We start from the raw sequence: 72089 nt of genomic DNA, 5'->3' as shown, positions 1-72089 counted from the left end.
TTCGGTGGAGGTGCTCACTATGTTAACCTCTTCCAAGATTTCTTCTTCATTTGCCTTGGACTTTTCTTCAACCCTTGATGATGTAGATGCTATATCTTCCTCATCCACACTTGCGGATGACCTTTCTTCATCCTTCTCCTCCTCAACTTGAACCATTAAGCCCATCTCCTTGAGCTCTTCTTCTTCTTCTTCTTGTGTAGGCATAGGTTCTTCCCATTGAACCTTCTTTATCTTGCTCCACAAATCATGGGTGTTCTTGTATTTACCTACACGGCTCATCACGTCATTAGGCAAAATATCAATCAAAATAGATATTACCTTATCATTTATCTTTGATCGTGAGGTTTGCTCTTCCGTCCAATGACGCGGTCGGAGTTTCTTCCCTTTCTTGTCCTTCGGGACTTCAAACGGTTCCTCTACCACCATCATGGTGTCCCAATCCGTGTTGAAAAAGACCTCCATCTTCATCATCCAATAGGTGATGTCCCATAGGCCTCCGCCTTCGAACTTTGGCGGTTCTATCAAGTCGGTCATCTTGTGCTTCCTTGGCGGTTAGTCTAACGGAGAGCGTCCTCGCTCTGATACCACTTGTAGGGGATCGGTGGCCGGCTTGAAGGGGGTTGGATAGACGGTACCCCCAAATGATCGCTTCTTCCTACACTTGTTAGCTTGCACAACGGAATACAAACAAAACAAACAAGCTAAAGACTAAAACTAAGAAAGGAAAGGCAAACCATTAACACGTTCGTTTAATGTGGTTTGGAGATTAGGGCTCCTACTCCACGGTGTGTCCTTGAGGTGGACGATCCCGATCCATCGGTGGATTAGCCCCGACAAACTCCGGCTATCTCAAGTAGCTCCTTGTGGGTGGAGAAATCTCACCACAACACTCACAAACACTTGAGAACAAGTAGACTACTAATTAGGATTTTCCACCACTAATTTCGTCAACTATAACTAAGCTCCCAAGCTTTGGTTATATAGGTCGCGGGTTGAAAACCCCGCCTACCAGTCGACTGCCAAAACATGGAGTCGACTGCCCTTTGTTGAAATTTGACTGTTACACCCCAACGGCTCGATACCAGTCGACTGCTAAAACTTGCAGTCGACTGGTGCAGTTGACTGCTAAAACATGCAGTCGACTGCTAAAATATGCAGTCGACTGATCCACACTGATCGAACGAACAGAACCATTCTATTCGCACCCAGTCGATTGCGCGGTCGATTGCACCAGTTGACTGCTAAAACATGCAGTCGACTGCTACAGTAAAACTCTAAAACTAGGATTTTACTCCGAGTACAATCTCTTGTGCACTCGTACCCTCACCCTTATGACTCACTTGACGCTTCTTTGCAGCCTTGACCTCTTGCCTTCAAGCCTACTTCCTTTGGCTCTCGTCTCTCGGATGCATTCAAGCCCGCGGCTCGTCCCCAATGTCATCCTTCGTGTATGCCTCAAAGTCACTTCCCTCGGCTCTTGTCCTCGTTGCCTTGTCCACGATCCCTCGGATGCTTCATCCTTCACCCGACCCGAAGCCGTCAACCTGAGTCACATGTGTATTCTGCAGTCCTGCACAACTCAAGTACACATATCAAATAACAAGGGTGAACCTAACTTAAACTCTTTGCCCAAACACCAAAACACATGGTCGCACGAATCATTGGAATTGCTCCAACATATACTACTATTGATAAATTAAATTATTATATATATAAATTTGATTAATTTTAAACTGATCAAAATAAGTTCAAATTAAATTAAATGTACTTGATTCTGCTATCTACTTGGTGTGCTTCAGTTAACCCTAAATTAACTTTTACTTAATAAGTATTAAACATTTGTAATATCAAAATTTGAATTTAACATTCAACATCTCAAATATAACTAATGTTAAACATCTAATATAATCATATATTAATAAAAATATTTTTAATTAATATATTTTATATTTAAAAAAAATACCAAAACTGTATCAACGCAGTATGATATAGTGTCGATATTGTATTGTTCCCGTCATAATTAAAATTTTGATACGACTCAAAATTTCGAACCTTGCTGGAACCCATTTGATCCTGTCCGAAAGTCGAGGAGACGAATTATGGAGACGTGGTGCTTCTGTTGACCTCTGATAGACTTCGCTCCCACCTGCAACACAAGCAGCGTCAGTGCCGAGCCAGGGAAGGGGTCCTCGACAATGGCTCTCCGACGCTCAAGTCAGTCTCCGATGAAACAAGAAGCAAACAATTATAACACAATAATAGAAATCGCGAGAAAAGCATACCTTCGCCGATGCCTAGACCCCCCCTTTATATAGGGCTCCTGTAGCGTATGTGCACGCTTCTTAAAGTGGGCATAATATCCCAAGCTTTCCCTGAAGAGACATATCGGTAAAATGTCCCTGACACAATACCTTAACGAGCCGGGCATATCTCTGAAGTGACAGTGAAAGCTTCCGCCGTATGATCCTTTGTTTGACCATGTCGCCCGCCGACGACACTAACTCCCAAAAGGATGTCGAAGGATATTCTGCGATGTCTATCACTCGGCCGAACGGAATAGCCACTTGGCTGAAAGTCCCCTGTCCTAGTGTCGTCTGTTGGTGGGCCGAGTGGGATGGCCGCTCGGCCTGAGTTTTCATTGTCTGGCTGATGAATCTACTACTTCGCTGAGCGGGGTAGCCGCTCGACCGATGCTTCCATTGTTTGGTTGCTGCACGTGTACCTTGACCGAACGGGATAGCCGCTCGGTTGTAGTAGCGTTGCCCTTGTGTGGTCTGCTCGACCATGACTCTACTCCGCTGATGTTCTGAGTATTGATGTAAGGCCGAGCGGGGTAGCCGCTCGACCTGCTTTTACAGATACTTGTCGTTCATTCCTATATTTGAGCTTCTTAGCTCAGTTGGCGGGCGAGCTAGTGATGATGTCGAATTGGGCTTTTCATATCTTGGTCGGGAGAATCACTTGCTCGTCCGGCCAGTGATAGTGGAGCGCTGATCGTCTTGATTTTGACTTCCACTATGACGAAGACTTTTCCCAATATGACCCCCTCCTTATCACCGTATCACCATTTATTTCATTTTTCATTATTTTTTTTTCATAACTTGTATTAATGTATTATGAATTAGTTATATTGATTAATGATAAATCCATTATTAATCTGATGTGGCTGTTTGCTAATTTCGTTATCAAGGCTTGCTTCTTGATATCTCTTGTTTTCTCTTTTTAATATTGTAAATTGTTTTTAGCTGATTGTTTTATATATGCTCATTAAGCACTGCGATATCACTAGCATGTCTCCGTGAAAATGATTGATGCACTCCTACTCATGAATCATTGTGACAATTGTGGTAAAAAGGTGAAACACTCGTCTCTAGTATCTTCATCGCACCCGACTTAAGGTTATTACGAGGGAGATAAATCGCAGCATCCGAGTAGACATGTGACGGACAGGGTATAATACAACACTCCTACTCATGAATCATATAATGAGAAGGAGTGGTGTCCTTGGATGGGTCTAGTGACTAGCGCATGAGCTGTTATTATAATAAAGTTTGGGGTTCGAATCTCGATAAAGTTGAGGTAAATACCTCCCTTATGTGCTAGTCATTATTCCAAAGACTAGTAGTCGTCCGTGATTTACCTTCTCTGTATTAGCCCTGAGACAAATTAATGAAGATGCTTGGGATAAATATATTCATCTTTTATCATAATATAACGAGAAGGAGTCTAGTTGATGGTAGTCCTCCCTGTTGCAGATGGATTTGAGTTTTAATTATGGCATCTTGATATTCTTTGGTTTTCAGTACTATTCTTCTTTAGTTGATGTGAGCCTCTGTTAATCTTGTTATGATTGTTTTATTTTCCTTGCTTACATTTGATTCAAGCACTATCGCCTCTGAATTTATGTTGGATTGCATGAATTTGGTTATTGTTAGTATTGTGGTATTCTATAATTTTATTTATTATTCTAGATAATTTCTCTTATTGGCTATTTTTTTTTCCTGGAGATGTCTTTTTAGATTTTGCCAAAAGCCTTTATTGATCTGATTTACAATTTAATTTATGGAGGGGTCTCAATCTAATGATAAAATTATTATTATGTAATTAAAAAATCATGGATTTAAATCCACGAAAGTTTCGTACATCGAGATATCCCTTTATTGACAATTTAATTTATCTGTATCCGTGGTAATTTCTGCATGCTTTCCACTGGAAACTAATTGACTTGAAGTTTTGTGATGATAAGCTCTGGATATTAAAAGGAGATGGGCCAATGCTATATGGCCTCTCTCAGTATGATTTTGAAACGTAAGAATAATTCTGCTCTTTTATTATTGACTTTTGATATCATTGTTGGATTTTTCGGATCGCGAAAATCATTTTTTGCGTCGCGGAAATCCTGAATCACCTAAAGCCGTAGATCTGTGCAAGGAAAAACCGAATGAAATACAAGTACGAGTTTCAAAAACTTTAGATCTACTCCTAGATTTATGTGTTGAGAGCTTTTACCTTTGAAGCGTGCCCTCTTAAAATTCCCGCTCGTCTAAACGGTACCGGATCTCGAGAGTGTCAAAATAGACACTCCTCTAGAAGTATCCACACGAACTAATTAGGTGGAGATGACAAAAAACCAAGGTGTGCTAGCACCTATGTGGTTCGGCCAAGGAAGGAGGACAGGGAGAGCTTGAGAGGAAGAAGATGCAATAATGATCACTTGAATGAAAATGAATCCATTCTCATTCAAATTGTGGTCGGCCACATTTCCCAAATGTAACCCCCTCATTAATGCATTAAGTTGTCATCAAAGAGGGAATGTAACCTCCATGAGGTGGCACTCACTAGTAACTCCCATGAGGTGGCAACCATGATGATGTGGAATAACATCATTGATCCATATCAATGCCAACTCACCAATGAGGTGGCATAAAGTCAAGTCAAACTTGACTTTTAATCTTCCTCTCAAGTCAAGTCAAACTTGACCAAATTTCTTCCATGGTTGATCGAATCCAACCATTTGATTCAAGCCAACTTAATATAATGAGTCTAATTCATTTAATTAAATTGATTCAATGAGTCAAAATCAAAATTAGACTCATTGAACACATGAATCAACTTGAGTCGAACTCAAGTTAGCCCAATTAGGATTACTCTTAATCCAATTTGATTCATCAAATGAATCTAATCCTCTTGGTTCATCATATGAACCTAATCTCCATCTAATTGTCCTAAGTGTGTGACCCTATATGTTCTTGTAACGTTGGCAATGCCCCTAAACTCATTTAGGAGCATAAGTAATGAGCGGTATCTAGCAACACATCATTACTACCCAAGTTACAAGAATGTCGAGATCCGACATCACCTTGTGACTACTAATTGTGACTCTTCACAATATATGACAAGTGTCCTTCTATCCTAGACATCTAGATTGATCAATGTGAGGCATAGACCGTGTCATCCTCTGATCAATCTAAATCCTGAACTCCAAGTAGACTCACTAAATCAAATGAGCTCAATATCTCATATTGACTCATTTGGGCATGGCCATGCACTTCGTGGTCTCACTTTATCAGGAATACCGATGTCTCTCCCGTCATATAGGAAGGATAGATCCCATCTACATCACTCACATCCCTCTGCATAATTCGTTACATACCCAGTAATCGCCTTTATAGTCCACCCAGTTACGGGTGACGTTTGACGAAACTAAAGTACATAACTCCTTATGTAGGGATCTATGGTGACTTCAGGTCTAAGGACTAGTAGTCATACTAATAGCCACATGAGAAAGTATATGACACTTATATAATGATCCATGATACTTTCTCATAGCGGGTCATTCAGTATACATTCTCTAATGCATACTCATGTGTCAACTTGATATCTCTATATCCATGACTTGTGAGATCAAGTCATCGAGTTGACCTACATGCTAGTCTTATTGCATTAACATTGTCCCTGAATGCTAATACTCGACTAGGAATGATTAAGAGTAGTGTTCCCTATATCATCTCACTATCGGTTCAACTAACTGATTGATATAGGTGAGAACCGTCTACTCAAGGACATTATTATACTTAATTTATTTGGCACCAATACAAGTAAGTATAATAACCAAAAATCCAAATGCCTTTATTTATATAGAATATGATAGAATAAGTCCAAAATACAATCATCAAATGATTGGCTCTAGGGCTCTAGCTAACAATCTCCTACTAGCACTAGTGCCAATCAGTGTAGGCTCTAAGCCCAAATGACCTAGTGTGACCATCATGCTTCCTCTGTGCCAAAGCCTTGGTCAAGGGATCTGCGATGTTAGCCTCTGTAGGTACTCTGCAAATCTTCACATTTCCTCTCTCGAATGAGATGGAAGCGTCGTAGTATGTGTTTGGTCCGCTGGTGTGAGCGAGGTTCCTTCGCCTGTGCTATAGCTCCATTGTTGTCACAATAGAGCTCAATGGGGTCAGCAATGCTAGGAACCACCCCAAGTTCAGTGATGAACTTGCGGATCCAAACTGCCTCTTTTGCTGCCTCTGATGCAGCAATGTACTCAGCTTCTGTTGTAGAATCAACTACTGTATCCTGCTTCGAACTCTTCCAGCTGACAGCACCACCATTAATGCAAAATACGAACCCCGACTGCGATCTATAGTCATCCTGGTCGGTCTGGAAACTAGCATCACTGTAACCCTTTACAACTAACTCATCATTGCCTCCATATATCAAGAAATATTCTTTAGTCCTTATTAAGTACTTAAGAATATTCTTGACCACTATCCAGTGACTTTCACCTAGATCTGACTGGTATCTGCTCGTCATGCTCAAAGCATACGAGACATTAAGTCGAGTACATAGCATGGCGTACATGATTGATCCTATGGCTGAGGCATAAGGGATCTGATCCATGCGGTCTCTCTCCTCTCTAGAAGAGGGACCTTGAGTCTTCGAAAGACTCACGCCATGTGACATCGGCAGAAATCCCTTCTTGGAGGCAAACCGAAGGAGTACCTTGTCAATATATGTACTCTGACTTAGGCCAAGCAATCTCTTAGATCTATCTCTATAGATTTGTATCCCTAGAATGCGGGATGCATCACCTAAATCCTTCATTGAGAAGCAACTCCCTAGCCAAGTCTTGACAGACTGAAGCAAAGGGATGTCCTTCCCAATGAGTAGTATGTCATCCACATACAATATGAGGAAGACAACTGTGTTCTCTACAACCTTCTTGTAGACACAAGACTCATCTTCGTTCTTGATGAATCCAAACTGTTTGATTGCATCATCGAATCGAAGATTCCAGCTCCGAGATGCTTGCTTTAGTCCATATATGGACCTATGCAGCTTGCATACTCTACTAGTATGCTGTGGATCTACAAAATCCTCAGGTTGTGTCATGTACACATCCTCGAGTAGGTTTCCATTCAGAAATGCGGTTTTGACATCCATCTGCCATATCTCATAGTCATGGTAGGCTGCAATAGCAAGCATGATCCGAATGGACTTAAACATCGCTACTGGAGAAAAGGTTTCATCATAGTCAATACCATGAATCTGCTTGAAACCTTTAGCTACCAAGCGACCCTTATAGATAAGTCCATCCATGTCAGTCTTTCTCTTAAAGACCCACTTACACCCAATGGGTTTTACCCCTTCAGGTGGATCAACCAAAGTCCATACTTGGTTGGTGTACATGGATTCCATCTCGGATCTCATGGCCTCTAGCCATTTCTCGGAATCTGGTCTCATCACAGCTTCCTGATAGGTGGTAGGCTCATCCTCTATGAGCACAACGTCATCATGCTCAGACAAGAGAAACGAGTATCTCTCAGGCTGACGACGCACCCTATCAGACCTGCGAAGAGGTATGTCTACTTGAACTGGTTGTTGTTCCTCAACTCTTTGTGGAATATCATCCACAACACTTTGTGGTTCCAGTTCAACTTCCATCGAGGCTTCAATGCTAGTATTCGCATCTTGAACTTCTTCAAGATCGAACGTGCTCCCACTAGTCTTTCTAGAAACAAAGTCCCTTTCTAGAAAGACCCCAGTCTTTGCCACAACTACCTTGTGCTGACTGGGAATGTAGAAGTAATATCCCTTAGTTTCCTTGGGATATCCGATGAAATAGCACTTGTCGAATTTGGGTCCTAATTTGTTTGAGACTTGACGTCGTACGCAAGTCTCACAGCCCCAAATCCTCATGAAAGATACCTGGGCATCTCTCCCAGTCCATATCCTATATGGTGTCTTTATCACGACCTTGGATGGAACTCGGTTGAGAATGAAAGCTGCCGTGTCTAGAGCATAGCCCTAAAGGTATGTCGGAAGATCTGTGTGACTCATCATAGATCGCACCATATCTAATAGAGTACGATTCCTCCTTTCAGATACACCATTCCACTGTGGTGTTCCAGGAGGAGTGAGTTGGGATAGAATCCCACACTCAGCTAAATAGTCACGAAACTCATGGCTTAAGTATTCACCACCTCGATCTGATCGAAGTATTTTAATACTCTTGCCAAGCTGGTTCTGTACTTCATTCTTGAATTCTTTGAACTTTTCAAAGGATTCGGACTTATGTGTCATTAAGTACACATAACCATATCTACTGAAGTCATCAGTAAATGTGATGAAGTATCTATAACTGCCTCTAGCAACGACATTGAAAGAGCCACATACATCACTATGTATGAGTCCTAACAAATCAGTCGCTCTCTTGCTGTGCCCACTAAAGGGAGTCTTGGTCATCTTGCCTCGTAGGCATGACTCGCATATCTCATATGATTCAAAATCAAATGAGTCCAGCAAACCATCCTTATGGAGCTGGGATAAGCGCTTGTCATTTATATGACCTAAGCGACAGTGCCAGAGATAGGTGTGGTTCATATCGTTCGATTTGAACCTCTTGGTACTAACGTTATAGATAGAGCTCTCAAGGTCTAGAATATAGAGTCCGTTCATTAGAGGTGCACTACAATAGAACATATCGTTTAAATAGACAGAACAACATTTGTTCTTTATTATAAACGAGAATCCTTTCTTGTCCAAACAAGAAACTGATATAATGTTCTTAGTCAATGCAGGCACATAACAATAATCGTCTAACTCTAGTATAAGCCCAGAGGGCAGAGATAGAAAATAAGTCCCTACAGCAACAGCAGCAACCCGTGCTCCATTATCTACTCGTAGGTCTATCTCGCCCTTTGTCAATGCTCTGCTATTTCTCAGTGCTTGTACATTAGTACAAATGTGCGAAGCACATCCGGTATCTAATATCCACGACGAAGAAATAGAGAGGTTGACTTCTATAACATTTATACATGAAGTAGAAATCTTATTTCTCTTCTTGTTAAGATCTTCCAGGTATCCTGTGAAGTTCCTCTTCCAGTGCCCTGCTTGTCCTTGATATAGTTGATGAAGATGTTCAACCATATCGTAAGCACACATCAACTCATGTTGCTTCTGAAGCTCAGAGTTCATGGTTGCGAGCATTAGACAGGACACATCTAATGCGTCATCTTGATGCTTCTTGTAAGCATCCCGGTCAGCTCGCGTGGCAGGAGGAGCCTCCGGAATGGGCTGCTCCAGAACGTACAGTTTACGTTCCTGAGTGAGAACTATTCTCAGGTTCCTGTACCAGTCCAGGAAATTTGCTCCGTTGAGCTTGTCCTTCTTAAGGACAGAACGCAGGGAGAAAGAGTTTGTATTCGACGTCATGGTTATCTACAACAGAAAATTTGCAGAAATAAATATCATATTCTTTTAAAATCATTTAATTAGGCCTTTAATTAAATGATGCTCCCACTGAATTCTATAATTCTTGTGGGACAAGATCCACATCATACTAACCCTTGAGTTAGCTTTGGCTAATACGCCCAAGGCTTAGTATGATCGGTAGGTAACGATTACCAATTACATCTCTATGCAACTCTTGTTTATAGAATCAATATCCGCATTTATATTAAAACTCGAGTTAGCTTTGGCTAATACGCCCGAGAGTTAATATAGATGTGATTTTGACCTATCTTTTCCAACCGTTGGAATAATGCCTATAGTTGACTCGATCTAACCGAGCAACTAGGAATACTCAATCTAATTGAGTTTGTATTCACCCATGCGTTGATAGGCGGGACCAAGATTGTCCCTCCGTACCCTACCAAGATAATATGTATTGCTCTGCTTTGGCAGATTCAACAATACATGTGATCGAGGTAGTGATAGGTATCACGGCACGGTTAGGCATTTAGAGTTGGTTCGATCGAGATCTAATCTAATCGAAAAGGATGCATCTTGTGCACGACTTAGATCTAATCTAATCGCAAGGGTGCATCATGTGCACGACTTAGATCTAATCTAATCGTAAGGCACTAATTAATTAATTACTTATTAAACATGCATCATATACATAAGCAATTAACTAATTAATCTATTTGTGATTTAGTCATGGCCCTACTACGATCTTCTCAAGCCAATGAGAAGATCGAATGGTCAACCTAGGGTCAACAGCTTCTCCAAGCTCCTCCCTTTGACCACCTTGTGTTGCTCGTGCCCGCCTCGGAACTCCGTCTCGTGTGGACCCTCCACCGCTCCAATTTGTACATTACAATTGAAACTCGAGTTACATTCGAGTCTAAATCTAATTTACAACCAGAATATATGAGAAAGGCACGACGCGCAGGTCGCGGAAAAATAAAAACATACAACACGCGCAAACACATAACGGCACGCAGGCCGTATTATGAATTACAACACAATCCAATCATATTGGGTTTTTGGGCCATGACTATCACAAAATTAATATATAATTCAAAATTATATATTTTCATAATTGTCTATAATTTTAAAATTAATTTTTTAACAAAGTATGCGGAGGGATGTGAGTGATGTAACAAATTATGCGGAGGGATGTGAGTGATGTAGATGTGATCTATCCCTCCTATATGACGGGAGTAACATCGGTATTCTTGATAGAGTGAGACCACGAAGTGCATGACCATGTCCAAATGAGTTAATATGAGATATTGAGCTCATTTGATTGAGTGAGTCTACTTGGAGTTCAAGATTTAGATTGATTAGAGGATGACACGGTCTATGCCTCACATTGATCAATCTAGATGTCTAGGATAGTAGGACACTTGTCATATATTGTGAGGAGTCACAATTAGTAGTCACAAGGTGATGTTGGATCTCAACATTCTTGTAACTTGGGTAGTAATGATGTATTGCTAGATACCGCTCATTACTTATGTTTCTAAATGAGTTTAGGGGCATTGCCAACGTTACAAGAACCTATTGGGTCACACACAAAGAACAAGTGGATGGAGATTAGGTTTATATGATGAACCAAGAGGATTAGATTCATTTGATGAATCAAATTGGATTAAGAGTAATCCTAATTGGGCTAATTGAGTTGGACTCAAGTTGATTCATGTGTTCAATGAGTCTAATTTAGATTATGACTCATTAAATCAATTTAATTAAATGAATTAGATTCATTATATTAAATTGGCTTGAATTAAATGGTTGGATTAGATCAACCATGAGAGAGATTAAGTCAAGTTTGACTTGACTTTATGCCACCTCATTGGTGAGTTGGCATTAAGTGGAACAATGATGATGCTCCACATCATCATGGTTACTTAAGTGAAGTGCCACCTCATGGGAGTTACCAAGAGTTGTGACTCTTGGTATCCCATGGAGGTTACAAACCACTTAATTAGATAAAAAGAGTTTCATTTTGCAAGTGTAACTCTCATTCAAGTGATCTTCCTCCTCCTAAGCTCTCTTCTTGCTCCTTCTCTTCTCTTGGTCGTGGGTTTCAAGCAAGGGAGAAGAAAAGAGAGTGAATCTAATCCAATAAGAAAGGTTAGTGAAAGTCACGTGATTATTGTACATTAAATTTCTTTGTGTTAACTTTGGGACGGATTAATTGGGATGCTGGGACGAATATGTTCGTCTTTTATCACAATTAAATGAATCTGATAGTTTAGTCATCTGTACTTATAATACTTATAACGAGTAGTATTGGTCTAGGTTCTCAGGATTATGATATCACATTAGGATATCTAGATAGTTATCTAAGTATCCGTGATTTGAACCCTAGTTATGATATATTTGTAGGAATTTTTTCTCTAAATGGGGGGCACAATCAAAAGATGCTGGACTTCTGGACTGATTGTCGTGTGCTCTCCCGTTTATTCTGATGGTCGGTAGAATAATTTCCATGAGGTCAGACTGATCATCCCAAGGATAATCAATGAGGTTAATTGAGATTATTATTTTTTAAATAATATTATCTAGGAATAAATTGATGGAGATATTAGGAGTGAATTGATGAAATTATTGAAGGCAAGCGGATTATCTTTTGCCACGTTAAATGAATGTTGTATATGTCAAATTGTTAAATTTTCAAATTTTTATTTCACAGTTATGTTTTATGTTCATGCCTACCATTTCCCGTTCCTAATGCCATGTGAGCGGTAGTTACCGATTCAACCAGGGCAAGCGAATTTTTAACTTTGAGTTGTCTATGTCCGTGACGGAAAATCTCCGTCAAAACCTTCCCTTCACAGAAAATCTCCGAAGCCTCCAAAACTCCACGAAAAACGTCCGTCAAAACCCACCTCCTCGCCGCCCACTCTTTCCCACTCGAAGCACTGATTCAGGCTAGCGCCAGCCACAGCGCCTTCATCGCCATACCTTTACTGGGGCACTTCCTCCTCCCCATCCCAAACGGAATCATTCACTTCCCCTCCTCGAATCTCTCCGGTGCGAACACCTCCGGCGCCTCCCAGATCGTCGGATTTCTCTGGATCGAGTACGCATTCACCAGAAGAATGGTCCCCGGAGGCACGCGGGAGCCGACCACGAAGCACTTGCCCGAGGATTCGTGCGGCAGCAGCAGAGGCGCCGCAGGGTACATCCGCAGCATTTTGAACGACGCAGTTGAGCCCTTCTAAGGTCGGCGGTGAGTCTTCGAAAGGATTCTACTTTATTTTGCGGAGCCTAATTTTTTTTTCCCAACGTTTAATGGATCATCGATGACGCCCATCGCTTTCTTGCAATCGTAGGCGATGGCCCGTATCATTCGCTTCAAGTAGAAGTTAGGAAAGAAAACGAATAAAGTAATCGGAGAAGGAATTGTTTATTTTCGCCAGAATCACCCGCTTTCGCTTCGAAGACGAAGTTTGGTACAAATCATCGGCAATTGGAAAGAAGGAAAAAGAGGTGCGGATTGTCAAAAAAAAAAAAATCTTGCTTTTTATTGCCTAATATGTGCATGGTCATCAAGGGTGATAGGGTTTCGTGTGTGATCTTCTGCTTCTCATTCCGCCTCTTTGATATAAGTAAAGGTCTGATCTTTGTGGTGAATTGTGCCTGTGTTCGGTAGAAGATGCTGCTACAATTCATGATTAGGGATTTAATTCTGATCAGTGTGCTTAGACATGATCAATGGGTAAAATGACCAAATTTTTCTGACCAATTGTTACAATTTCTGATAATCAAATGCAAAATCAGCCCTTACATATGCTTCATTCAAATTTTGCCTCTTTTGTGTGAATGAATACATCTTTCTTTTGACGTGAGTAATATGAAGCCCTCCATGGTCCTTGTCAATTTTTTTTTAAACTAGCTTGATTTCACCTTTTAGTTCATTCAAGTTCAGAACATCTTTGTCGATATTATGCTTCATATGAACGGGTAGAAATGGAACTACAACTGTGGCTTGTAATCTTTGGCTAATTATGTATAGACCATTGTCATTGTGGTAAAGTATTGCTACAATTTATTTATTTACTTTCAAGAATTACTCATGTTTCTTCCGAAATGTTTCTTATGCATCTAGTTTTCTTTCTTAATTTTTTTAGATCATCTTGTATCACGGGCTGTTAATCGGAGAATGGAACAATTGCTTTTTCCAGCATTTCGGACGACGTATTGTTTGTGTTTGTTTTGGGGTGCCCTTCTTCCACGCTTGATTGGGTTTCCTTGTAGCTTGGAATGGAATTGGTAGATTATTGTGGGGGTTCTCGGTTTACATGTCTGTTGATATTTTTCTTATGTTGTGTAGTGACACACTTGATAGATAGGGGCTTGTCAGTTTTGATTCAACTACAAGTTTATTGATTAGCATCTTTTACATGTATTCGTCTGTTTTTTTTATGTCGGGCTTTTATGTTGTTGTAGATAAGTGGATTATCTGCTAAGTCACAACAAATTGATTGTTTTTCCATGGTTGTCTTTGTCTAACAATTTTAGAGCACGTACAAAATAGAAGAAATTAGTGTCTAAATATGTTATCTAATAAGGTTGGGTCTTTGTGCTCTTTTGATGTTAGTTACAAGTAGAAATATTCAAACAAGATACTTATGAAAAACTTGATTCATGGATGGTCACTTAGGCAGGATCATTAATTGGAGTAACTAAGTGTATAATCTGGTTGCAGTGTAGGACTCTAGATTCGTCTTCTACGACTGAGCTTTAGTCACTGTTGAAGATGAAGAGGGCTTCTCTGATTGCTTCGACAGCGAAGAGGGTTTCTCTTACTTTGGGTGCAGCAGAAGCCCTACGTATGTTCTGATATGCACATAACTGTGGTAATCTTAGCATTGGTGTCACAGTGAGAAGATTCGTCGGAGAGCAATGGAAGTGTGAGTTCCTTTTCTTTTCTCGTGTCTAATTTGGATTGCATTTTTGGGCTTCTGCATCTGTTTCGTCATTTGTCTTTTTCTCTGTTTCTCTAGGGTTGCTTTGGCTCATGGAAAGGTCTTGATCACAGGTGGCTACCTCATCTTGGAGCGGCCAAATGCTGGCATAGTTTTCACCACCACCCCTTGCTTCTATGCCATCGTCAAACCGCTGTAGAACGATATCAAACCTGATAGTTGGGTCTGGGTGAGTGGTGCCTTTCCCTTTGTTCTTTGATCACATTATCATATGATACAACTGAAAAAGATATATCCTTTATTCACCGATGGGATTTTTTTCAGTGAATAAGTGGAAAAGAAAATCTAAAGATGAAATTATAAATAGCCATCAACAATATTGGTAATTATAAGTTTTCTTACAAATTTAGTTTGGGTGAAGAGAAGTGAGAATGCAATTGCATTGTGTTTGTGCCTTGAATTATATACCAAATTGAGCATTTTCCTTGTTGCAATTGTTTATAGTTTTCGACTGATGAGTGTGCTTCTTCAGTCATGGACAGATGTTAAAGTAACTTCCCCTCAGCTTTCTTGGGCGGCCACATACAAGTTGTCTTTGAAAAACACGTTCTTCAGTGCACTTCTTCAAGGCAAGTGCTTTCATGCCTCCTTATATGTAATGCATCAAATGCACCCGTTCGTGCAGTCAGAGGGCTAGTGAGACTTGATGCAGCCTTATCATTTTTGGTCCAAACATTGTGAAATTATTGGCCACAGTAACGTATTGTTTTGTCATTGCTGTAGATTTAGTTGGTTCTGTAGTTTATAGTTCTACAAAAGAAAGGATTCAGTTGATTCTCAATGAAGGTTGATTCTTCGCACTCTGAAGATAATGATCAATGAATATTACAAAGGTTGCATAGAAATGAAACATTCTAATATAGGGTAACTTGCTTAGTTCTCTATCAACTCATGCTTTCAGGGACTCAATAAACCCCTTTGTGAAGCAAGCTGTGCAATATGCTATAGCTGCATTCAAGGTAATACTCTCTGAAAAGGAGAAATTACAAAAACTACTTCTACAAGGTAATCTATGTTTTTTTATTTATTTTTAGAGATTTAATTTAAACTTTATTAGCTCTTTTCTCTAATTTTTACACTTCTCCATGCAGGTCTTGATATTACAATCTTGGGAAGCAATGATTTCTATTCTTGCAGAGATCAGGTGACTCATCTTTCTGTTTGGAAGAAATCACTCAGGCAGGATCATTAATAATGCCCTCAATTTGATGTGTTCGAAATACCATTCTATTTTCCATCAGAAATCCAGCAAAAGACCTTCACAACAATGACTAACTAAGTGTATAATCTGTGATATATGCTGTGTATAATCTGTAAAAATTTTACAGGGTTGTTGTGTGGAGTACATAACTCTAGTGGGTGATAACTTGGCATCAATCTTCCCAGATGCAAGCTTGAACCCGTTGTTGTGTGGAATACCACAGCCCTTGCTGTTCTTCTCACTGTTTGGCTCAAGGACCTTAGCTTACTATCCTACCTCTCAGGTCACACTACTGTTTGGCTCAAGAACCTTAGCTTAATATCTTACCTCTCATGTCACACTACAATTTGACTCAAGAACCTTGACATACATGTATTCATCTTTTTTATCTGAATTGTATGAAGTTTATATTTTGCTAAATAGTTGTTTTTGATAAAAGATTGTGGATACTCGTATTTTTTGTTCGTGCATACTCATATTTTATGTTTGTAAAGTTCGTGGATACTCATATTTTCTGTTTATAAATAGATTTATCTGTTTGTAGATACTCACTCATGCAACTTTCATATCTCATATTTTATGTTTTTAAAAAAGACAATATTTTTTTATCCATTAAAAAAATATTGTCTTTGTTAAAAAAGACAACGCTTTTTAAGCGTTATCTTAATCCGTTGTTTTTGCAAAAAAACGACAACGCTTTTTAAGCGTTATCTTAATCCGTTGTTTTTGCAAAAAAACGATAACGCTTTTTAAGCGTTGCAAAAGTGTTGTCTATGTAAAAAATGACAACACTTTTTAAGCGTTGCAAAAGCGTTGTCTTTGTAAACAAAGACAATGCTTTTTAATCGTTGTCCTTGAGTGAACTTTTTACAACAGTACTTTTAACAATACTTTTCAGCCACAGACAATGTGTAAAAAGTGTTGTCTAATTTTTTTCTTGTAGTGAATGCTTGCTATACAGATAAAGTTCCTGTATCTGCATTGTCACACACAGTGTATGGTTTTCTTACATGTGGAATTGTACATGCCTATTATAACAGACAAATTAAAATATCTTCCATCTCCCAGGCTTGTGGTGCTGTGTCATATGAAATTGATAATTGTTTTCTTGATGTTAGTTAATGTAACTTTTATCATTGGTTCTTTACTTTGAGTCCTGATTTTGTAGCAAATAATACTGTCATTTGTACTTGTTACACAATATTGTGTTCTCATCAGAACTAAATTTGGTTTCAGGGAAGATACATCTGTGTATGGTTTGTAAGAAGACTTTGTAGCTGAGCAGCTATTTCAGAGTTCTGAACATGCTTTAGATGATTTGCTATGGACTGATCATTCTGTTCTTTCTTCAATGAAGGTACTCAATCCTTCTACATCAAGACCTGCAATCTTGGGATTAATATGCCTGTTTCATTTAGTATTAGGTTGCAAAAATCCTTCTGATACATGCATGTTCTTTCACATAGATACCATATTAGCTTTAGTTAATGATGTAAATTGATAACCCTATTTAAAATAAAAACAGGTCTGAAAAAATAAGTCTGTTTTGGCCTAAAATATAATGCTATTTTATTTAAGAGGGAGTAAAATTCTATTTATTTATTTATATTTTTTTTATCAATTCTAGTACACCTAGTCTATTTATTCATTCGATGATTGATACAATTTTCACTCTCCAAATATTCATTAATCGTTTTAATTTTAAGTATATTTAATATTTGTTGATTATAGAAGAAGAATTTGTTGATTATAGAAGAAGCATGTCTCTTATGCATACTTGACCTAAATCTGAGGATATAACGTCGTTGTTAGGGCTCTTCTAGTGCAATTGGTTATTGTGATTGTGGGTTGATGTCTAACATCGAAATACTAATCTAATTTTTACAACTTGATAATAAATTTACTTCTACTTTCTTAGACTCGATTACATGTATTGACCAACAAAGGCATGGATCAACACGTTATTTTTCTTTTCAAAAAAATGTGAAAACCGTCATGAAAGGGTCTAAACCTAGTCCAAGCATGAGTCCCTAAGTCTAACTTGACTAATCAAGCTAGACCGAATTGGATCCCCAAGGATTAAATCCATTACCTTGATAGACCTTATTAAGGCTATGATCCAGAAGGAGCTAAAAGAAAGACCATCTTTATTGTTAGATAAATTTGCTTGATGCTTGATTTACCACTTTTAAATGCATGCTTAGTTTAATTCCTATTTAATTTAGAATGGTTAAATAAGGGCTTGTTTGACATTTGCTCAACCTAGTACCAGGGTAGGGCAAGATGATAGTACGATAGGGAAGCTTGGCCTAGGAGTCAGGTAGGGTAAGGTGTTCCCTATTTAGTCTACCTAGCTAAGTGGAAATAATCGAAGTTGCCTCGCCACATCCTAGATTAATTAGATCAAGGTTTTGCAATAGGAAAATTAAATATACAATTTTTTAAAAAGACTTTTTCTAGAAGTGCTCATTGCTCCGATATCCAAGAAGGCCTTGTGCCTCGCTACATGTTGAAGCCAATTTTTGAAATGTGTATTTAATTAACTGACAGCTAAACTTGAATCTAACTCAAATGTCAATCAATCCTTATATTTCAAACTAAATTGAAGATAAAAATTCAAACATCTCACAAAAACCTATAAGATTCCCTGGTTGATAACTTAAAAAAGGGTGAGATGAAAATTAGGATTAATTAGTTTAATTAAACCTTAACTCAAACTTTATTTTTTAACTTTAATCAATTTCAAAACTTAATTATTTTCAATTTAAAAAAACTTAATTATTTTCAAACTTTAATCAATTTCAAAATCTTAATTTTTAATCAATTTCAAAAACTTAATTAATTCCAAACTTTAATCAAGTTTTAAATCTTAATAATTTTTAAAACTTAATTAATTTCAAAACTTAATTATTTTCAAAACTTAATTAATTTCAAAACTTAACTCATTTTTCAAAACCTTAAAATTTTAAACTTTAATTAATATTTTTTTCAAAACTTTAATTAATCAACCTTTAAACTTTAACTAATCAAATTTTCAAACTTAGAATTAATTTTAACTTAAATCCATCTCACAAGCACTCATAAGACTTAATATGTTTTGTAACATAGAATGGGTGAGATGGAAAATAAGGAGCTAAAATTAATCTACCCAACCAAAAATCTTTTTAAGTTGGTTCCTAATCGAATATTTTATGTGTAGGGACATAATAATTTGGACCAATGAATACTGGATAGTGGGTGCTCTAGACACATGACTAGAGACAGAAGTTCACAAAACTAAAAATCAAGACTTAAGCTCTGTTGCTTTTGGCAACAATGGAAAACTTAAAGTAATTAGAACAGGTAATATTGAACTAAGTTCCAATTTGTTATTAGTAAAATTTTATTGGTTGATAAATTTAAGTTTAACCTACTTAGTATTAGTTAATTATGTAACTCTGGTTATCTAGTCACATTTTCAAACTTTGAATGTGTAATTAAAAATATTAAAAATTTTAAAATTACACTTAAGGGAATTAGGACAAATAATATTTACACAATTGACCTATCAGTTAAGTGTTTATTGACACAACAAAAAGAAACCAAGTTATAACACAGAAGACTTGGGTCGCACTCACACAAGACTCATTTTAAAAATAAGTCAAAATAGTTTAGTTAGAGGATTACCAAAAATAAGAAATTTAGAAAATACAATTTATGCTCCTTGTCAACAAGGAAAACAAACCAAATCAACCTACAAATTAACAAACCTAAATCAAACCAACTCAATACGAGCTCCTACATTTAGATCTTTTTGATTCACATGGAGCTAAGTTACCAAGCGAAAACTAATATTGCTAGTTGTTAGAATAAATAAAAGGGTATTTGAGTCTTTTGGTGTATATCTTCTTTTCTATATAAAGGCCTAACTCGTGGGGTTCCGATAACACGAGATTTTAGGTTTTGCTTTGAACATGGTATCAAAGCAAAAACCCTAATTTCTTTTTCTCTTCCCCGCGCCGAATTCCTGTTCTCTCGCGCCGCCTCCTTCCCCGCGCTGAATTCCTGTTCTCTCGCGTCGCCTCCTTCCTCGTTCCCCCCTTTTGAGAGACGATCGCCCTCGACACCGAAACCGTGTGGAGGTCGATCCTGGCCTCTTCTCCTTCGGTTTCCTTCAAGATCCAGGTTCTTCAATCCTCCAGAACGGCCTTTCCCGCCGCGTCCTCCTCTCGATTGGATTTGCCGCCGCCTCTGACTCCGACTCTGCCTCCGCCTCTGTTGCTGCCCTCGTCGGTGGAGTTAACCGCGTTGAGGAGGACGAGGAGAACATCGACCCGGCCCTCGGGCGCGCCTGCGCTGCTGACCACGCCCTCTTCTCAGGTACGGCTGTTCTGAATACCTCTGGTGGCCGAGTCGCTGAGGATCCCTTAGCCAGCGACGTGGTCTTCCTCCACGTCACTGCCGCCGTCGTTGCGATCTTGATCTCCTTCCGCCTCTTTGCGATCGTGATCTTGAGTTTCCTCTGCGCGCTCGTTATTGTGCTCACGACTCAGCTAGTAGGTGACATTCCGTGCGTGGTTCCTCTGCCTGGCGTCTTGCAGCCTCCTGCTTCCCAAGTGCCGACACACGGCTGGAATCCAACTCCAGCTGATTTCCTCTGCGTCAGCAAACCTAACAGCACTCTTTATATCCGCATATCCGCTCCAAATTAGCTACTAATATCAGTTTCTATTCCTCCTCACTTCGTATATTCCAGCAGCCGGGTTCACAGTTCTATTCATGGCTACATCTAGTGTCCCAAAACCAGATACCTCAATCTTTACCAACCATATCACTGCACCTCTCTCTTCCGAGCAATTGGATGGTAAAAATTATATCTCTTGGGCATCTCACATTGAGCTTTGGCTTGTTGGACAGGGTTATGAGACACATCTCACTCAAACTGAAGAAGATGTTCAAGACGTCGATCGTCCTTTGTGGAAGAAGGTCGACGCTCAGTTATGTTGTATTATCCAAGCCACCATCCATCCATCTCTTAGGAATGTCTTCCGTACTCACAAAACCTGCAAAGCTGTTTGGACACAAGCCCAACAACTCTTTACAAACACCTCTCGGCGACTCTATCAAGTCTGTGAAGATCTCATGACCATCCTCAGCGCCAATCAGATTAAGGATTCAATGTCAACTTATTTGGGTTCAGTTTTTAGCCTTCTTTGTGACTTCAATGAACTGCTCCCACCTGCGGCCGATCCTGTTGAAGAGCTTGAAAATCGGAAGAAATTTTTTATGTCTTTGGCTTTATATGGTCTGCCCACGGATTATTCTCATGTCCGTGACCAGATCCTGGGCAGCCCCACAGAAGCTACCATAGAAAATACCTGGGCGACTCTTCTCCGTGTCCCGGCCAAAGTCTTGACGATGCCTTCCTCTGTTCCTGTCGACTCGTCAGCTTTGGTCTCTCGACACAAAGGACCTCCACCTCGCAAGGGTGGCAAAGGACGTCCTTGGTGTGATCATTGCCACCGACTGGGACACACGATTGATAAATGCTGGAGTCTACATGGTCGTCCTCCTCGTGCTGCTCAGATTGTTCAGAGTTCTGTTGCTCCTTCAGCTTCCACTTCACAGTTAACACCTGATTCAACTTCAACACCTTCCTATAATGACTTTCTGAAATGGTTTGAGGATCGACAGGCTTCGGGTTCCACTGCTACCATTACAGACGCTGGTACTTCCTTTGCTGGCATATCTCGTTCTTCGGGTCCTTGAGTTCTTGATTCTGGGGCCACCGATCATATCACTAGTAATAAATCCCTTTTTTCCTCTCTCACTACTGCTGGTAGTTTACCAATGGTCACCATGGCCAATGGTTCCCAAACTCAATCCCAGGGTATTGACATTGTTCATCCTTCTTCATCTCTTTCCATTCATAATGTTCTTTATGTTCCCGGCGCTCCCTTTAATTTATTGTCGATAAGTCAACTTACTCGATCTCTTGATTGTGTCATTTCTTTTACTAACACGTATGTTTCCTTACAGGACCGGAGTACGGGGAGGATGATTGGCTTCGGATGTGAATCTCATGGCCTATATCGGCTTCAACAACCCTCTTTTGTTAGTTCGGCGACGACATCTCCACTACTTATTCATGCTCAGTTGGGACATCCAGGTCTTAATAAGTTGAAATAGTTACATCCTAGTCTTTCTCACTTAGAGTCTTTATCTTGTGAGTCGTGTCAATTAGGTAAGCATGTTCGTAGTTCTTTTTCTCCTCGCATTGAGACTTTTGCTTTGGTTCATTCCGATGTTTGGGGTCCGAGTCGTGTTTCTTCTACAATGGGTCAAGGTATTTTGTTACTTTTATAGACGATTTTTTCCGTTGTATTCTTTTTCCTTGAAATAAAAACTCAATTTGGTACTTCCCTTTGAACTTTACAAAGTGATAATGCACGCGAGTATTTGTCTACTCAGTTTCATACCTTCTTGACATCTCATGGTATGCTGCATCGCACGTCTTGCCCTCATACCCCTCAACAGAATGGGGTTGCAGAACGCAAGAATTGTCATCTCCTTGAAACCACTCGGACCCTTCTTCTCCATTCTCATGTCCCTCATCAGTTTTGGGGTGATGCCGTACTTACTGCGTGTTATCTTATCAATCGCATGCCTTCATCCACTCTCCAGGGTAAAATACCTCATCAGGTACTTTATCCACATCAGTCCCTTCATCCTCTACCACCTCGGGTCTTTGGTTCTATTTGTTTTGTTCATGCTCTTGATCCCGACATTGACAAACTATCTCCCGGTCTCATAAGTGTGTCTTCCTTGAAGTAAAGGGTACAAGTGTTATTCCCCTACTCTTTGTACTTCATCTCTGATGTCACATTCTTTGAGTCGGTTTCTTTTGGTTCTTCCGCTTCACAGCCGAGGTTTCTCCCTCCACCGCACTGACTATCTTTATCCTCCGAGGCGCCTATCACCTCCACCGCCTCCTCCTTTCAGGTTTATCGGCCCCTCATTCGCTCGCCGACCAACACCGACACCGCTGGCTTATTCGAGCCAAGTCCTTCGTCGCTTCCTCCGGTCCCATCTCCCGACTCATGTTCCTATGCACTGAAAGGGTATGCTTCCACTCGTAATCCTTCTCCTCACTATGCTTCTTTGCTATCATCGCCTTTCCCCATCCTATTATTATTGTCTGTCTTCCTTGTCGTGCTTCTCTTCCAAAGACGGCAGGTGATGCCTTTGCCCATCCGGAATGGAAACAGGCTATGCTTGATGAAATGAGTGCCCTACAAAGCAGTGGGACTTGGGACCTCGTTCCTCTACCTCCTGGGAAGTCAGTGGTTGGTTGTCGATGGGTGTTTACGGTGAAAGTTGGTGTAGACGGCACGGTTGATCGGCTTAAGGCTTGTCTTGTCGCTAAAGGCTATACTCAGGTATTTGGATTGGATTATGGCGACACCTTTTCTCCTGTTGCTAAGATGTCTTCTGTGCGTCTTTTTCTGTCTATCACTGCAATCGCCATTGCCCCTTCATCACTTGGACATCAAAATGCATTCTTACTGGTGACTTGCTCGAGGAAGTCTATATGGAGCAACCTCCGTGTTTTGTTGCTTCTGGTCTTGTATGTCGCTTGCAGAAATCTTTATATAGTCTCAAGCAGTCACCCAGAGCATGGTTCAGTAGATTTAGTACCATAATTCAACAGTTTGGCATGACTCGAAGCGAGGCTGATCATTCTGTTTTTTATCGCCACTCATCTACTGGTTGTATCTATGTAGTGGTTTATGTTGATGATATTGTCATCACAGGTAATGATCATCTTGGAATTTCACAAGTAAAACAACATCTTTTCAAACATTTCCAGACAAAAGATCTTGGCAAACTCAAATATTTTCTAGGGATAGAAGTGGCACAGTCTAAAGATGGGATCATTATATCCCAAAGGAAGTATGCAATGGATATTCTGGAAGAAATGTTAAACTCAAAGACAGTCGACAATCCCATGGATTCTAATGTCAAGCTCCTACCAAATCAGGGGGAGCCTCTTTCAGATCCTGAACGGTATAGGCGATTGGTAGGGAAACTAAGCTACTTTACTGTCACTCGTCCGGATATATCATTTGCAGTGAGTGTAGTAAGTCAGTTTCTTAGCTCTCCAAGAACATTGGGATGCAATAACTCGCATTGTTCGATATATCGTGGGTGCACCAGAAAAGGGTCTTTATATGAAGATAAAGGACATACTTAAGTTGCAGGATCTCCCTCTGATAGAAGATCTACTTCTGGATTTTGTATATTTGTCGGAGGTAACCTTGTTTCTTGGAAAAGTAAAAAATAGAATATTGTGGCAAGATCCAGTGCAGAAGCAGAATATCGAGCTATGACTATTGCCAGTCAAGAACTTATATGGTTAAAACAGTTACTTCAGGAACTAAGGTTTGGAGAGGTTACACAAATGTCACTCATATGTGACAACCAAGCCGTTATGCATATTGCCTCAAATCCAGTCTTCCATGAGAGAACAAAGCATATTGAAGTTGACTGTCACTTTAATAGAGAGAAAGTCATATCTGGAGAAATATCTACTAGCTTTGTCAACTCAAATGATCAGCTAGCAGATATATTCATTAAATCACTTAGAGGTCCCCGGATTGACTACATATGTAACAAGCTTGGTGTATATAATCTATATTCTCAAGCTTGAGGGGGAGTGTTAGAATAAGTAAAAGGGTATTTGAGTCTTTTGGTGTATATCTTCTTTTCTATATAAAGGCCTAACTCGTGGGGTTCCGATAACACGAGATTTTAGGTTTTGCTTTGAACACTAGTAATAACTGATGACTACTCAAGATTTACATGAGTAAAATTCTTAAAAACTAAAGAACAAACCTTTGAATTTTTTAATAATTTATGCAAATTACTAGAAAATGAAAAATATATAAAAATTAAAAGAATAAGTTGTGATAGGGGGGATTTGAAAATCATAAGTTTATCGAATTTCGCCAAATAAATGGATATCACCATGAATTTTTATGTCCTAGAACTCCCCAACAAAATGGCCTAGTAGAACAAAAAAATAGAACATTACAAGAAGCTGGTAGAACCATGTTAAATGAATATAACTTAAGTAAGAAGCAATAAATACAACTTGTTATATTCAAAACAGAATTTTAATCAATGAATTTCACAAGAAAACCCTCTATGAAATATATTATAATAAAATGCCCAACTTAAGTTATCTAAAGATATTTGGGTGTAAAGTCCACATACTAAACACTAAAGATTAATTAGGAAAATTTACATCCAAATCAACATCTTATATTTCTAGAGTACTCCACAACTAGTAGGGCCTATAAAGTTTATAATAAAAGCACCCTAAAAGTTGAAGAAATAACCAATGCAATCTTTGATGAAAAAAATAATCTACCCAACTTAATTGATAAAAATAATGTTTAAAATACTGGAAACACAGAAGATGATGAAATTAGATCTGACCCAAGTGAATCAGAAGAGCCAATTGATAACCCTAACACAAGAACACATAGGGTAAGATTCAACCACCCACCTGATCAAATTTTGGGTGACCCAAGCCTAGGAGTTCGAACTCGGTCATCCTATAGAAGCTTAAGTCAAATAGTCCTAATATCCAAAATTGAATCCAAGACTATAGAAGAGGCTCTACCAGACCCAGATTGGACAATTGTAATGTAGGAAGAATTTGCACAATTTGAAAGAAACCAAGTTTGGGAACTAGTACCTAACCTAACAATAAAACTATAATTGACATAAAATGGGTCTTTAGGAGTAAACTAGACGACAAAGGGGAAATTATAAGAAACAAAACTAGACTAGTAGCTAAGGGGTTCAGCCAAATAGAAGGACTAAATTATGATGAAGCTTATGCACCTGTGGCCAGACTTGAGTCTATGCTAGCCTACGCAGCTCATAAGGGATTTAAGTTATTTCAAATGATCGTAAAGTCTGCATTTCTTAACGGACTCATCAAAGAAGAAGTATATGTAAATCAACCATTAGGATTTGAGGACGTAGACCACCCAAACCATGTCCTTAGGTTAAAGAAAGTACTATATGGGTTAAAACAAGACCCTAGAGTTTGGTATGAAAGATTGTCTACATACCTAATATTTAAAAGGTTTAACCAAGTCCAAATTGACTAACTTTATTTGTTAAAATCCTAGAAATAGATATCTTTATAATCCAAATCTATGTAGATGACATAATTTTTGGATCAATTAATACAAATTTCTTAAAATATTTCATTAAATTAATGAAAAATGAATTTGAAATGAGTTTAGTAAGTGAAGTCAATTTTTTCTTAGGTTTACAAATAAAATAAACCAAAGAGGGTATTTATGTTTATCAAACAAAATATGCTAAAGAATTAATTAAAAAATTTAGAATGAAAAATTCTAAAAATATTAATATCCTAATGGCAACTAATATAAAAATTGATTCTACTTAGAAGGAAAACCAGTAGACTTAAAGTATTATAGAAGTGCAATAGGAAGTCTATTATATTTAACTGTAAGTCGACTTGATATTTTATTTGCAGTTAGTATGTCTGCTCGGTACAAATCCTGTGCAAAAGAGTCACACTTAACAAATGTGAAAAGAATATTTAGGTATATTAAGGGCACACTAAGTGTAGGACTAGCACATTTGACTTAGTTTGGTATTCTGACTCAGATTACGTTGGGTGTAAACTAGATAGAAAAAGCATAAGTGAAAAGTTAATGTTTAGTAAGCTGGTATAGTAGAAAACAACACTTTATTGCCTTATCCACTACTGAAGCAGAGTACATAACTATGGAAGAGTGTGTAACTCAACTTTTATCAATGATGCACACTTTAAAAGATTATCAATTAGAATACAAAAATACAAAAGTCTTAATTGATAGAATAAGTTCAATCAACTTAACAAAAAATTCAATACACTACTCAAGAACTAAACACATAGAAGTCAAACATCACTTTGTAAGGGACATGTAGCCAGAATGACATTAATTGTACTAGTCAAACCTAGTAAATATTTTTACTAAACCCTTACTTGAACTTGAGTTTTGTACACTTAGAAGATAATTAAGAATGTGTTTAGTAGAATATATTTTATTTTAAAAAAAATTATGCCTTTTCAAAATCATATATTTTTTTTTTTCAAAATTATACTCTTCCAAAATTATGTTTTTTTTTCTAAAAAAAATTATGCTCCTTCAAAACTCATATTTCAAAACCCAGGAAGGGGAGCCTTGGCGCAACGGTAAAGTTGTTGCCATGTGACCAAAAGGTTACGGGTTCGAATCCTGGAAACAACCTCTTGTAAAAAGCAGGGTAAGATTGTGTACAATGGATCCTTCCCCGAGACCCCGCATGGCGGGAGCTTCGTGCACCGGACTGCTCCCCCTTATATTTCAAAACCCACTTGGTTTTAAATTCTAGATTAAATTATTATTATTTTTTTTTCAAAACTCTAACTTTTACTAGTGATTTTAAATATTGGACTTACCCTAGGTTTTTTCCCCCTAGAAAGCATGTATCCATAAATTTCAACTAGAGCATCTCACAAGCATACTGGGATTACTTTGTTTGTGTATGAAAACACTAAGAATGGTGTGAGATGTATAGGATATTGTCTGGATTTTTAGATGCTTATGTAACATCAAATCTGGGCGGAAAATACCAATGTATATTAATCAAGCTAAGTAATCCTTCATAGTAAACAACTGGATACTCTACTTAATTTGACTACTAAGTGAACGCTATTATCTTCTGATAACTAGCTAGTAACTACGGGTTAGCCAACTTTTTAAGGAAAATAGATGAGTAACTAGATACCGTACTTAACTTGATTAACTAAGTGAACACTATTATCTTCTGATAACTAGCTAGTAACTAAGGGTTAGACAACTTTTTAAGGAAAATAGATGAGTATTTTAAACATATATATTTTTTAACAAAAACTACTTTTATTTTTTACCATCGAAAGTAGTTACTATCTCTTGATAACTAGCTAGTAACTACGGGTTAGCCAACTTTTTAAGGAAAATAGATGAGTAACTAGATACCGTACTTAACTTGATTAACTAAGTGAACACTATTATCTTCTGATAACTAGCTAGTAACTAAGGGTTAGACAACTTTTTAATGAAAATAGATGAGTATTTTAAACATATATATTTTTTAACAAAAACTACTTTTATTTTTTACCCGTGCTTGGACTCTATTCTTGCTATTCTCTTTACCAATTTCTTTTCATACTTGCATATTTTTCCTCAAAATAATTTCTTACTAAGACATTGATTGTGGGGGAGCTCATTTTTTTAAAAATAAATTTTTATTTTTGATATATGTCAAAGGGGGAGAACTAGATTAAAAGTTAAGTTCTTTTTTATTCTTATTTTTCCTAACTACTTCTTGAAAACTAAGTTAAAGCTTTCTTTTGCAAAAGTTAAGTTAAAGCTAACTGCTTTTTGAAAACTAAGTTAAAGCTAAATTCTTTTTCAAAAGCTAACTTTTTTTTTTTATAAAAAACTAAGGCTTTTTTCTAAAACTAAGTTAAAGCTAACTGCTTTTTAAAAACTAAGTCAAAGCTAAATTCTTTTTCAAAAAGCTAAGTTTTCTTAAAAGATCAGTTCTATTTTTCTAAAAGCTGGAGTTTAATAATTAAATGTTTTTTTAAAGGCTTTTCGAAAATTAAAGTGCTATTTTTTAGGGGAGCTTAAGTCTAAAATATTTTTTTTTTGAAAACCTTGAAAAGTGCACTTAGAAAATTGTAAACCTTGAAACCAAAAATGCTTATGTGTTTATATTTTCAGTTATTCTTAACATATTATATTTTACTAAACTTTGAATTGTGCTGTTATAATAAAAAAGGAGAGGTTGTTGGTGCAGAAAGCACCAGATGATCAAACCTAAGTTTTGATAATGACAAAGGTTTCAAAGTTATGGGTTGTTGTACTAACAACTTTGACTGAGTGTACACGAAAGTTTTAAGTCAGCTTAGACAAGATAAAAGTCTTAGTGTATTCTAGGTAGGTGAAAAACCCTAGTTGTGGTTAGGCAATGAAGTCTCGATCTAAGGGACTGGGTGGAAAGTCTTGGTAGGTCGAGAACATCAGGCGGGAAATCCTAGGGTCGAGGACATTAGGTGTAAGTCCTTGAGGTTGCGGACATCAGGCGGAAAATTCCTAGGGTCGAGGACACTAGGTGGAAGTCCTGAAGTCTCGAATGCTGAGCAAAAGTCCAAAAGGTCTGGAGGACTGGTTTGACAATAGTTAAACTCTCCTGTGAGGAGTAGGTGAGGATGTATGCGTCAATTCGACCTAGGGTTTCATGGGAAATCTTCAAGTCAGAATCAGACAATCCTAAGACTGTCAAAGTCAATAAATAATATATTATATCTGCTGTACTAACTCTGTGGTGCAAGAAATCAAAGCTGGAAAGATCGCCGGAAATGAGGGGTTCTGGGCGCCCGGACCTCTAGATGCTCGGACCTTTAGGCGCCTGGAGTTCAGGCTCCCAGATGGGTTTAGGCGCCTGGACATGGATAAAGTTTAGCAGATAACATTTTGACGGGAGAGTGCCACATCAGCCTAGACGGGGGTGCCCGGACCAGGTCCAGGCACCCAGGAAGGTGCTATATAAAGGTGTTCGAACTAGCAACTTTGAATCATCATTCTCTACGAGTTTCTCTCCTACGCATTGCTCGAAAGACGACTCTACGATGCTCGAACGCTGCTTCGATGATGACTACGCTCAAGATCTTTCTTCTAAGTCGTCGGTATCGTTTACATTTCAGTTACTTGTATTTACTTTAAATTGCATCTGTAACTTCTTGAATTATTAGTGGATTTTCTAACGAAAGCTCTCACGTGCGAGCCTTGGAGTAGGAGTCGCCACAGGCTCCTAATAAAGTAAAAAACCTTAGTGTATATGTTCTTTCTTTCCTTTCTTATCTTTCGTTGCGTTTCAACTCGATAAGTTTAACGAAAATTATGAAAAAGCCACGAGCGCTATTCACCCCCTCTAGTGCTTTTCGATCCAACAAGACCTGCTATGTTATATGGAGTTGAAGGTTGGGCTATGACTCGAGTACATGAGTATAAAATGAGAATTGCAAAGATGAAGATATTATGGTGGATGTGCGAATATACAAGGATGGATAGATAAGAAATGAAAATATTAGAGAGAAAGTCGGGTGCATTTATTAAGGAAACACTTCGGGAGGCACGAATGTACTTAGATGACTAATGAATATTCCAGTTAGACAATGTGAAACTATGACAATAAAATGTGGAAGCAGAAGATCAAAAAAGACTTGGTTAGTAACAATAAACAAGATCAAATTTATTTAAATATAAATGATGATATAGTAGAGGTTAGAGCCTAATGTCATAGAAGTATCCATATAGCCGGCCTTACTTAATGTGATAATGATTGGTTGTTGGTGTTATTATTGTTGTTCCACCTAATATGTACTTGTTTAACAACATCACAACTTGGTAAATTGAGATAGGTGATCACGAGAGATTGGAAAACAACTGTTTTGGAATATGTAGTCACATAAAAATTAGAATCACATGACAGGACAACACTAGTACACTTCTCTCGCTGCTTCCTATTATGCTTTCTCCACTGTTGCGTCAGGTCAGCACCATTGATCTATGCTGACTCAGTCAACACTCCATCACCAAAATGGAACCAATCCAATTAAGGAAAGTAGTCCTGAACTTTCAAACCTTGTCCCACAAGAAATTCAATATGGTCTACAACAATGCCAACTGCAACTGTATTTTTTTGTTTTTTGTATCTGCTTATAGTGATGATTTCTGAAACATGCATAAACAATTCTATCTTATTGCTATATATACTCGAGGCAGGATTTCCTATGCTTCTTTGGCACTCCTCTTGAAGTCTTCATTTCATTTATTTTCTTTCAGATTTAATTCTTCTGAAATCATAAGAGCTTACTTTAATTTTCAGGATCAAGATGCTAATTTTGTTCATCAATCTTTTTGCGAAGGAAGGGGAGCCTTAGAGCAACGGTAAAGTTATTGCCATGTGACCAAAAGGTCACGGGTTCAAATCCTGGAAATAGCCTCTTGTAAAAAGCAGGGTAAGGCTACGTACAATGGATCCTTCTCCGGGACCCCGCATGGCGGGAACTTCGTGCACCGGGCTGCCCTTTTTTTTTTTTTAATCTTTTTGCGAAGATTGCTGCAACCTGGCATTTGTCATACTTCTGCTCTGAGTGTCACTTTACTAGAGCACAAGAAATACATGTCTGAATTTGAGTTCCATTCTTGCACAAAAGGTTCTACTGCATAGCTTTCCTGACCAAGTGTGTGATCTGTTTCTTTTTTTTTTGACATAGGGAACTGCTAACAACACAGTTGCTACAGTTCATTTCTGGAAGTCCTTTTGCAGTCAATTTTTACACCACTTGTGTCAGTACAGTACACCAACGCTGCCTTCGTTGATGCTTCAATGGATGTAGTTGCTTTGATCAGGAAAAACTCAATTTATTCTGATCTTTGGAGGGAATTGAACAGCTTATATATGGTTGGTTACATGGTGTTTGAAATTTTGTCATGGTTTGCTTAATACTTGATCAGTTCTGATTATCATGTTTCTGATGAATTTCACAATTGACGAAGTTCTTGGACTCAAGACAAAGATATTGATTCTGAACTACTACTTGAAATGCTTAGATGCATGAGCCACATACGCCATCAATTAGGCAGAGCTGCTGGTGCATTATATTATAAATCTGTTGTCAATCCTGTCACCTCATCGGAAGATATAGTTTCTCAGCTATTAAAGATTATAGAATATGGATATTCTTCTTCAATGACACCTCTTATACAACAAATTGGAATTGATGCTACTTGGACAAAGCAACAAACAGCTCACAGAAGTCAGAGGAAATTTGCAGTTGATATGTTGATCTCTCTGAATTCATTATGTTCAAGAGCAACAAACTGGGCTGGGGTTTTAGATACCATAGAGAAGTTCCTGCCCTATCTGGACCTGCATAGTAACATTAAGACAGTTGATTCAAAATCCATCTACAATGTCAATTCTGTCCTATTGATCCAGGCTAACATCACAAGTTGCAAGAGTAATGTTTGAGACTGCATTTGATTCACTGTTACTGCTTCGCTACACTAGACTGCTTGTGAGATTATTCTCCAATTGTGAGTGACAAGGATAAACCCATTCTAACAATGCAGTTATATAGATTCAAACTCCTGCACTTACCCATTCTAACAATGCAGTTATATAAATTCAAACTCCTGTACTTTGGTGGAAGGACCTTCGGACTTAGTTCACTTACCACTAGAGCAAATAATCATGAAGCTTTATCTTTATTGCTCTTTATTGCTGCCTTTTTAGTTTTTTGTACAATGCATTATTGATTGTTACTTGTTTGTGTAGTGGGGATCTAGATATTTTAATATGGCAGACTTGGTCGCCACTTGTAATTTTTATGCCTGCATAGCTTTAGGACGTATGGAAAGATATCATATAACTGCAGTCTTTCTTAGGTGTTCCATTCTTTGTTTCAGCAAGATGTTGGTCGAATGGCCATGGTATACTCGAGGTTTTAAAATTCACTAGGCGCTAGTCGGGTGTCAAACTAGCGCCTAGTGCCTAAGCGGATTCGATGGTATCAACATAAATTTCATAATAAATTATATTCTATAATTTTAATATAATAACATCAAATTGAAAATGAGTTCAAAATTATATAACTGGGGTCCCGGGGAAGGATCCATTGTACGCAGCATTACCTTGCTTTTTGCAAGAGACTATTTCTAGGATTCGAACCCGTGACCTTTTGGTCACATGACAACAACTTTATTGTTGCGCCAAGGCTCCCCTTCACAACTAATAAAATATCACAAATTTATTTTACTTCTTCTTCTCCATAAGTTTTAACAACTTATTTTTCATCGGACACGAATTCAATATCATCATCGGACACAAACTCAAGGTTACATTTCAATTTTTTTTAATTGAGATTTAAATTAAAAAGCCCAAATTAAAAAAAATCATGAAAATTTTGTACTATTTTCGCGATGCCTAGACGATTGGACCGATTAGTAAGCACCTAGGGGTGCCTAGTACTGGCTAATCCTGCCTAGGTGCCAAGGCCGTCTACGCTGGTTGACTAGCATATTTTCGGTGTGGTTTGTTTGAGCTTAGGCAGCCGCCTAAGTTGATTTTTAGAACACTGGGTATATTTCATATGGTGTGCTCTATAAAGGTTGAACTGTGCAGGATTATTTGAATTTACTTGTCCTACATAAGTTCCATTGATTCTATTTGCAATCTGTTTATGCAGGTAAATCTACCACAGATGGACAAAAGGTAGAATAAAGGTCAAATTAATTCCAGCAATTCAGGAAGTAATTACTAAATGGCTAGTGATCCATTTTAAGGAAACTGTACCAACTACACAGCAGTCTTTGGAGGATTTTGGTTCTCGTCTTTCTTTACTGAATATAGGTATGTGCCTATTTGCCTTTTTTTCCCTCCTTATTTGCCTTTGCTTGTTTGGAAGTTGCATTACATGGAGATACATTGCAAACTGCAATTAATTCCCTATCTAGTTTTTCATACTGCAAGATGCATTCATCCATTGACTCTGTAACTGCAGTTGGATTTGTAAGACTTGGTTATCCAAACTCAAAATTTTCAAGGTTGTTTTCTATACCTTCCCTTTTGTTGGTGATCATGCCTTTGCCGTAGCTTTACTCATCCAACCACGATGTTACTTAATGTGATGTGTAGCAATCGTCATTCTAGATACCCTAACCAATTTGGATCCACTCAAGTGAATCCATGTAGTAACTCAGTTTCACTCGTGAGGCTGGATGAATCAGGCTCATATAGATCTACAGACTACAGTTCACATGAGTCCATCTAAAAAAAATCTGTTACTATGCAATGAATCCCATCACTTTTTGGATCCATTCCAAACTAAAGTGAAAATTACAAGGAATTGCCCGATCAATTCATGGAGATTTCAACAATGCATGAACAAGAATTGAAATTATTTAGTTTAATTTTGTTGGTTTTGTTAATTTTCTACATTAACAAGTTTTTCTATTTCTTTAGAAAAGAAAATCATTTCCTTAGCCTCTTGTTTGTTCTGTTGTTACTCTAACTCTTTCTTCCTCCCTCCTAGATTTGTATGTAAGGATTAAAATATTGTTCTATTCTGGTTGACACTGATTGGCATTGTCCTAGATTTGTGGAATTGGCTGATACAAATGAAATAATGAATGGACCTACTATGGAACTTGAGCAAACTTGCACGAAAAGCGAAACTGTCATGGGCATCTCCTTTGCCTAGGGTTGGCGCTTGACCTGCCTGCCAATTCTAGATGATTGGAAACTCTTCGTGACTTCTTCCGCAATGTGACGAGGGGCAATGAGGCGATAATGAGGGCTTCCACATTGTTGATAGAGGAGACAAAAGCATTGCAAAGGAGACAAATCTTGTCATTAAGGAGATTTATCCATAATGCGAGACGATGAGTTAATGAATCAGGGCTTCCAATGGCTTCTATGGTTACACAATTCATCCTCCACCCTCTTTAGCTCTCCTTTACCTCCTTCACTTATTGGCATAGGCATAATCACAAAGAGAGATACCCAACACATCTCATTCCAAATTAGGATGATTGTTGTCAAAAGCATGAGGTGCAAAAAAGCGCTCAAGGGTCTTGGGGCTTAAAGTGTACACTTTATAGAACAAAACATAATAAACAAAAAGACTATTATATCTTTGAAAATTCAAATGACCATAAACAAAATATTCTTTGATGAAGTGGTGGATTATTCAAAAAATTAAAAATAAATCAAAAGTCTTTGAAAATGCAATAATTCATATAAATATGATTTCTATAAATTAATAAAAAATTTTAGACTTTTTTTTTTAAATTTTAAATATAAAATTATTAAAATATAAATCAGATTTATATAAATTAATAAAATTTATTATATATATATATATTTTAATTATATATATATATATATATATATATATTTATTTATTTATATATTTATATATTTTATTGGGATAATTTAATTATAATGTATAAAAGCCTATTCGAACAATCCCATTTAAATTGGGAGTTGATTAAATTAATCAAATGCATACTCCTAAGTTGACTTAGATCGTCCATAGTTATTGCAGAACCGCGGGCATCGCAATGCCTTTGGCGGTGTCGGAAGCGTCCTGCAACGCTTGCGCTTTTGTGCGAAGCTCTTGCTTTAGAGACCTCGTGCGTTTTTGAGGTTTCTGAAGTGCAAGGCTTGCGCTAGCTTGCGCTTTGTTGGGCTTCACGCTTAAACAAGCGAAGCGCTAGCTTTTAACAACCATGTTCAAGATCAAACCTGACTTTAGTTGAGATATTTTACTTGGAACAATACAAACTTAAATTACTTGTTGAATAATAAATGTGTGGAGATAGTAAAACAATAAAATTAAAATACAACATAACAAACTTTCTTAGGTCGACCAATTTTTAAGATGACAGATGGAGTCTCAATGTTCAAAAACTCCGAATGTTGCTTGACCAATAAATAATGTTATGCAACCCTAAATTCCAGAACAAGAATTTAGTTGACGAAATTTAGAGTTTGGTCGACCAAAGTCTGGTTGATCAAAGCTTACAGTTGACCACAAATTGACACAACCTTTTAGATATCCTCTAAGAACAAGGATGAAACACTCTATATAACAAACTCTACCTAAAACCAAAATCTCATTACAGTTGATTCAAACAAACCCAAAGGATTACAATCAACACATGGGTGTTTGGGTCCTTCAAGCTAAACGACCATCCATGAGATCAAACTTCTATCCAACTTTACACTCGATCCATGAAATCCATCATCTAAGCTTCATCATCTTAATGTTTATAATCACATAAGGAGTGCTGCATTACACACATCTAACTGAAGACATCGTGACAAACCATTAAAACACCATAGTTAGACTTAACCATAAGGTATGAACTAGTGATCTAATAATCTCACTTTTTGATTTTAACAATCAGTTTAGTTAGGGGCATCAAAAACCAATAATAATACATAAAAGCAATGGGAAACTAAATCTTCGTAATAGTAGCTTTTCCCTTAATCTAGGCATCCAATGAAACCCCACACCCTCGAATCAATGAATTGGAAAATATATCATAGAAGCATGTTAAATATGTAAGTGTGGAATTCTTCCCATAAGATTCATGCATCTACTTACTATCCCCTTCAAAACAATCATGGAAAATATAAATTTTTTAATTTAAGCATGGGAAAATATGTAGGTCAAAAATGATAATATAAATCAAGTTTGTCCCAAAACCTTTCCATAAATGTTAAAAATATGCGTTTTGGGTTTTCTGCAGAAGTTGGGTCCATAATTTCTTACAAAAGTTGAGTGTTGATGTGACGTCCTTAGTTTTTTTATCCATTTAATTTATAAACATATATAGCTGCGGACATCATTGGCACATATTTCCCAAAATGGATTCTTAATTCAACTAAGATACATAAACATTTCTTAAAACATAAATTACTAGCGAGCTCAAAATTTATTCTTCAAAGGAAACACCTAACTAAAGTGGAAACTAAACTAGAAGGTCTTCGGGTTGTACTGCCATGGTCCCGAGTTGGCTCACTGGTCATCGCCTCCTGCCTCATTCGTCTCATTTTCTTGAAAAAAAAGTTATAATCTGTGAGTCGAAAGACTCAGCATATTCTGAACCGTGTTATGCAATAGGTAGCGCCCATAATCTAGTGTACTTAAGGGGTACCTAAGCTAGGTAACTTAGTACTTACCTACTGGCATATTATGGGCATGAGCATAGACGTTGACATAGGCATACATGCATACACATATGCATAAGCATGTAAATAACTAAGCATGAAATTGACATAATCATGAGCATGTATATAAACATAGGCATAAACATACTTGCATGACATAAACGTACATATTATAGATGAACAGATGAAATAGACATAATCATGAGCATGTATATAAACATAGGCATAAGCATACTTGCATGACATAAATGTACATCGATGAATGACCAGATGAAATAGACATAGTCATGAGTATGCATATAAACATAGGCATAAGGATACTTGCATGACATAAACGTACATACTATGGAGGAACAGAAACATAAGCATAAGCATGTAAGTCAACTAAGCAAGAGAATCAACATAATCACATAGGGTTAGTGAGCTCCCGGGCTAAGGTCACCGTTCACACTTAACTACATAGCTTGGTGACCTCCTGGGCTTATCGATCACACTCAACCACATAGATTTTGGTGAACTCCCTCGGGTTAAGGACACCGGTCGCACTCGACCACGTAGATTTGGTGAGCTCCCGGGCTAAGGACACCGGTCACACTCGACCATGTAGCTTTGGTGAGCTCCCGAGTTAAGGACATCGGTCGCACTCGACCACGTAAAATTTGGTCCTTGTGTTGTTTTTAAAGTCTTGGTTTGACATTTGGTAATCAAAGATAGGTTTCCTTTTCCTTAGATATTTGATGTGTATCTCAATTCGACTTCACTATAGCTTGTTCTTTAACTCTCTATGACCATATAATGTACTTAAAGCCATGAGAAAAGTATTTTTCATCTCATCTCATTGAAATTTTAAGTTTCATTTTCTGGTTCTACTTTTTCAACCCTAGATTCATGTTTGTTCATCAATAGTAAAAAGGAAATCTATCTAGTGTTTTCAATTCTTTTTCTAGGCTTGGCCTTATGAATTTTGTTATTGCTTAATACTTCATCTATTACCTTGAGCAATTGATCATAATGTAAATCTTTTACCTTATTTTCACTCTTCTACTTGAAGCTCTTCCTTGAGCTTCCATTCTCTTTACTGATTGTGGCTTAGGTTCTCATGCATGAATACTTTTTGAGTAGACTCCTCATCCAATGTGTCTGAGTCACTTCACATAACCTTGAGTGCCTAGTTCTTTTTTCCTTTTTCTTCTTCCCTTTCTTTTCTGTAATTCTAAGCAACACTCTTGATATGCCCTTTCTTAATTTATTTGAATCACGTGGTGCTTTAGTTTTCTTTTTCTCTTGATCATCCTCTTCATATCACTTTTTCTTACACCCCCCTCCTCATCACAAAAGCTATTTCCTTCTTACTTGGCTTTATGTCAATGTGGGGAGGACTTTGTGTCGTTCCATTGTAGAGAACATGCTCTCCAATTTACAAACTCCTAAATCCTTGGACATTGAAAATGCACCCACTATTGATGTCTATAGAGTACTCTTCAGAACCCATTGAGAACTTAAGGAGTTCATATTTGGTCACTTCTCTAATCATCATAAGCCCATTGAGAATTTCCTTGTACCCAGAGTGCATTTGGGCTTTAATCTCTCCAATTTTTCATCTTGAATGTGTTGAGTTGTGGTCTTAGGAGATCTCACTTTGCTAGCTTCTTATTATATGTGCCATGTAAATGACATTCTTGTACTGACTTAACTCTTCTTTCAGATAGCCATAAATCAAACTATATGTTGCTCTTCGTAGGTCATGCGTTCTTGCTTTACTCTTATCTACCCATCTCAGTGAGATCCCCATCTTTATCTCTTGGTTTTTCATCTCTCTTTTTCTAAGCTAACATCACATCAAAGCCCAATCACTATATCCTAAAAGGACAGCTCGATCCATGAAGTTCTCATCAACACGGGGTCCTGGCCCTCGGGCCCTGCATTACAAGAGACTGATTCGGTCACTCGAACCCGTGACTTTCAGGTCAACTACTAAAAAAATTAATGGTTAATGATTGGTAGATAAACCCAAGGTTTAAAATCTCGACCCGTGCCAAGGTTTCGGTCCCGGACTGGAACGATATGGTTTCAGTATCGTATCGTGCCGTGCCGATACTGTTTCAGTATTTTTTTTATTTATATATAGTAATTATTAGATAAATATGTTTATTATGTATAATTTAAAAATAAGTTGTATATTAATTTTATATAAATTCTTAATTATTGAACAACTTAATATGGTTAGAAAAAATAATTGAATATAGTTTTCTTTAAAAAAAGTTGATGTAGGAATAACTTGAATTAAAATTGATACATCATAATATGTTACCTTATTAATACCAAAAGGAGTGACGTGAATCAGATGGAAGCATTGATTCTTGCGACATTCTGCTTAGGTCAACTCCATAGTTCTCCAATGACCAGATTAAATAAGCATCCCATGACATGCAATATTGATATTGATTTCTCCACATGTTCATCAGCGTGTCTTGATTCATCACTGGATGTTGGATTTGAACTGACACCACTGAAATCGGAACGGTACAGGTACAGACACAGGATAAGGATAAGGATAAGCATAAGCATACGTCCCCGAGCTCTGGTATGACGGATCACCATATGATGCATCAGAGTTATAATAAGAAGGTTGCGAGTATGATGAACTTCGACTAGAATCAATCTCAGCTAAACTCTCCCGCATATCTTGATAATTATGAGCTTTCTTTTGTTTGTCACCCTTATATCGACGTTGATATTGAATAGTACTACCCAAGGTTTAAAATCTCGACCCGTGCCGAGGTTTAGGTCCCGGACCGAAACGATACGGTTTCGGTATCGTATCGTGTCGTGCCGATACTGTTTCGGTATTTTTTTATTTATATATAGTAATTATTAGATAAATATGTTTATTATGTATAATTTAAAAATAAGTTGTATATTAATTTTATATAAATTCTTAATTATTGAACAACTTAATATGGTTAGAAAAAATAATTGAATATAGTTTTCTTTAAAAAAAGTTGATCTAGGAATAACTTGAATTAAAATTGATACATCATAATATGTTACCTTATTAATAACAAAAGGAGTGACGTGAATCAGATGGAAGCATTGGTTCTTGCGACATTATGCTTAGGTCAATTCCATAGTTCTCCAATGACTAGATTAAATAAGCATCCCATGACATGCAATATTGATATTGATTTCTCCACATGTTCATCAGCGTGTCTCGATTCATCACTGGATGTTGGATTTGAACTGACACCACTGTAATCGGAACGGGTACAGGTACAGGCACAGGATAAGGATAAGGATAAGCATACGTCCCCGAGCTCTGGTATGACGGATCACCATATGATGCATCATAGTTATAATAAGAAGGTTACGAGTATGATGAACTTCGACTAGAATCAATCTCAGCTAAACTCTCCCGCATATCTTGATAATTATGAGCTTTCTTTTGTTTGTCACCCTTATATCGACGTTGATATTGAATAGTACTACCTCTAGCTCCATGATCATCATCTTGAGTTGCATGTGTGTAATCTATCTCACATGTCCATGGCTCTGGTGCTAGAGTAGGGGGATATAATTTTTACCACTAGATGCATCACCACTATCATCACTTCCATGAGTACTTGCACTGCTATCAACATCACTATCTTCATTTCTAACTTCTCGTCGGACTACAATGTCAGAAGGTGATGATGTTTCATCACTGTCATCATGTTCTTGCTCATCAATTGCATCGAGTGGATTGTCTTTAATTCTAAATGGACCACTTCCCATAAAAGTAGGAGGTTTGACTTTTTCTTTCCTTTTAGTAAAAATTGCAGGAGCTTTGCCTTTGCCTTTATCTATGGATTTTGGTTGGGTTTGTGATGTTTGAGAACTCTTAGACCGAGATCTAGAAAATCGAAATTCTTGATCAAAAGCTTCATCATCTTCTTCCTCGCAGATATCTCCTCTAGCTTGTATTTTTTCAATTTGTTGAGTAAGAAATTGAGATGGTCATGGTGGGTCTCCTGCTTCATCAAGTAATGGATTCTCAGCCTCAACAGCGCTCCACTAATCCATCATTGGATCATTCTCAGTCTGGACAAATCCAATATCAAATGGGTCTACATCACCAGACTCCTGTTCTTCATTCTCTTCTGTTATTGCTCTTAGTTGAAGACGCATATTATAATGAACGTAGACCATCTTCTCCAAGCGACGATAAGAAAGACGATTTTGTACTTTTGTATGAATGAGGGAGAAAGTTGACCAATTTCTTTCACAACCGCTTGAAGACGTTGTCTGTGAGAGAATTCGTACTGCAATCTTTTTCAAATTTGGAGCTGATCCTCCATATTGTAACCACCACTCAGCTGTAAGATAAATAAGAACAAAATTAAAATAATTATTTATATTATTAACAATAATTAGTAATAATTTTTACTATATTTACCTGCATCCATTTTATATCTGCATGAAACTGCAATAGGATCGCTAAAAGAACCATATGCCTCTCGAAATAATCGACTTTCATTAATAGTCTCAGCAATTGATTCTGTGTTTGTATGCAGTCTTGATATTACATGTCTGAGGGCCACTAATAAATCATCATTTGTGCCAAGATTATAATGATATTGATATGCCGGATTGAGATAATAGCTTATAATAATTAAATTGATATAATTATTAATAACAATATTAAAAATTCGTTATCATTAAAAAATACGTACCGGCCAAATGAATAGGTTTTCCCATTTGATCATCCCATCTTTTAGTGATTATATCAATGTAATGTTGATACTTGGTCGGTGATTGTAGACGCCTCTTAATTTCCTCTTTTGCTTCATGAATTAGGCGGTAAACGTTGCCCATTTGTGGCTTCTTGTCCATATCAAATTTACGTAGAACAACGTACAATGGTTCTACTGCTATAAAAATATCTGCGATATAGTCCCAAAATCTGATAGACATAATAATTTTTTGCACCTCCTTACCTTCAGTCGTGTTAGAATATCGAGAGACTTCCCAATCCTCAGAAGAGAACATGGCCTTTAATCTGACTTTTTTCTGATTCAACGCTTTTAACAGTAGAAAGTGTCACGCCCCGGAGGAGTCTCTGCCCGAAGAAATTTCGGCAGCATCTCCCCTGTACGGCGGACAATCTAAAACTTTCTACATCACCATATACCTCAGCCACACGTGGCTGGAATAATAACAATAATAAATAACCACAACATATAGACATCCACGCAGTTTAGTAAGCAATGATAATAAACTGTAACTGTGAATATATGACTCAAAACCAACCCTACTCAACTACACTCATAAAGCTCAAATCCGACGATAAGATCAACTTACCTCTTCTGCCGTTTAGGCAGACATGTAGTAAAACAAATTCAAATTCAAACCCATCGATAAGTAAACAATCCATACACATGATCCAAGTATCAAAACGTAACAAGTCTAAATACAGTCTAATAAAGAAAACCACAAGATCAACGCTCATCCTCGTGGACTGCAGGGGACTAGCAACTGGAACTCTCTCCTGACAGCATCAACCTGAAATAGTAAATATCCACGGGGTGAGTCAACTCCTCAGCGGGTAACAACTGATATACATAGTAAGGAAATAACATCTAGCACTAATCATGCGTACAGTCTCCTGACGTAATAAAGGTAAATGCAAACAGAAATAAACAGGAGAATACTGTACTAACCATGACCTGGTACAGGGATAAACAGTCCGAGAGGTATAGAAATCCTGTATGCATGTCAAACATGACATCCAACCACTATGCAATAAATAAATGCAGCAAACACAAGAAATAAATGCATCAATGCGTATGATGCCAATGATGCGTTCTGGTCACCCCTGACGCCAGTCAACCATCTCACACACATTAGTGAGACAGAGTGGATAGGACTGTGACAACCGTGCACTCTGTCGTCACTGCTCCTGATGAGTGACCGAGTGGACGGGATGCTGTCGGAGTACACTTATCCTCCTACCCCAAATCATAAATGGGGGAGCGCAATGCTCTCAACTCCCCGGTACACGATGACAGGGAGGAATCCCTGCCGGCTACCACGTTGTGTCACACTACCCATGAGCAGACCAACGGAGCCAAACAAAGTCCCTGCTGCAACACACTCTGCCTGAATCGACCACTAACCCATGAGTGGTGGTGTGTGCAGATCCATGTAACTGGCGATGTGCTCAACAATAATGGAGCGGACTATCGCACAGCTTGCAATCATGCAAATGGCGCATGTCAACAACCACAAATATCCTGAACTAATCCATATACATACATAAGGTGCACCATAAGTCAATGATTCAAACAACGGTACACAGATCAGATAAGGTATACAACCTAGGTCCTGAACATGGTGAAGCATGGTATGTCACTATCCCCTATAAGCATGTATAAGCAGGTAAGGAATACATGAGATGCAAAACAAGCAATCAACCAAGCATGTAATAAGTATTGGGTAGTGACAAACCGAAACAAATGAGAAACACAATTATTGCAATTTGTTAAAATCACTACTATGTATATCAAACGACATAAAGTCAGAAGTACCCGCCTCCAATAGAAATGTCCAAATCCGACATCGAGATACTCGTCTCGCGTCAAAGTCCTGTATCCAATAGATATACGATTATTTAGCTAAATTCCTATAAATAGTTACATAATTCTTTAACCCTAAATTAGGGCAAAAGCCTAATTTCAAAAACACATAAACCTAATCAACATACACATGATCGTCTAACCAAATCCTCCAATTCAGAACATGATCTACAACAAGTATTCAAATACACCCAATCCTTACCTTAATTCACAATCCAAGTGATAGCAAGCAGGAGGATCACTGATCAGATCAAACATAGAGACCAAGAACTCAAATCCACATCTTGATAAATCACCTACCTTAAGGACCACTGTTAGGGCACAGCTTTGTCATCACACGACTGATCAGAGCCGTCAGAAAAGAGAGCTAGGGCACGGTGGCGCAAGGGAAGGACTCGGGTGTCGGCGCTCAAGTGCCGATGAGGAGGAAACTGTTAGGACCAAAAGTAGCTAGAGGGGGGGGGGGTGAATAGCTCGTCGCGTGCTCGTTGCTCGGTGTTGCTTGTTTCTTCAAGAATGCGCAGCGGAAAATATAGAAACAAACACAAACACGCTAACACTAGGATTTTACTTGGTATCCACCTCACAAGAGGTGACTAATCCAAGGATCCACACCAACGCACACACCCTCCACTATGAATAACACTCCTTTATGGTAACTACCAAAGGCGGAGAAGCCCTACAACACTCTCAATACAAGAAGAAGAAAGGGAAATACAAGTTAAGCAAAAGCTTACAAGATGTGCCGTAAAAACCCTAACCCTAACTTCTTCCTCTTGCAATAGATCCGACTCTTGACTTGGAAAGCCTCCAAGAACCTTCAAGAACTGGCGATCACGTGCTTGTAGAGAGCTGTGGAGGAGCTGGAATGAATCTGAGAAGAGCTCGTGAAGAGATGCCGAAGACCACGCTCGCCTGCGGCTTTAAACCCGACGCAACGGTCGGATCCCGATCGATTCGAATGTTCCCAATCGATCGGGAGGCTTTGATCGATCCACGGATCGATCCGGAGGCTCTCTGTACCGCGCTGGATCGATCCACGGATCGATCCCGCAGCTACTGTACCCGGGACGACTGATCGATCGGGACCTCTGATCGATCCACGGATCGATCCGAGCTTCGTCTGGGAAGAATCTAGATCGATCCACCGATCGATCCACGGCTGGATCGATCCATGGATCGATCCAAGACTTGGTTTTGCCCAAAACCAAGTTCCAAACCTCCTAACCAACATCCGGTCAACCTGACTGTTGGTACATCATGCCGCATCCGGTCACCCTTGACCTGCCAGACTCCCACCAAGTGTCCGGTCAATCCCTTTGACCCACTTGGACTTTTACTCGTCGTGCAAGTATCCGGTCACCCATTGACCTACTTGACTTCCACCGATGTCCGGTCAACCTTGACCCATCCGGACTTCCTTCCTTGCCAAGTATCCATCAATCCTTTGACCTACTTGGACTTCCCAGCACCGGATGTCCGATCATCCTCGATCCATCTGGATTTTCCTGCCCGGCTTCACTCACTGGGCTTTCACCAGCTTCACTCACTAGGGTTTTCCATCCGCCTAGCTTCACTCACTAGGACTTTCACCGACTTCACTCACCGGGGTTTTCCACCGCCAGCTTCACTCACCAGGACTTTCATTTTGCCTAACATCCCGTTAGGACTTCCCGATCAAGTATCCAGTCAACCTTGACCTACTTGACTCTTCTTCAATCAATATCTTATTGTCAAACATCTAAACCCAAACCAAGACTCACCTTGGTTACCCAGTCAACCTTGACCTGAGGGATATTGCACCAACAATCTCCCCTTTTTGATGTTTGACAATACCACAATAACACTTACAATCCCATATGTAAGTTAGGCTAATCCCATAGCCTCCTTCTTCATGCCACTAGGTAATGAAAGCATAAATTAAGCTCTTCATTCTCCCCCTAAGAGGGCAAACTCCCTCTAGGTAATGAAAGCCTAACTTACTCCCTTTCATGAGTCCTTTCATTCTCCCCTATGTCCTTCCCATAGGTAATGAAGGACTAAGCTTAACCATACATTCTCCCCCTATTGGCACACATCACCCCATCGTTGGACACACATCAACCGATGCTTCAATTCTGGGCACACTTCAACAAATCCATTTGTTGAAGACTCTCCCCCTGAAGAGTTGCTTATCGTTGTTCACAACATCACTCGTTGTGATCAACACGATAATGAAGGTCCCATACCCTTCATTTATCCTTAACTTCTCCCTCAATGTAGACAACTACCCAACCTTGAGCATTATCTACCACATGAGTGTCCACTTGAAATAATGAGGATATCCACTCCCCATTTCTCCCCATTTCAAGTTTAAATGCTCAACCTTGAGCAAATTCACAACAGAAGGTTAACCACCTTCCAAGGTTCATGAAAAATAATTTTCATGTCTTTAAAGAGTCCCTCCCCCTAAAGACATGGTGGTAACTTCTGTCATTGCACCAACAATGACTTGGAATCCCTAAACCTTTAGGAAACCCAAATTTAGAAGTTTTGAGGTTCAAATATTCAAAATTTGAAACAACCTCAACCGAAACTTCTACTTAGTCTTCGTTAACCAATCCATCCTTGTTTTCAACATGAAAACACCCTTTGTATGTATACAAATGTATTTAAGGGGTTTGGAATGGTTACCTAGACTCAAAGAGGTTCAAAGATGCTGAAATCAGGCCTTCCCAGCCAAAATCAGCAACTTGGATCGATTGGAGTTGGGTTCCAATCGATTGAACCTTTCTGAATCGATCCACGGATCGATTCAGACTCCCTGGATCGATCGGCTGATCGATCCAGCGAGCTTCTGCTCGCGGGAATTGCCGTTTGAATCGATCCATGGATCGATTCATGGAACTCCAATCGATCCATGGATCGATCGGAGCTCTGATAGTTGCTGAAATTCCATTTCAGTCAACTTCAGAAACCCCTAGAAAATTCTACAAAAATCCAAAAATTATGAAATTTCGTGTAGACATTATTTAGGGCATACTTAATCATGGAAAAATAGCTTTCTATGAAAATACATCATATTTTCAAAGATTGACACAAACTTGAAAACTTGCAAAAACTTTAGTGTTTTTCTTCAAGTTTGTGTCTAACTATTCAATGGTGATTACTATTAAAAGATAGCCTTCACCAAGGTTTTCCAAAACATTTTAAAAACATTTTCAAAACCAATATCCCATCATGTTCCTTGGGCATAATGCACATGACTTGTACATTAGCTTTCCCAATGATGGGAAAACACATAACTATGTGTTTTGATGAACCTAAAACTCAAAAGAATGCACTAAATCAACATCTTGAGTTTTGTTCATCATCCTAACATCTCACTTGTATCTAATGTGCACTAAAACACATATAAGTCACCTTATAGTCTTTGTGAGATGTAGATTTTGGTTTTGCCCTAATCTAGGGATCATGCATATCTATCTAGGCATTTTAGAGATATTAGACATCCACCTAGAATGTCACTTGTTAATAAGTGTTGTTAAATGCCATTCGTCCTTAATTACAAGGAATTAAACTTAATGCATGATTATGTTATGGCATACATCAAAATAAAATAGCTTTCAAAAGAAAGATTTCTATAACTACATGATGTATGTATGGCATGACATGGTATTTTTATATTTTTCATGATAAGTCATGAATGCAAAATCCAAATAAGATAAAATATGATGTCATGGCATATTATGAGCAAACAATCATGGCATGGTTTAGCATAAATAAAATATACCTAGATTACCTATCTAAGTATCATTAATCTTAGCTAATCCTAAAACTTAAACCCTAGATTGCCCTAAAGTGCTTCAAGAAAAAGCCAAAGCCTAAGTTTGCATTTCTTATTCCCTTGATTAATTTATGCCAATTAAAATAAACATGTCCTCAAATGTTGGCATATTCCATTTTTCCTCAAGAGTAGCACTTTTAAATTTAAGGCCCGGATTGCCTTAAATTGCCTAAGAACATACCATAAACCCAACTTGATAGTTCTTATTAATTTTCCAATATGTGCCATTTAAGATAAAATCAATACTTCTCCAATTTGGCACATTTACTCTTTCAAGGAGTAATCATTAATTCCATTTCATTTTCAAAGGTTAACTAAAACCTTGAAAATGCTCCTTGAGTGTCAATTTCCTCAAAGTTGGGTTAACTACCCTTCTAATCGGAGTTGACACTCTCTAACCCATCTATGGGGTAGAGAAGATGCTCCTAGGAACCCAACACCTATTGGTGCTCCTTGGATGCTCTAGGTACTCACTAGGGATAACTTCCCTAGATACCTTCCTAGTGACCTTGTTGGGCTTCTTAGAAGCCTTGGTCACATTTTCTAGGTCAACTCTAGGGATAACCTCCTTGTGACCTTGTTTGTGACTTTCTTAGACTTCTTAGAAGTCTTAGTCACATTTATTGCAAAATACTCTTAGGGATGACTTCCCTAGTATTTTTGGCTTGACCACTAGACCTAGGGTTTGTTCCATAGCTATATGGAACTCTATGGTAAGAGGGCACATCCTTCTTAGCCTTTGGTTTGTATCCCAAACCTCTATGGCCATTAGATGACCTTTGTGCTCCTAGACCTAGGTTATGCTCATTTTGCCCTAATAGGATATTTTCCATCCTTTTTAGGGTCTTTTCCATTTTATCAAGTCTTGACCTCAAGACTTGATTTTCTCTCACTAAGTCCTTAGTATTTGACCCATGAGCATTTTTGTTTCTAGGCTTGTATCTAAAATCCTTAGAGTTTACGCCTAGATTTTTACCTACAATCCTAGCCTTAGGTGTAGTAGTTTTAGCATGAAAAGCTATATGTTTTTCTTTAACACTATCATGCTTTCTATTTTCATGGTAAATAGCATTAAAATGATATAAATTTGAACTATCATGCTTTTTACCATAATGTAGAGGAGTAGGCTCAATAAATGTTACCTTCTTCTTTACCTTAGAGGCTCCCCCTTGACTAGAGCTTCCTCCATGAGCCTTGACCATCTTCTTCCCCTTGGGGCATTGACTTCGGTAATGCCCTTTTTGTTGACACAAGAAGCACACAATGTGCTCCTTGCTCTTCTTTGTCCCGGGTGTTGGGCTTCTCCTTGCCCTTTTTCGTCACTTGACCCTTCTTCTTGGCCAAGTTGGGACACTTGCTCTTGTAGTGCCCACTTTCCCTACACTCAAAACATATTATATGATTTTTATTTTTAATTGAAACATTTATACCTTCTTGTGTAGGGATGACACTTGCTCCTCCATTTGCTATTTCTTGAATTTCGGAGGTGACACCATCTTCTTCTTCTTCACTTGACCCGGATGTAGAAGCTTCTCCTTCTTCTTGATCCGGCGTCACCAAGAATTGCTCCCCCTCAATCCTAGAGGTGGAGGCTTCATCATCTTGAATGTGAAACAAGGAGTATGCTCCCTCCTTGTTCCCTTCGGTGCATTCCCTTGAGGATGAAGCTTCTTGGATTTCCTCTTCTTCGGAGGTTGAGTATCTCTCAACCTCGGGGTCCTCCTCTTGGTCTTGCTCCAAAGAGTCACCCTCTTTGGATTCTTCATGATCTTGTACAGTGGAGGGGATCTCTTCATGAAGCTTGGCCAATTTGCTCCAAAGCTCCTTGGCATCTTCGAATTCTCCAACTCGAGCCAAGATGTGGCTAGGCAATAAGTTGACCAGAAGCTTGGTCACTTTGTCATTTGCCTCGCCCCTTTGAATTTGCTCTGAGCTCCATCTGCTTTTCTTTAGAAGCTTGCCCTTGGAGTTTGTTGGAGCTTTGAAGCCTTCCATTAGAGCAAACCATTGCTCTATCTCCATCATAAGAAAATTTTCGATTCTTGATTTCCAAGAATCGAAACTCGTAGAAGTGTATGGTGGAGCCACCCTTGTATCAAATCCAAGTCCATCTTGGAATTGCATCTTGAAGTTGAGCTTCTTGAATTCTTTGACTTTGATGAATTTGCTCCAACTTCTTCACCCTCTAGCTTTTGTTGTTATGCTTGACCCTTCCGGCGATGATTCCGGTGAAGAGCGGCCTCGCTCTGATACCACTTGTTAGGACCAAAAGTAGCTAGAGGGGGGGGGGGGGTGAATAGCTCGTCGCGTGCTCGTTGCTCGGTGTTGCTTGTTTCTTCAAGAATGCGCAGCGGAAAATATAGAAACAAACACAAACACGCTAACACTAGGATTTTACTTGGTATCCACCTCACAAGAGGTGACTAATCCAAGGATCCACACCAACGCACACACCCTCCACTATGAATAACACTCCTTTATGGTAACTACCAAAGGCGGAGAAGCCCTACAACACTCTCAATACAAGAAGAAGAAAGGGAAATACAAGTTAAGCAAAAGCTTACAAGATGTGCCGTAAAAACCCTAACCCTAACTTCTTCCTCTTGCAATAGATCCGCCTCTTGACTTGGAAAGCCTCCAAGAACCTTCAAGAACTGGCGATCACGTGCTTGTAGAGAGCTGTGGAGGAGCTGGAATGAATCTGAGAAGAGCTCGTGAAGAGATGCCGAAGACCACGCTCGCCTGCGGCTTTAAACCCGACGCAACGGTCGGATCCCGATCGATTCGAATGTTCCCAATCGATCGGGAGGCTTTGATCGATCCACGGATCGATCCAGCGCCTATCGCGAAGCCTCACCGGATCGATCCACGGATCGATCCGGCGCTTCGCGCAGCATCGTCCCGATCGATCGGCCGATCGATCGGGACCTGATCGATCCACGGATCGATCCGTGCTTCCGCTGGGAAGAATCTAGATCGATCCACCGATCGATCCACCGGATCGATCCATGGATCGATCCAAGACTTGGTTTTGCCCAAAACCAAGTTCCAAACCTCCCTAACCAACATCCGGTCAACCTTGACCTGTTGGTACATCATGCCTCGCATCTGGTCACTCCCTTGACCTGCCAGGACTCCCCACCAAGTGTCCGGTCAATCCCTTTGACCCACTTGGACTTTTACTCGTCGTGCCAAGTATCCGGTCACTCCATTGACCTACTTGGACTTCCACCAGATGTCTGGTCAACCTTGACCCATCTGGACTTCCTTCCTTGCCAAGTATCCAGTCAATCCTTTGACCTACTTGGACTTCCCACCTGATGTCCGATCATCCTTGATCCATCTGGATTTTCCCTTGCCTGGCTTCACTCACCAGGGCTTTCACCTAGCTTCACTCACTAGGGTTTTCCATCTGCCTAGCTTCACTCACTAGGACTTTCACCTGGCTTCACTCACCAGGGTTTTCCATCTGCCTAGCTTCACTCACCAGGACTTTCATTTTGCCTAACATCCCAGTTAGGACTTCCCAGTCAAGTATCCAGTCAACCTTGACCTACTTGACTCTTCTTCAATCAATATCTTATTGTCAAACATCTAAACCCAAACCAAGACTCAGCTTGGTTACCCAGGTCAACCTTGACCTGAGGGATATTGCACCAACAGAAACAACGGTGGTGAGCGGCGCACAGAGGAGTCGGCCGGAGAACTAGGACTGAGGTGCAACACCCGGCGGTGCTAGGGTATAGGCGACGGCGACCGACGCTAGGGAAGAGGGTAGGCATCGGCTGTGGGGGGGTCGATGGCAGCATAGAGGGGAGAAGGACATCGGTGGCGGCGACTAGAAGAAGTGAGGGTTCGGGAGGAAAGGGTGAAATAGAAGGAGAGGAAGGTAACCGCCGCCGGTTAGGGCACGGCGTCGGGCGCGAGGGGGAGAGGATCGCAGGCGAGGGGTTCGGCAGGATCGACGTCTCGGGGAAAAAGAAAGAAACGGAGAAATAAAAGAAAAATAAAGGAAAAAAGAAATATAAATATAAACATTTCCTCGCTTAAATGGGGTAGCCTAAACATGCTTTCCCAGCCTCGTTTTTATCTCCGTAAACTCGTCCATACGAGCTCCGAAAAATTCTCGAAAAATTTTCAAAATTTTTGGAAAATTCCCTTATTAATATTCACATATTTTCGGTATTTTACAGAAAGTGAGTGGCAAATCTAGTCGCTCCTGGTCGCAGAATCTCTCCATCAATAAATTCCCTCATTAATCCATGAACCCAATGATGATTATAGATGGATTTTATTAAAGATTGGCATTTTTTCACTACCTTCTTCACTATATCGAGCTTACCGATATCTGCCATCATCAAATCGATACAGTGTGCTGCGCATGGTGTCCAAAATAATGTTTGATACCTTTGCTCCAACATCTCTCCAGCCCTTTTAAAGTTGGCACCATTATCTGTAATCACCTGTACTATATGTTCTGCACCTATCTCGTGAACTACACTATCCATCAAACGAAATATGTAGGGTGCATCATGATAGTCTGTAGTTGCATCAATAGATTTATGAAATATCACCTTTCTATTGCAGTATAGTAGAAAGTTGATGATGCTCATCCGTGTAGGTCCTGTCCAGCCATCACACATCAACGTAACCCCATATAAGCTCCATTGTTTCTTGCATGATAGGATCCAAGTCTTGATCTCCTCCACTTGTTCATCTAAATATGGACCGACAATTTCATATGCAGTCGGAGGTTGAATACCAGGACCAGATTTTTGGATGTTGGACACCATGCTACGGTAGTATGTGTTGTTTGCTGCATTTGGGGGAATATGATTAAAATGGAAAAATTTAGCAATACTTTTACCGATTGATTTCTTCTTCTCTTTTGAATATGCATCATCAATCCTAGTCTGTTTGCTAGCTTGGTCTGGAAATACTAGTGGATCAATATCAATAATATCAATTGCATGTCTTCGTCCCATAGAAGAAAAAAACGACCAATACCACCTTGTGTTGAAGTAATACGAACACTTGCACTCCTTCCTAATGTTGATGCAGTAGTTGAGTCACTTCCACTAGCACCAGAGTCACTTCTATGTTGCATATTTTGCTCATAGTCATATTGAGTTCGAGAGGCACTGAGAGCTGTTAAAAAGTCTTCATCATTTGGAACTTCACCACGACCTTCCATTTCATCATAGATTGGTTCTTTAGAGCTTCGACTATCAACAAGTTCACGTTCTTGTTGTTGTTTATACTTTAATGTTTTTCTGCCATCAAGTTCCTCTTTCATTGCACGACGAACTTCTTGAGAAACTTTTGGACAATTAGAAACATTCGGATATCCACCAACAAGATGTTGTTTTAAGCGTGTGACCCCGCCGCCGCGTCCAATCATATCGCAATGCAAACATTGCCAATGGAATCGATTTTCTAATCGACGTGCGTGTCTCCAAGCTGGATCATGAGATTGTTGTTTTGGTGCCATTACCTATGCATTATACAAAAAGTAAAAGTAAGGATAATATACATTTCTAGGTAATGATCATCATTTTATAATGTCAAAAATGTGTTTATCATTGTAAATTTACAAATTAAGTATATAAACTATAAACAACTTCTGATTTGAAACAATCTCCTAAAAATATTAATTCATCTTTCTCAATTTAGATTGATCAGAATTGCACAAGATTAATAGTGTTTTATTAGGAATCATAAACATAACAACATACCTTTATCAAAATTTTTAAAATAAAAGACTTGTAATATTTCTAAACATATTACAAAAGTACAAAAGTTAATATTCATGGATCCAAATTTTAAATTAATTCTAAGATAAAAAATATTATATATAATAAATATATAAATTAGCACAAAGATGTTATTTTATATATAATAATTATACAAATTAATTAATTAATTAATTATTATTTTAAAAATATAAAATAATAAAAATATCAAAATATAAATTTAATTTATTAGTTTTTTTAGAATTTTTATTTTTTTAGAATATTAGAATATAAATTTGAATTTTTATTATTTTAAAAAAATAAATTAAATTTTAAATAAAAAAATATTATAATATATATCTGAATTTTTTTAATTTTTTAAAATTTTAAACAGATTTATTATAATTTTTTTAAAATTTTTAAATACAATTTAAAACATTAAAAATTAATTTTTCAGAATATTAATTAAATTTTGATTTTTAAATATATTTTTTATATATTTTAATTTTTATTAAGAAAATTTAATTAGGATTTATAAATAAAATCGCTCAGGCACGCACGAGGCGCACCCGATCTCGCCGCTGGGAGCGATCACGCCGCTCGACAGCGGCGGATCGCAGGGTCTGGCGGCGCCGAAGGCGTCGTCGGACGATGCCTTCGGCGGCGCCAGCGATGCATACGAAACGGGACGAAACGAATAGGGAATAGGGAATCGTACCTCTGTCGCTGCTCGCCTTACTGGTGCTCGCCTCGCCGCTGTCGCTGCTCGCCTCGCTGCGCCACGCCTCGCCTCGCCTCGCCTCGCTGCTGCTGTTGTTAATCGGTACGTTTTATAGGGTTTTTTCACGCGACAGAAGGAATCGAATCGATTCCTTCTGTCGCGAGTGTCGCTCGCTTGTGTTGGCGCGCATCAACGCGCGTATCACGCGTCGAAAGCACAGCCCACGCCCGCGCAATACACACACCAAAATCGCGGCGTGTCGTGTGCCGATTTCGGTCGGGCGATGGAACGGTAAAAACCGTTCGTGCCGCCCGGCACAAAACGGCACCGCAATCCTTGCAGCTATCTATTAGTTTGATAGACTGGTTGCAAATTTCACAAGTCAAATTCTCAGCGTATTATTGATTGCCCCAGTGAATGAACAAATTTTGTTAAGTTTTTATTTGCTTTGCAGAAAATATTCAACAGATGCTTTATACTTGGAGTAATAATTAGTGATTCTTTTTCAAGTTTCTACCTGCATTGTGCAGCCCGTAAAGGGTCAGTTTTGTCGACATCACCTTCATCATACGCAAAGTGATCAACTAAAAGGATTCTAAGCAGGAAGCCAAAGAAGAGGTGAAGTGGCAGGCATCTGATAAATTGAATATATGAGAATTTGGAGTAGGATTTAAGGCAAATGTGAAGGACTACAAACCTATAGCCCTAGAAATTTGCTCAAGTACTATCAAAAGTTTTCGACTGGGAGCGCTTTTATGAGGCAATTTATCGAATACAGAACCATAACCGGCAGCCTCTCCTTCATATTACTGATGCTCCCATCTCGGTGGAACCGAATATCATACAAGAAGATAATTTAACAGTGGATTACTTAATAATACTATTCAGTCTTGTATAATTTATTTGAGTATAAAAATGGATGAGCTTGAGGAAAGGAATGGTGATCAAGTTGGGGTTTGTGATCTTCATGCAATCGGAAGAATGAAGTCCATAAGTTCAGTAGTTTGGTGCCATAGTTCAAGCAAATCAACATTTATTGTCAAATGAAGGTTTCTGTTATTATTATTGTTATTATTATTATTATTCAATTTGGTTTTCAAAAACACCATCACTATATTATTGAATTTTAAAAAATAATATTATTGTGGTGTTACATTTCAAAAACTGATGTTAATTTTCAAAATATAATATTTATTTTTGTAGTACCAAAGTAGTGTTAATTTTCAAATATAATACCACTATGATATTTGATTTTTTAAAATTAATATCATAATGATACTTATTTTAAAAATGTAACGTTATGTTGTTCTTTGAGTGTAACATCATAGTAGTTGATGAGAGGGATAAAATGAAAACAAAAGTTCTATTTGGGAAATTTAAAAATTAAATATATTTTTTAACAATTTGATAATTTTAAGTGAATCAATTGTCGTTCTTATTTTGCCCAGCTCCGTTGAAAAATTACCTGGCTACTTACATCACTTTATGCCCTTTAGATCGTTAACAAACTTCTTTACTTTGTTTGATCTATGCTATCCTTCTTCTTATAGATAGTTGTTTTTTTATTTCTTGAGTCAAATTTAGTCAACTTATATTTTAATCAATTAACTCACTTAACTATCTGATTGACTTAAATATATTGACTTTCAATTGACTCAAGCTCGTCCATCAGAGCCGTCGATGCGCGGGTATGGTCGGTGGGGATGGAAACTGCGCCGTTGGATTGATGTTAAGGCGTGAAAAATTATAGTGGACGAACTTATGAAGTCCAAATCGGGGCCATCTCATCTGCGTCTCCGTTGAGAGGGAGGGAGGGAGCGAGCGAGTAGGGAGGGAGAGGCAATGGCGGCGATCTGTATGCTTAACAGGTCGCTAAATCTCTATCGATGTTTCCGGCGCTCCTCCTCGTTGGACTTTGCGTCTGATGCGATGGCGGTGGCAGTGGTCGGGAGAAAAGGGAAGATGAATAAGCCGTGCTTGCCCCCCATCATTTGCAGCGCCCCCTTGGAACGTAGTTCTGAGGTCCAGCAACAGCTTCTGACCGAGGAAGAGGCCCAAGAGGTCAGTCGATTTCTTTAACAGCTTCTTTGACACATTAAAGTGGAGCTGGAATTCTGTTTCTAACATTCAATTACGATCGAGAATTCAATCAAACTAGACCCCGTGTGTTTGATAATTCTCAAGAACCCTGATGCCAAATGTATCCGCCACTGGCTCAGCCACCATGATGAAATCTCCCATGTCAACTAATTGATCCCCTATGTAGATCTGAACAAATACATCCTTACTCTGATACAATACCTGCAATGGAATTGATCTGCTATCTAGATCTGAACAAATAAGAATGAATATTTATTTTGAGACTTAAATTAAAAAAAAAATTCTTAGAGGTTCTTCTATTTATAATTGAAATTCTTGTATAATGGAAATTGGTTAAAATAAGCTGTAATTCTAATTCCTCCATCGAAACTCTAGAAACCACCTTTCAATTCTATTATTTGGAGAAACAAAATTCAAGTCAGATTATAATTATTTTTCACATCCAAACAATGGAATTCCTAAAATAATTGATTTCAATGTCAGCTCTATTTATTTTTATTTTTCTTGGGTGTATTATTCTTCCTAATTGTTCTGATTATCCTTTTTGACTGAACAATGTACAACTTTGGAATACAACTCGAATTGTTCTTATTAGATAGAATAAAATTAGCAAGATAGGAAGAAAGTTCCTTTGTCTATATTTCTGTCCATTCCTCCTTTTTGGTTGTTCTCCTTCTCTTGTTTTTCTTTAATGCTTGTTTAGACATGTAGTAGGTGTAGTTTTTATGCTCACTCAACAATTTGATAAGCTACTCAATATGATAATGTAAAAGAAAAAACAAAAATATAAATTAATTTTGACTCAAAGTCTCCTTGCTGCTGTTGTACTCAAGAAAGAAATATATTCTGTGTACCCCTGTCTTGCTAGTAAGTGATGCCATTGGTCAGATTTAGTGAACATTTGAATGATACATCGATAACCATCTTCGTAGTATTTGCTCCAGCCAGCTACTTCTGGTTTTGGACCTTGGTTGAGTTGAAATCTCAACCTTTCTCTCTTGCTCAACCATATCTTAGTCACCTCACTGGTCCTTAATGTTTTCACCTCTGAATTATATGGAGGACGACATATACTGTGAGCTTACTCTCTTTCATGTTAGATGCATCATCTTAGATTGAATATTCTATTTTGAGTCAAAATTAATTTAATAATAGGCCAGCAGTTTACTTTCAAAATGCCCCTAATGTCCCGAGCTGTATCCTATTCTTCTTGGCTTCTTTCCATAATCACTGCTGGTCTTACTTCATGATGATAAGCTTATAGTTTTCGGAGAGATGTGGAAGGTTACATTTTAAAAACCAATGCAGTAAAATGTTGGCAATTGTGCAGACTCGTGCTTCCTTTTCCTTAGTCAGAGAGATGATCACAGTGTTAATTGTAAAGCTTAGAATAAGGAGTTACATGAGATTGTCATGATAACTTTTGCTCTAATTAACAAGAGCTACTAGCCAGATCGGTGGTTCTCTAAGCACAAAGTAAATGAACTAGCCTTTGATGAGGCTCTTCCACTCGCAAGTTCTTGATCCATTACTCCTTGATTTCGTCCATTTCATTTGTAGAAGTGTTGGTGCAATCATGCCCCAATTGTTGGAGCTCGATTATGTAATTTTGATGTATTTGACAAAATGCTTACCATTAATCTTAGTGCTTCCATATAGAGTAAATGGAAAGTAAAAGCTCTCTCTCTCTCTTAATAATTGATCGTTTATTTTTTTTCCTTATATTTATTTCTAATAAGATTTGAATCTTGATTTTCTTAATTATTTTCCTAAGTGATCTAATACATTATAAGCAAGTAAAACTTTCTCCTACTATTTATTTTAATTTTATTCTTAGGTTGCAAATATTATAGTATTTTTTGTTCCAATATTATTCCATTACTTTTGTATTGAAATTTTAGTTTTTTAATTATTTGGATAAAGATCTCTAAGAGAATTGAAATAAGGTTGGAATATCTAATGTGAAATACAAGTTGGAATTGTGTTATTTGAAATAAATGATGGCCACAAGATGTGTATAAAAAAAATGATAAATCTAGTTAGTCTTATTGATTAATCTTAGTCTAGGATGATCGATTTAGTTTTACGAAATTTTTTACTAACCACAAGGATAAATGGGGAATCGTGCGCGACGAATAATCCAGAAGCTCAGCATCCGTTGATTGCTCGCCTTATTTGGAGGAAAAATTTCTACAAATATGATATAGCTGGAATCAAACATGGGTATTTGGATGACAATCTAGATATCCTATTATATGATGGCAAAAAAAAAAAAGACGAATACTCTCGCCCCCGCGCCCCCGCCAACCTATCCCAGGGTCAACACAGAGGAGGTAAATCACGGGCGGCTACTAACCTTTGGAATAGTGACTAGCACATAAGGGAAGTATTTACTTCGGCTTTGTCGAAATTCGAACCCCGAACTTTATGATGGCAACACCTTATGCGCTAACCACTAGACCCATCCGAACAAACTAGATATCCTATTATAGTATCATAGTTCCAGAGACAAATGATGATCATAATATAATTGTTGGATTAAATGGATAATTATTGGATGCATTGATCATTTTTTTCTCCCATCAATTATTTTAAGTTTGTGGAATAAAATAGACTTTATTCTCTTTTTGAAAAAATTAAGTAAAAAATTATTAATTTTTGGAAAGTGTGGGTTAACAAAGTCAAAATAATAAGGACTCCTCAAATATAATGCTCATTATTTTTAGCTAGGATAACGAGATCGATTGATCAAGTAGAATATGTAAGTTGGGTTAATCGAGTGATTTATTTTCTTCGTAGTAGCCTAAGAATAAATTGGTAGGGATATTGAGGTGAGCCAATCACCTTTTTACCATAAGTTGGGTTGATCGAGTAAAAATAATTAATCAAGTCAATTGAATTGAATTAAACGATAAATTAAAACATTAAAATCATTTGATAAATCACTTTTATTTTTTTATTAGTTCCTAATCTCATCTCATTCAACTTTCATTTCATTCCTTTCACATTCACATAGAGGAGCTTTGTTGTGGGTTCGAGAGCTAGAGGTTTGTATAGAGAGGTGCTTGGATTGGATTGCTTATTAGAGTTCAAGAAAGTGCTTAGTGGATTTGAGTAGCTGAAGATTTGAATGCATGAGAGCAAAGAGTGCATTCTTCGGTTTTTGTCTTTCAAAATGTAACATCTTGTACCAAGCTTTTATATATGCCCATGATAGTGTTAATCTGATGGTAAAAGATGAAGTCGTCATCTTAATAGTCCATCCAGATGACCCCATACATTCTAAAAGGGATAAATCATGAGGGTGTATTTAGTCTTAGTTGAGAAGTCTTCCAAAACAGGGGCATGAGATAACCATAATAGTGTTAGTCGATTGAATAGGTAGTTGGCCTATTCTAGTTGATTAGCTTAGGTTTTGAGTATCAAACACGATCTCAGAAGATAAAGGCAGAATTATGATAATGACAGTTTGGGATATAAACCAATGCCTAGGGAATTAAATCGCTTAACCATATTAGAAAATGAATTCTCAAAGGGCGCTTAATTTACTCTAGACCCAACTTGTTTTAGATTGTAAAATTCAGTATCTTAATATTTTTTGATTGGCTTAAAATGCACCAAGGAATAAGGGAAGTGTAATGCGTCTACAAGATTCTATTCATGCTAAGCATTATACTTCATTCATATATGCAATTGTATGATTTAGATAACTAGGGCTTTTGAGTAATTTAGATATAGTTTTACCAAATCGATGATGTGTGAACTTATCAATTCATCGACTAGGAACTATTTCATACATTCATAATTGTACATGTAGAGATGCTCATAAGCTGTAATCCCATCACAAATTTTTTCATGTAATGAATCATTTTGCGGACATTCAGTAAATGAATTTAAAATCCAATCAAATAAATATATAATGTGTGCTCAAATAATGAATCTTTATTTATCCAATAAATAGGTACAAACTATAAGGCGATTGCCTTAGGACACCTCTCAAACATGACACTTGGTGGCAATGTCCAGTGGCCTTAGCCTCGTGTACAACAAGCTTAGCCTTATCTCCAGCCTCCTCAACACTCTCTCTAGTGTTCTTGAGTCATTAGTGCTCTTCGACGTCCACGAGTCAGTGTGCTCAAGCTCCTTCTCTCTAGAATCCAACTCCTCTCCAGCATCACAGTGCCCTAGCTCTCCGTCGTCTGTGAGCACTCCTTCGAGCATTGTCTATCTACTCTTCTCCGTCACAAGGTAAAGCTTTGGTGCTCTCAGATTATGTAATGATTCCTATTCAATTGCAATTAGTTTCATGAGACCTAAAAAGAATTAAGCTCGTTCTTCTAATCCAACCATAGGAGAGCTCTTACAAGATACTTGTTGGGACCGAAAAGTAGCTAGAGGGGGGGGGGTGAATAGCTCGTCGCGTGCTAGGTGCTCGTCGTTGCTCGTTTCTTCAAAGATGCGCAGCGGAAATACAAGAAACAATCCACACAACGCTAACAAGGTTGGTTTACTTGGTATCCACCTTACAAGAGGTGACTAGTCCAAGGATCCACACCTACTCACGCACCCTCCACTAATAAAACCCTCCTTTTCGGTAACTACCGAAGGCGGAGAAGCCCTACAAGTTCTCAATACAAGAAGAAGGGGAAAGGTAATGAAATACAAGCTTACAAGCTTACAATGAGTGCTGAAACCCTAACCCTAGCTTTCTTCCTTGTCTTTGATTCGCCTCTTGACTTGGAAAACCTCTAAGATCCTTCAAGAACTGGCGATCTGAGCTTTGAGAGCACAATGGAGAAGCTGGCGAGAGATCTGATATGAAACCGTGAAGAGATACCGCAGCCATCGCACGCCTGCAGCTCAAATACGACACAACGGTCGGATCCCGATCGATTCAAAAACTCCCAATCGATCGGGGAGGCTTTAGATCGATCCACGGATCGATCCAGAGCACCTCTGTGCTCTGGAGAAAACACCTGGATCGATCCACGGATCGATCCAGCGCTTATCGCGCGAACTAGCAGCGTCCCAATCGATCGTCTGATCGATTGAGACCTCTGGATCGATCCACGGATCGATCCAGAGGCTCTCTGTTCGCTGGGAAAGGCCTGGATCGATCCACTGATCGATCCAGCTCTTGGTTTTTGCCCAAAACCGAGTCCCAAGCCTCTCAATCCAACATTCGGTCAACCTTGACCTATTGGTATATCATGCCTAGCATCTGGTCACTCCCTTGACCTGCCAGGACTCCCCACCAAGTGTCCGGTTAATCCCTTTGATCCACTTGGACTTTTCTCTTCGTGCCAAGTATCCGGTCAATCCCTTTGACCTACTTGGACTCTCACCAAATGTCTGGTCAACCTTGACCCATCTGGATTTCTCTTGCCTGGCTTCACTCACCAGGACTTTCCCAATTGCCTAGCTTCACTCACTAGGTCTTTCACCTGGCTTCACTCACCAGGATTTTCTTCCTGCCTAGCTTCACTCACTAGGTCTTTCACAATTGCCTAGCTTCACTCACTAGGTCTTTCACCTGGCTTCACTCACCAGGATTTTCCTCCTGCCTAGCTTCACTCACTAGGTCTTTCCTTCTGCCTAACATCCCAGTTAGGACTTCCCAGTCAAGTATCCGGTCATCCTTGACCTACTTGACTCTTCTTCAATCAACCTTGCATTGTCAAACATCGAAACCCAAACAAAGACTCAAACTTGGTCAACCAGGTCAACCTTGACCTGAGGGATGTTGCACCAACAATCTCCCCCTTTTTGATGTTTGACAATACCAACACTATCACTTACAATACCACATGTAAGTTAGGCTAATCCCATAGCCTAAACCTTCTTCATGCCGCTAGGTAATGAATACATAAGTTAAGTCCTTCATTCTCCCCCTAAGAGGGCAAACTCCCTCTAGGTAATAAAAGCCTAATTTATTCCCTTTCATTCTCCCCCTATTGTCACACATCAAACCATGCCCCATTTTTGGGCACACATCAACAAATTCACTTGTTGAAAACTCTCCCTCTGAAGAGTTGCTCATCGTTGTTCACAACTTCACTCATTGTGATCAACACGATAATGAAGGTCCCATACCCTTCATTATCCTTAACCCTACATTCTTCCCCAATGTAGGCAAATGCCCATCCTTGAGCATTATCTACTTGAAACCACTTGAACAATGAGGATATCCACTCCCCATTAAAGTTCAAATGCTCAACCTTGAGCATGTTCTTAACGGAAGGTTAACCACCTTCCAAGGTTCATGAAAAATAATTTTCATGTCTTTAAAGAGTTCCTCCCCCTAAAGACATGGTGGTAACTTCTGTCATTGCACCAACAATGACTTGGAATCCCTAAAACTTTAGGAAACCCAATTTTAGAAGTTTTGAGGTTCAAATATTCAAAATTTGAAACAAACCTCAACCTAAACTTCAACTTAGCCTTCCTTAACCAATCCATCCTTGTTTTCCACATGAAAACACCCTTTTTATGTATACAAATGTATTTTCAGGGGTTTGGGATGGTTACCTAGACTAAAATAGGTTCAAAGATGGTGAAATCAGGCCTTCTCAGCCAAAATCAGCAACTTGGATCGATTGGAGTTGGGTTCCAATCGATTGAACCTTTCTGAATCGATCCACTGATCGATTCAAGATGTGTAGATCGATCGGCTGATCGATCCAGCGAGCTTCTGCTCGCGAGAATTGCCTTCTGAATCGATCCACTAATCGATCCAGATCTCCAATCGATCCATGGATCGATCGAAGCTCTGATAGTTGCTGAATTTCAAATTCAGCCAACTTCAGAAACCCCTAGAAAATTCTATAAAAATCTAAAAATCATGAAATTTCATGTAGACATTATTTAGGGCATACTTTATCATGGAAAAATAGTTTTCTATGAAAATACATCATATTTTCAAAGATTGTCACAAATTTGAAAACTTGCTAAAACTTTAGCGTTTTCTTCAAGTTTGTGTCTAACTATTCAATGGTGATTACTATCAAAAGATAGCCTTCACTAAGGTTTTCCAAAAGCCTTTTAAAATAATTTTCAAAACCAATATCCCATCACATTCCTTGGGCTTAATGCACATGACTTGTACATTAGCTTTCCCAATGATGGGAAAATACATAACTATGTATTTTGATGAACCTAAAACTCAAAGGAATGCACTAAATCAACATCATGAGTTTAATTCATCTTCCTAACATCTTACTTGTATCTAATGTGCACTAAAACACATACAAGTCACCTTATAGTCCTTGTGAGATGTGAGATTTTGGTTTTGCCCTATTCTAGGGATCATGCATATCTATCTAGGCATTTTAGAGATATTAGACATCCACCTAGAATGTCACTTGTTAATAAGTGTTGTTAAATACCATTTGTCCTTAATTACAAGGAATTAAACTGAATGCATGATTATGTTATGGCATACATCAAAAGGAAATAATTTTCAAAAGAAAATATCCTATAACTACATGATGTATGAATGTTATGACATGGTATTTTTGAATTTTTCATAATAACACATGAATAAATAAAAAAAATAAATATGATGCCATGGCATATAATGGGCAAACAATTATGGCAAGGTTTAGCATAAATAAAATATACCTAGATTACCTTTCTAAGTATCCTTAACCACTTAGCTAACTCAAAATATACCACTTGTTTTAACTTAAAACGTTAAACCTAGATTGCCCTAAATGCTTCAAAGAAATGCCAAAACCTAAATTGACATTTATATCTCTCTTGATTTGTTTATGCCACTTAAAAATTAAGCATATCCTCAAATGTTGGCATATTCCATTTTTCCTCAAGAGTAATCACATAAATCAAGGCCCGGATTGCCTTAAATTTCTAAGAGAATACCAAAATCCCAACTTGGTATTTCTCTAGGTTTTCCCAATTTATGCCATTTTAAAATAAAATCAATTTTCCACCATTAGGCACATTTTACTCTTTCAAGGAGTAAATAATAATTCCATTTCATTTTCAAAGGTTAACAAAAGCCTTGAAAATGCTCCTTGAGTGTCAATTTCCTCAAAGTAGGGTTAACTACCCTTCTAATCGGAGTTGACACTCTCTAACCCATCTATGGGGTAGAGAAGATGCTCCTAGGAACCCAACACCTATTGGTGCTCCTTGGATGCTCTAGGTACTCACTAGGGATAACTTCCCTAGATACCTTCCTAGTGACCTTGTTGGGCTTCTTAGAAGCCTTGGTCACATTTTCTAGGTCAACTCTAGGGATAGCCTCCCTTGTGGCCTTGTTAGTGACTTTCTTAGACTTCTTAGAAGTCTTAGTCACTTTGGTTGCAAAGATACTTCTAGGGATATTTTCCCTTGTATCCTTGACTTGACCTCTAGACTTAGGGTTTGTTCCATAACTATATGGAACCCTATGATAATTAGGCACATCCTTTTTTGTTTTGGGTTTGTATCCCAAACCTCTATGGCCATTTGATGACTTTTGTACCCCTAAACTTAGGTTATGCTCATTTTGCCCTAATAGGATATTTTCCAATCTTTTTAGGGTCTTTTCTAATTTATCAAGTCTTGACCTCAAGACTTGATTTTCCCTTACTAAGTCCTTAGTATTCGATTTTTCATTTGATCTATGAGCATTTTTATTCTTGGGCTTGTATCTATTATCCTTAGTGTTCTTGCCCAAATGTCTATCTCCCTTCCTAACCTTAGGTTGGGTAGTCTTGGCATGTAGGGCTACATGCTTTTCCTTAATGCCCTCATGCTTTCTATTCTTATGGTAAATTGCATTAAAATGATAAAAATTAGAACTATCATGCTTTTTACCATAACGTAAAGGGGTAGGGTCAATAAATGTTACCTTCTTCTTTACCTTGGAGGCTCCCCCTTGACTAGTGCCTCCTTGAGCCTTGACCATCTTCTTCCCCTTGGGGCATTGACTTCGGTAATGCCCTTTTTGTTGACACAAGAAGCACACAATGTGCTCCTTGCTCTTCTTTGTCCCGGGTGTTGGGCTTCTCCTTGCCCTTTTGTGTCACTTGACCCTTCTTCTTGGCCAAGTTGGGACACTTGCTTTTGTAGTGCCCACTTTCCCTACACTCAAAACATATTATATGATTTTTATTTTTAATTGACACATTTATACCTTCTTGTGTAAGGATGACACTTGCTCCTCCATTTGATATTTCTTGAATTTTGGGGGTGGCACCATCTTCTTCTTCTTTACTTGACCCGGATGTGGAGGCCTCTTCTTGCTCCGGGTTCATTGATCTACACTCCCCCTCAATCCTAGAGGTGGAGGCTTCATCATCTTGTACATTGAACAAGGAGTATTCTCCCTCCTTGTTCTCTTCATTGCACTCCCTTGAAAATGAAGCTTCTTCTTGGACTTCTTCTTCGGAGGTTGAGCATCTCTCAACCTCGGAGTCCTCCTCTTGGTCTTGCTCCAAAGAGTCACCCTCTCTGGATTCTTCTTGCTCTTGTACAGTGGAGGGGATCTCTTCATGAAGCTTGGCCAATTTACTCCATAATTCCTTTGCATCTTCAAACTCTCCAATTTTGCAAAGGATGGTGCTTGACAATAAATTGACCAAAAGCTTAGTCACTTTGTCATTGGCCTCGCACCTTTGGACTTGCTCTTGGCTCCACTTGCTCCTCTTGAGAACTTTGCCCTTTGAGTTTGTTGGAGTCTTGAAGCCTTCCATAAGAACAAACCATTGCTCTATCTCCATCATAAGAAAATTTTCGATTCTTGATTTCCAAGAATCGAAGCTCGTGGAAGTGTATGGTGGAGCCACCCTCGTGTCGAATCCGAGCCCATCTCGGAATTCCATTGTAGAAGTTGAGCTTTTGAATTTCTTTGACTTTGACAATTTTGCTTCAACTTCTTCACCCTCTAGCTCTTCTTGTTATGCTTGACCCTTCCGGCGATGATTCCGGTGAAGAGCGGCCTCGCTTTGATGCCACTTGTTAGGACCGAAAAATAGCTAGAGGGGGGGGGGGGGGTGAATAGCTCGTCGCGTGCTAGGTGCTCGTCGTTGCTCGTTTCTTCAAAGATGCGCAGCGGAAATACAAGAAACAATCCACACAACGCTAACAAGGTTGGCTTACTTGGTATCCACCTCACAAGAGGTGACTAGTCCAAGGATCCACACCTACTCACGCACCCTCCACTAATAAAATCCTCCTTTTCGGTAACTACCGAAGGTGGAGAAGCCCTACAAGTTCTCAATACAAGAAGAAGGGGAAAGGTAATGAAATACAAGCTTACAATGAGTGCTGAAACCCTAACCCTAGCTTTCTTCCTTGTCTTTGATTCGCTTCTTGACTTGGAAAACCTCCAAGATCCTTCAAGAACTGGCGATCTGAGCTTTGAGAGCACTATGGAGAAGCTGGCGAGAGATCTGATATGAAACCGTGAAGAGATACCGCAGCCATCGCACGCCTACAACTCAAATACGACACAACGGTCGGATCTCGATCGATTCGAAAACTCCCAATCGATCGGGGAGGCTTTGGATCGATCCACGGATCGATCCAGAGCACCTCTGTGCCCTGGAGAAAACACCTGGATCGATCCACGGATCGATCCAGCGCTTATCGCGCGAACCAGCAGCGTCCCAATCGATCGGCTGATCGATTGGGACCTCTGGATCGATCCACGGATCGATCCAGAGACTCTCTGTTCGCTGGGAAAGGCCTGGATCGATCCACTGATCGATCCAGCTCTTGGTTTTTGCCCAAAATCAAGTCCCAAGCCTCTCAATCCAACATTCGGTCAACCTTGACCTATTAGTATATCATGCCTAGCATCTGGTCACTCCCTTGACCTGCCAGGACTCCCCACCAAGTGTCCGGTCAATCCCTTTGACCCACTTGGACTTTTCTCTTCGTGCCAAGTATCCGGTCAATCCCTTTGACCTACTTGGACTCTCACCAAATGTCTGGTCAACCTTGACCCATCTGGATTTCTCTTGCCTGGCTTCACTCACCAGGACTTTCCCAATTGCCTAGCTTCACTCACTAGGTCTTTCACCTGGCTTCACACACCAGGATTTTCTTCCTGCCTAGCTTCACTCACTAGGTCTTTCACAATTGCCTAGCTTCACTCACTAGGTCTTTCACCTGGCTTCACTCACCAGGATTTTCCTCCTGCCTAGCTTCACTCACTAGGTCTTTCCTTCTGCCTAACATCTCAGTTAGGACTTCTCAATCAAGTATCCGATCATCCTTGACCTACTTGACTCTTCTTCAATCAACCTTGCATTGTCAAACATCGAAACCCAAATCAAGACTCAAGCTTGGTCAACCAGGTCAACCTTGACCTGAGGGATGTTGCACCAACAATACTAAGGTTTCTAACATTTACCTTACAAAAGCATGCTTAGTTTCATGAGACCTAAATGATTTAAATATAAGCATGCTTAGTTTGACATGATTAAAAAGTGTTGGAAATTTGATTCCCATTAGACTATAATGTATATAAGCAAGGTTGAGATGTATAATAAATTAGACAATGGATTTATTAGTCAAGAATTTTTTACCGGGTTGAAGAGTTTGTGAACTTTGCTAAGTCTCATCCAGAATACTTGAATAGTGTTGAGTTAAAGTGTCCATATAATCAAAGCAGATGTAGAAATACAACTTTTTGTGATATGGATAGAGTGAAAACACATATGTAGGTACGAGTTTGTTTCAAATTATTACAACTAGTATTGTCATTAAGATCAGTATGTATTTGACTAAATTGGACCTTATGTTGCTTCATCATCCTACCCGATTGCTTCAGAGGAATCATCAAGGCTTGTGAATGTAATGCAATCAATGGTTTACGATATAATGAAAGCATATGATCAATCAAATAAAAAGGAAATACTTACACCCAAAGTTCATAAAATATATGACATGTTAAAGGTTAGTGAAAAAGAATTATGGGAAGACATTCCTTTGGATCATTTTCAATTATCAACTACCGTAAGATTACTGAACATGAAGGAAGAATATCATTTCTCTTAACGATTTTACGATGACAAGTGTCAATTGATGTCAGAGTTGTTCCTCGCTGATAACTGCATGACTGATAGTTTCTATAATACAAATAAATTGATTAGATATTTGGGTTTGCTAGTAAAGAAGATTCATTATTGTATCAATAACTGCATAATCTTTTAAACTGAAGATAGCGAACTGATAGAATGAAAAATGTATAATCATCCTCGTTATAAGCAGAGTAGTCACATGCTTGGGAAGAAAAAGAAAAATATTTTTTTGAAAGTCATGTATCACATCCTATTAATTGTTGGGCTTCAATGCTTGTATACATCTGCCATAATAACAAGCCACATGAGGTGACATCAAAATCGTGTACACGAAAGAGATATAATATGTCATCCTTGTGACTCCTCTCATAGAAACATTTGTTAGTGCAGTTAGCACTATAATCAAATTCAAGTTTTGATGGATGATAAAAGGTTAAAATTAATGATGACGAGTCCCAACAGGACCTTAGATGTTGGTTCAATTTAGAATCATTTTGGAAATCTAAATATAGACCAAGACTATATTTTGGTCTTAGTAAGATATGAACTAAATTTTATTATTATCTGTGCTAACTCTAGTTGTAGATATTTTAGTCTAACATGTTTTGTAGGAGATAGCAAAATTAAAGTTTAGATGAACAGTGCTCAAGACACGTCATCTGATTGGAGGCACCCTGAGTAAGTGACTAGTGTTGGTGTAGTTGGCACTAGTGGTCAAACCTAAGTTTTGATGAATGACAAGTAGATTAAAGTTAGATATGGTGTGATCTAACCTCTTTAACAAGTGTGTAGGACTTGATTGGTTTGACACCAGGATGAAATCCAGCTAAGTATGGAGGACTTGATAGATGGTGTAGAAGTCCAGATAGGTCAAGGAGTGACTCGATATCTGGCGGAAAATCCGGTTGGGTCTGCGGGAACTGACAGCTGGCCGAAATCTAGTTGAGTTTGCGGACCTGACAATTGGTGGGAAGACCTGGTAGACAAGGTAGAGTCAAGCAATTCTGCATGGTAAGTAAGGTAAGTCACTGGAGGAGAGTGTTCTAGTGAGGACGAGCCCCAAATAGGGACTTTAGGCGTAGGTCTAATTTAGGTTTATTTTGGAAACCTAAATTGAGACCGTGATTAGATCCTGATCTCGGGAAGACAGTGTTGGATCGATACGCATGTGAGGAGGGGGGGGGGGGTGAATCACCGTTTTCAAAAACTTGTTTTATCATTTTAAAAACACGAGTACGCGCAACGAAAAGTACTTACAAATTTGAAAATAACGAACACAAGAAAACACGGTCAGTTTACTTGGTTCAAAGCCTTCGATGACTCCTACTCCAAGACCCAGGGCTCGCGGACCTATCAACGGATAATCCACTAAAAGCCTTTTTCGGTACCTCCGGAAGAGGGAATCAAATACAAAGAAGATCGGAGAAGTATAACAGACCACACTTTCCGTTTGTAGAATCTAAGTACAATAAAACTTTGTTATCGACAAGTAGGGAATGAAGTGAGAGCTCTCGTGTGTCGGTGTTGTTCTGCCAGCTGTGATCGGAAGTCCTCGGAGCAGTCGTCGAGCATAGCAGCTTTGCAGCAGGAGCCTGGAGCAGTCGGAATCTCAAATGATCGCGTAGTAGCTTGTATAGAAGATTGTATTTGATGCTTGGTCGAGATTGACTTATATAGGCCATGGAAGGCGCCTCCAATGGGATAAATCCTATCCCGAATAGCGCACTCTTTATTTAGGACGACATCCAAATTTCATCCTGCAGAAGGTGCCTTCAAGGCATGGAAGGCGTCTTCCATGAATAGTGCGAAGACGCCTTCCTTCACCTTGACGGCGCCTTCGGGTATTGTTCATCTGAAGGCTTTTTGCTCATTTTATCCTACAAGTTATGTTAGTCCAAATCTAAAATATTTAACCTGCAAAACAAAGTTAGCACAATCATAATAAGAAGCAGTAATTAGTTTTTGTCCTTTCAGGACCAGGAACTAGTCAAGATCTCAGTTTAGGGTTTCTAAATAAACTTAAACTGGACCAACGCATACTGTCCCTCAACCGAGACGCGTCCTCACTAAGTTACTCTCCTCTATTGACTTACCTTTACTTACCAATTGTCCGGTCCGCAGACCTAATTGAGCTTTCTATTAGATATCCGGTTAGCACGTCAACCTATCTGGACTTCTCGCCAGATATCCGGTTTGCCCGTCAACCTATTTGGACTTCCCGCCAGATATCCAGTCGGCCCGTCGACCTATCTGAACTTCCCGCTAGATTTTCGGTCGGTCCGTTGACTTATCTAGATTTCATCAGGCTGTTAATTCCTGCACACTGGGTGAAATGGTTAGACAACTAAACATCTAACTTAACTACTTGTCATTCATTAAAAACCTGAGTTAGACCGTTAGTGCAAATTGCACCAACAGACAAGGTCTAATTAATACTACTATTTTATGATTACGCTAACTCTATCTTGCAGTTACGCTTTGATTTTAGACTAACATGCTTTTGTAGGAGTTAGAAAGAAAATTCAGCTTTGGTGAATAGTACTTAAGCCGCTCGCTGGTCGATTGGAGGCACCCTGGACAATGGTGTAGATGCACCTCCTGTGTGAGTGGAGACGCTTTGGATGCTTAGTTGAAGACTCCACATGGGAGGGCGCGAAGGCGCCTCACATGCTTCTAGAGGCACCTTGAGCTTGGCGCTAGAGGCGTCTTGGAAGAGTTTTGAAGGTACCTTCCAGAGGATAAAAATTGAAAGTTACGGAGCTTATAATGACAAGGTTTTTGGGATTAAATTTGCACTTGGAGGCGCCCTAGACGAGGCTTGGAGGCGCCCTAAACAACCTATAAAAGATGGGGTTGATTGAGCATTTTAGACAACTAACTTACAAGTTCAATACACGACCCTTCAAGTTTCCTGTTAGTCTGACTTCATCCTTCTGCGACGCTACTATGCCCTACTACTGTTGAAAAGGCGTTCGACACTGAGCTCGATCCGATAATCTACAAGTGTTGGGTAACGAAATTTCTTTTTGTACTTAATTACTGTATAAAAGGAAAGTGTAGCTTGTTATACTTGTCCTTATTTTTTTATTATACTCGATTTTCTCTTTTGGCGATTTTAGAAGAGGTTTATAATGGATTACCCGTCGATATGGTCCGAGAGATCATGAGTCTTGGAGTAGGAGTCGTCGGAGGTTCCGAACAAAGTAACTCCTTTGTGTACTTGTGTTTTTCGATCTTTGCTTTACCTTATTCCGCTGTATATTCGCATTTAAAAACCTAGAAAGACAAGTTTTTCTAAAACCATGTGATTCACCCTTCTCTCTCACGTACGTAACGATCCTACAAGTGGTATCAGAGCAGGTCTGCTCTTAATTGGTACAACCACCAATCAAGCAACGGAGATTGTGTTTCTTTCCTTTTTCTTCTTCTTCTCCTGTTTCTCCGAATTTTAGTTTTTTAAATCTATTTGAATTAGTATAATTACCTCTTAGAATAAATTCTTTTTAATTTTGGTTTTGCTCAAGTTGGTGCAACACCACTTGAGTTTTTCGTCTTATTTTGTTCTTTCTACCACACTACTTACCCTAAGACCAAGTCTTGGTATATATTTAAGTTTATGCTATTTCAGTAATTACATGGCCCAAAATGAAGGTTATAATATCGCTCGTCCCTTGCTTTTTAATAGAGATGACTTTTTATACTGAATGAAGCGGATGGAGTTATACTTCAAGATCGACATCGACCAATGGTTCGCTATTTGACGAGGATACAAGGCACCAATGGATGAAGTTACAAAAACACCCTCGATCAGGAAAATAAATTGAAATCCTTAGATGAAAAGAAGACACTATTAATCTACACAACACATCGTAGTTAACATGCCCTAGTCTACCATGCCACAAACATGAAGACTCAAGCATATAATGTTGGTGCAACAATCCTCAGGTCAAGGTTGACCTGGTTGACCAAGCTTGAGTCTTGGTTTGGATTTCGATGTTTGACAATGCAAGGTTGATTGAAGAAGAGTCAAGTAGGTCAAGGATGACCGGATACTTGACTGGGAAGTCCTAACTGGGATGTTAGGCAGGAGAAAAATCCTGGTGAGTGAAGCCAGGTGAAAGACCTAGTGAGTGAAGCTAGGCAATTGGGAAGTCCTAGTGAGTGAAGCTAGGCAGGAGAAAAATCCTGGTGAGTGAAGCCAGGTGAAAGACCTAGTGAGTGAAGCTAGGCAATTGGGAAAGTCCTGGCGAGTGAAGCCAGGCAAGAGAAATCCAGATGGGTCAAGGTTGACCAGACATC

General features: G+C 38.7%; 3 protein-coding genes across 3 annotated transcripts; 1 reads left to right on the top strand and 2 right to left on the bottom strand.

Moving 5' to 3' along the window:
- Positions 1 to 40726: 40726 nt before the first annotated feature.
- LOC121971552 lies at positions 40727 to 41623 on the bottom strand. Its single transcript, XM_042522876.1, has 2 exons — positions 41201 to 41623; positions 40727 to 41120 (listed from the first exon to the last, which is right to left on the bottom strand). The coding sequence occupies exons 1-2, from the start codon at positions 41208 to 41210 to the stop codon at positions 40819 to 40821; spliced, it is 312 nt and encodes a 103-aa protein (XP_042378810.1). The 5' UTR covers positions 41211 to 41623; the 3' UTR covers positions 40727 to 40818.
- Positions 41624 to 51543: 9920 nt separating this feature from the next.
- On the bottom strand, positions 51544 to 52606 carry LOC121972875. The gene is made up of 3 exons (XM_042524494.1): positions 52213 to 52606; positions 51613 to 52021; positions 51544 to 51553 (listed from the first exon to the last, which is right to left on the bottom strand). Exons 1-3 carry the CDS (start codon positions 52604 to 52606, stop codon positions 51544 to 51546), a joined length of 813 nt encoding a protein of 270 aa, XP_042380428.1.
- Positions 52607 to 55320: 2714 nt separating this feature from the next.
- LOC121971551 lies at positions 55321 to 57368 on the top strand. The gene is made up of 2 exons (XM_042522875.1): positions 55321 to 55719; positions 57089 to 57368. Exons 1-2 carry the CDS (start codon positions 55501 to 55503, stop codon positions 57173 to 57175), a joined length of 306 nt encoding a protein of 101 aa, XP_042378809.1. The 5' UTR covers positions 55321 to 55500; the 3' UTR covers positions 57176 to 57368.
- The last annotated feature ends 14721 nt before the right edge of the window (positions 57369 to 72089 follow it).

The sequence above is a fragment of the Zingiber officinale genome, chromosome 4A (genome assembly GCF_018446385.1).
Source record: "Zingiber officinale cultivar Zhangliang chromosome 4A, Zo_v1.1, whole genome shotgun sequence".
NCBI classification, from domain to species: Eukaryota; Viridiplantae; Streptophyta; class Magnoliopsida; order Zingiberales; family Zingiberaceae; genus Zingiber; species Zingiber officinale.
Note: the sequence above shows the minus strand (reverse complement) of the source record. Positions and strands in the feature narration are given on the sequence as shown.

What these genes read in the sequence shown, in the direction of transcription:
- LOC121972875 (XM_042524494.1), bottom strand. Translation starts at nt 52,606, where the DNA reads ATGATTGGACGCGGCGGCGGGGTCACACGCTTAAAACAACATCTTGTT. An exon ending in TATTACTTCAACACAAGGTG is followed by an intron (nt 52,022 to 52,212) that starts GTATTGGTCGTT and finishes CCCCAAATGCAG; the next exon opens with CAAACAACACATACTACCGT.
- LOC121971551 (XM_042522875.1), top strand. Translation starts at nt 55,501, where the DNA reads ATGGCGGCGATCTGTATGCTTAACAGGTCGCTAAATCTCTATCGATGT. An exon ending in CCGAGGAAGAGGCCCAAGAG is followed by an intron (nt 55,720 to 57,088) that starts GTCAGTCGATTT and finishes GCAATTGTGCAG; the next exon opens with ACTCGTGCTTCCTTTTCCTT.